Source organism: Vidua chalybeata, chromosome 1 (assembly GCF_026979565.1).
Source record: "Vidua chalybeata isolate OUT-0048 chromosome 1, bVidCha1 merged haplotype, whole genome shotgun sequence".
Taxonomy (NCBI): domain Eukaryota; kingdom Metazoa; phylum Chordata; class Aves; order Passeriformes; family Viduidae; genus Vidua; species Vidua chalybeata.
This window is the reverse complement of record NC_071530.1, coordinates 20,121,631-20,179,917: the sequence shown is the minus strand read 5'-3', so window position 1 is coordinate 20,179,917 and position 58,287 is coordinate 20,121,631. Positions and strand designations below refer to the sequence as shown.

The 58,287-nt window shown below is 37.0% G+C and overlaps 1 protein-coding gene and 2 long non-coding RNA genes across 5 annotated transcripts; 2 read left to right on the top strand and 1 right to left on the bottom strand.

The window, feature by feature from the left end:
- The first annotated feature begins 1,223 nt into the window (after positions 1-1,223).
- On the top strand, positions 1,224-35,172 carry LOC128792731 (macrophage mannose receptor 1-like). Its single transcript, XM_053951397.1, has 30 exons — positions 1,224-1,293; positions 3,555-3,950; positions 5,131-5,304; positions 7,203-7,361; positions 8,233-8,346; positions 9,472-9,618; positions 10,561-10,743; positions 11,287-11,444; positions 11,853-11,963; positions 13,039-13,154; positions 13,567-13,715; positions 16,757-16,956; positions 17,235-17,362; positions 17,990-18,077; positions 18,638-18,773; positions 20,946-20,984; positions 21,091-21,254; positions 22,311-22,378; positions 22,790-22,890; positions 23,628-23,770; positions 24,892-24,997; positions 25,777-25,973; positions 27,489-27,591; positions 28,249-28,481; positions 29,650-29,815; positions 31,196-31,348; positions 32,829-32,945; positions 33,209-33,376; positions 34,418-34,453; positions 34,842-35,172. The coding sequence occupies exons 1-30, from the start codon at positions 1,224-1,226 to the stop codon at positions 35,039-35,041; spliced, it is 4,323 nt and encodes a 1,440-aa protein (XP_053807372.1). The 3' UTR covers positions 35,042-35,172.
- Positions 18,154-23,830, bottom strand: LOC128792748 (uncharacterized). Of its 3 annotated transcripts, XR_008432540.1 has the most exons (6): positions 23,721-23,830; positions 21,681-21,780; positions 21,011-21,112; positions 19,141-19,216; positions 18,801-18,861; positions 18,154-18,595 (listed from the first exon to the last, which is right to left on the bottom strand). It is a non-coding gene; the product is annotated as an uncharacterized LOC128792748 (long non-coding RNA). The 3 variants fall into 3 exon arrangements; XR_008432538.1 differs by lacking the exon at positions 18,801-18,861; XR_008432543.1 differs by lacking the exons at positions 18,801-18,861; positions 21,681-21,780.
- A 6,513-nt stretch (positions 35,173-41,685) lies between the features above and the next one.
- Positions 41,686-46,326, top strand: LOC128801510 (uncharacterized). The gene is made up of 3 exons (XR_008435199.1): positions 41,686-42,154; positions 42,869-42,898; positions 43,421-46,326. It is a non-coding gene; the product is annotated as an uncharacterized LOC128801510 (long non-coding RNA).
- The last annotated feature ends 11,961 nt before the right edge of the window (positions 46,327-58,287 follow it).

Here is a 58,287-nt window from a genome sequence, read left to right as displayed (position 1 = left end):
TGATCTTTCAACTTCTTTTCTTCCCTTCATGTTAGTTACAAAAAATACATTTTTTTTTTTTTGTAAATACTGAACTGGATTCTGTGCTGTTTGATGGCTACTGATTAAGGCAAAGTAAATGAAAAGAATAAACAGATAAAAAATCCAATATAATATCATTATTTAAATGTTTTATATTTTATATTGATAACACAACTCCAAAGACTCTGTATTGTATGAATGAGTTTCTTCTATCTTATTAAGTGATGCTTTGCTCTTCCAGAAAAAACTGTTAGATTTGTCTTCATAATAAAGCCAAGAAAAATGAGAGAAAATTTGAAGGGCAATTTCAGCTGAATTTCTTTCCTCCCTTTTTTTCAAAATTACTGAGGGGGTTGTACATCATAGCTGTAGTTCATTTCCACTTAATAAATGACTGAAGCTCACTTGTAAAATTTGAAACTATTCCTCTATTCTTGTCTCATTTATGCTTGGTACAAAGAAATAATAAATTACTTAAGTTCATTTGTACTTTAGAAATGAAATAATTTTGAAAGGCAGTTTTTTCCAAAATCACAGAAAGATTTGTGAAGATTTGGCTCATTTGTATTGGTTCTTCTAATACTAATTCACAAGAAATAACAGCACACTAGTTCTAGTAGCTGATACACTGGACAGATAAAAGGCAGATGTATGCATTTTGTCAAGTCACCGAGCAAAATTGAATTGTCCTGTGGGGGTTAATTTTTCATACTGAGATAGTCAATATTGCTCAGTGCAGTAAATTAAATCAACATATCTTTTGCAGCAGTGAAGACCTTTCTTGCTAAGAAATTAGCATATATTTTTCTCTGGGTTTCTTAGGTATATATACCTGACATTTAAGATACATCTATTTAAAGTGCACTCCCTGCTTGTCTTTGAGGGTCAGAAAGTTACAATTCCAGCACAGAACCAAGAAAGTTAAAAACAACTCAGTGGAATGATCTTGAACTGTTCAAACTTTGACACTTGCATTTGAATGGATGGAAACTTCACTTTCAGATGCAAAGTTTGAATTTTGTAATTATTTATAGATTTCAAAATACCACATGTGACAGGATATTTCCTTATTTAGAGCCCAGGGTTTTCTCTTTCAACTAAAAATCTCCAAAACCGAGAAGGAGCCAGCCCCAACTGATTCTTTAAGGACCTCTACTGCAGCAATTAATTTCATCTCATCTCCTTGTGAATAAGAAGACAGAATGAAAAACTTGACCTTTTCTACAGTTTTAGTTTTCCTCTTATTTGTTCATACTGCTTTTCAGACACTTGGTGAGTCTATTTTTTACTATCCCCTGCAAATGTGGATGTGAAAGTGGGCATCTTTGTTGCCTTGATGGTTTCTCTGGATCTTTAAGATTGTCACATAGATTTACTACTCTACATTTCATATTTCTGTTAATGGGAGTGGTCCACAGAGGTTTCCACAAAACAGATACAGAGATGTTGATTTACTTTTAAAGAGAGGGGAATATCCAAAATGGGGTAAAGCTGGGAATCAGAAGTCAGGACTGAGTCACATATGTGAATAAAGATTGCCTTTTGGGTACAACTTATTTATTGGTTATTTTTGCTACTGTAAAGTAGATGGACTTCACAGTGTGCTCCATAGTCTTTATGGGTGACTGACTCACAAAAAATGAAAAGGATAAAGTAATTTAATAGGGTGTTGCATGTGTATCTCCTAGCCTTAGCATGAGATTGTGTGGGATAAGGTGGAACTTGTGGATTGGTGTAAGGTGTAGCAATGTGGCTGAGAAGAAGCCAGTAAAAAAAAAAAAAAGGAAAGAAATATTTGAAAGTCAAGAACAGCTGTGGAATAACTACTACAGCAGTAAGAATTAAGATGACGGATACTTAAGGCTCTGAAGTTGGCCAAAGACCGACCACAGCTTCCTTTTTAAGTATGATGATAATATTCAAAGATGTGTTTACTTTATCCTTCGGTTCATGAGATTTGTGGAGTGGGGTACACGTCACAGCTTCCAAAAGCAGACATTGTTCCATGTGAGCTGTGATAGCACTACCCTGTGCAAAAAGGGGGTCTCCCACCTGCTCTGTGAGCTGGGAACCCGACCCAAAAGCAGAAACTTCAGACTTTCCAGCAAGAACTCCTATTATTAATCCAAAAATTCTATGAGGGAAATTAGCTGGTGCTTATGGGACTACATTAAGCACTTATTTACTGAGCAGTAAGAAATTAAAGACTTTATAATATTTAAAACTTTTTGCCTGAATGGACAAGGAAAGAAGAAACTAAGTCTCAGCTTCAAATTTAGATTTGTAGAAGTGAAACTCCTAAATTACTGAGCTGGTCAAAGTAATACAGGGATTTTCTGGAAGAGCTCAAGAACTATTCTTTCTGTCATACCCTCCCATAATTTCCCAGAGACTTTCTCCTCTGTTCACTACCAACATTGGCTTGCCCTAACATCCTACACTTGTCCTAAAAATTTACTTTAGAGTATGGAGGGGAATCTCACAGCCTCTTGAGAGCTATTCTCTCAGATGGATATGGCAGTCATGCTTCATCTCTGTTTCCCGGTGTGAATTTGAGGCACAGAGAGCTGAAGGGCAAAGCCTTGCCCTCCTGTTCTATAGGTCCTAGAATTTTCCTTGTAGTCCAAATTTCAATCCCTCGTGACCCAAAGCCAGTGATAGCTGCATGTTACATGACATTTTTAAGAGCATGCAGCTGTTTGCCCAGGAGGACTTGCTATGCGTGTTACAGCAGAGCAGCGGTTCTGGACAGCCCTTCCCAGCAGGGTTTACTAATCTCAATGGATTACAACATCAGGCTGCCTGTAACCCTCTGGGAGTGTTAACTATCTTGTGTGGCACTCACAATGCACAGGCATGCAGGCCCACACCTATAGTATCTATATGCTCTTCAGTGTTTGTTCTGGTGACAATGTTTGTGATTGATTGTCTGAATTATGTGGACTTCTAATGATAGATGTGCTAAGGAAAGGATGCCGGATCAAGGCAAGGTAACAAGTCACCATTACATAGTTTTTAATTAAAAAAAAAAAATCCCCAAACCATAACAGAACATGTAAATTCCAGGAGCGAGCGTCACAGAACGCTTGTTCACTAACTCTATTAAGCACAAATGTAACCCCATGCAGATGTATGTCACAGGGGCTAAATCTATAATGCATGAAAGTGATGGCCAACTTCCAAATTTTCAGTAAAGGTCTCTTTTGGAATTCTTGAATGAAATGTGCATTTCAGAAGAAGATATATTTCCATTATTATGATCACATATTTGAAGCTCTCTTTATGTAGTTTATGTGCTCTTATTCCTCTGTATTGTGTTCCCATGTATTTACTGAACTGTACTTATTTTTCCTTCCCAGAATGAAATGTGTCTTGAAAATACCATTTGATCCTTGTAAAAATTTGCAGCCTCCTGACATGAGTTTATTCTATTCTATTCTTCAGCACAGAATAAACAGCACATATTTCTCCTCACAATCTCCCCTTACCATGTGCTCACCCTAACCAGTTATTCTGAATGTTTTGTTTTACAGACAAGGAAGTATTCTTAATATTCAATGAGGATACTAAGTTATGTTTAATTGCTCAGAGTTCTGAGGCAGTCACAACAGCTGCTTGCAAGAAAAATAGTGACCTACAAAAATTCAGGTGGGTCTCTGATCATCAATTAATGAGTGTGGCATTTGCACAATGCTTGGGAGTGCCCAATAAGAGAAACCAGGCTAAAATTTCTCTGTACTCATGCAACAAGAAAAGTGAATTCCAGAAATGGGAATGCAGAAATGAAGCCTTGGCAATCCAAGGGGAAGATTTATTTCTCAGTGCTGGCCAAAAAAAAGAAAATATTGCGCTGAAAACAGGATCAGAGGCAATGGATAAATGGAGGATCTATGGAACCATGGATAATTTATGCTCTCAAAGATACGAAGGTAAAGTTTAAAGGTTATTCTTGGTGGTTTATTGAATCCACTTGTTTGCCATCAGAGATAGGGTCCTTTGATTTCTGCCCTCTTTAGCGTAATGCCAACTTATCCCCCTGAGGCAATGGTGGACTAGAGAATGATTAGTTCACAGATTCAGGCCTGTATCACTCTATCCTAGAGAAAAGCAGCTGCTTAGGTTCAGACAGAATGAATTATGTGAGAAAAATGTGCATATATTTTGTTCTTTACTTTTAAAGCAAATGTTGATGTTGGGATTTTTTAGTTGTTAGTGTTAATCACTCTTCCCAGTGGTGTCTAGCAATAACACAATGGGCAGAAACCGAAGCACACAAAGTTCTGCTTGTGTAAGAGGAAGAACTTCTTTTACCAAGCATTGGAACAGATTGTTCAGAGGTGTTGTGAAGTTTCTCTCACTGGAGATATTCAACAGTCATCTGCACACCATCCTGGGCCATGTGCTCTGGGATGGCCCTGCTTGAGCTGGGAGGTTGGACCAGATAACCCTCTGTGATCTCTTCCAACCTGAACTATATTGTGATTCTGTAGCTTTGTAATCAAAGCACTTTATTTAACTGCATACTATTACTACTGAGATTGTATTAGTATTATTGGATGAAAGGGAAAAAAATTCTAAGTTTAATACATCAATATTAAATGTAAGGAAATAATTCCATGCATAATATTTTCAGTTGCTCTAGGAGATTTCAGAGACCAAAAAATCCCACAATATTGAACCATATGAAGTGGAAGTTAAGCCAGATGATAAAAAGATAGCACTATTTTTAGAAAATTATATATGTGATAAATATATATATTATATATATATTATTATATATATATGTAATACATATTATATATATTATATATGAGATAAAAATCACTGCAGCTCTTTCATAGCTGTCTACAGCATGAAATTGCTCAATCTCTAGCTGGTATAGCTGATTGATAATACTGATAATACCCAGAAGCAAAGGGTCAATTGCAAGACCTACCAAGAGCTTCTGTGGAAGACATCGCTGGTGACAGCAGTGTTGCTGTCAATTGTCAGTTGATTCCTCAGTTACACTGGTGTAACACTTGTCATGCTTTCTCCATGTAGTCTTATTGAGAGTACAGACACATTAATTCACAAAGCTATATTAAAACATCTCTTTTGCCCCCTCAGACCTGTTTACACTGTTAGGAAACTCCAACGGAGCTCCGTGTGCCTTCCCCTTCCTGTTGAGTGGAAGATGGTACGCTGAGTGCACAGCTGCTGGCAGGTCAGATGGCTTGTTCTGGTGTGCAACAACGCCCAACTTCGATGAGGACCATTTGTATGGGTTCTGTCCAGCTGCCAGTAAGTCCCACACACTGACGCAGACCCTGTAACTCAACACTGCTACATAAATATATCAATATTGGGATGCTTTTAGTAATGCAGAAGGGAAAAACCTTACAGTGGCCTAAATTTTACTCAAAAATGTCTCTTTCATGCAATAACATTCCTGACAGAAATAACAAATTACTTACTAAAAGCCTACAGTCAGGCTGAAAGTTGTCTGGGTGTGTCCATCAGTAGTTAAGACTGAGGAAAAAAAGAGTGTACTTTAAATATGACTCTCTTCAGCATAGAATCACCTGAAAATTGAGATGCCATTCACAGTCTAATACTCACTGATATTTGTGATAGCAGTAGTCTAACCTTTTCTACCCAAGAAAAGCCCTGTTCTATATAATAAAATTGGTCTACAGTTCATGGGAGGATGTAGTTTGTTTTTTTGAAAGATATAAAGTTAAAAGATTGGCTCAAAGGTATTACTAAAAGGCTATCATCATCAGCCAACACTGTTTTAGTGTTTCAGAATATATGACAAAAATAAATGCTATCTTAACAGATAAAAGTATAGTCATGGGAGTGCAGGATAAAGAACACCAAATTACATGTTCATAAAGATATTAAAAATTCTGCCTCTAACCTAAGTTTTCAGTTCAATACCACAGAACCAGAATCACAATTTGTCATTTTGATAGGACATTGCACTGGCAAACCAAGTTCAACTCACTCTCAACCACCACCAACCACCATCATTCTGACTGATTTGGTGAAATTTATTCTCTGGTGCAATATTGCAAGCAGTAGCTTCAAAAATCCCATGACATCCTCATTAGATAAACTAGAAAACATGAAGTATTTGCCATTATAAAATTGTTGGGACATTATCACTAATATGTGAGTCTACAGTTAAAAAAAATATGTTAAAAATCTCTGAATCAGCAATAAAGAAACACAGTAAGAAATAGAAAACAGTTCCTCTAGCAAACCATTCAAGAAATTTAATGGGTTTTTTTTTTTTTTTTTCAACAAAAGAGAAATTTAGGGCAAGTTGTAATCACAGCTTATTTTAGTACTTGCCCAGGAAACAGTTTTGCTTACAGTGAGCTCTCAGAAGACAATTTCAACATTCTGGTTATCTAAAACACATGCAGACCACAAGTACAACCTCAGTTCCCTCAGCTGCTCCTGCCCGGGCCCTTCACCAGCTCTCTTGCCCTCCTCTGGATGTGCTCCAGCACCTCAAGGTGTTTATTGTAGACAGGCTCAAGACTGAGCTGAGTATTTGAGGTGTGGCCTCACCAGTGCAGAGTCAGAGGGACAATCACTGCCCTGCTCCACCTGGCCACACTGTTGCTGATACAGGCCAAGATGCTGTTGGCCTTCTTGGCCACCTGGGCACTCTCTGGTTCACATTTGGCTGGTTATCAACCAGCACCCCCAAGTCCATTTCCACTGGACAGTTTTCCAGCTGCTGTTCCCCAAGCCTATAGCATTGTAAATGTGATGAGTCATGGCATAATTTCACAAGACAAGTTTCATTACTGCAAATGTGTGCATTTCAGTTGTGTTCCAGCCAAGAATAAACCTGGGCATAGCCTATGAGCTTCTGAACAGGTTCTCAGGGTAGACAATTAACAAGACACAGTTTTGATTTATTGGCTTCTTTACAATATTATTTTTCTCCTGGAGATTATAAAATTAGAAGGGGAAAGTGCAAATAAAGGATGAAAGGCTTATCACTGATAATGTCAATGACACACCCTCTTTTCTTAACAAAGATCAAGATAACTTGTGGGTTTGAGCCTTAATTGCTCCAAAATGTTATTTCACAAATAAGCTTGCAGTTAAATTTTGCCATAACACTTTGTGTAAAATGTGTATTACAAACTCAGTTACTAAATCACCTTTCTCTCACACAGACATTGACAGATTTTGGAGTACAGATCCTTTGACAGGAACCTACTACCAGATAAACCACCAGTCAGCTCTCACATGGCACCAAGCAAGGAAGAGCTGTCAGCAACAGAATGCAGAATTATTAAGTGTCACGGAGATACATGAACAAATATATCTAAGAGGTGAACTAATAACCAAGACTCAGTATAAACTCTTTTGAAAGGTTTTGTGACTGATTACAAATGTTTCCATGCTTTAATCAAATTAGAGTGAATAGCTGATGTAAGAAAATGGTATCTATACTAATCAGAAATAACAAAATTATAGTAAATTCAGCTTTTTATCAGTGGATCTTCAGTAAATTGTGGAATTACTATTTGAAATTATTTATATTATTATTATTTTATTTTATATTTATTATATATTATTATATATTTATATGTATTTATGTTATTATTTATTTTATTTTAAAAATCTAACAATTTCCAGTTAATTAAGCAAACGTTAGCTCAAGCTCAGAAAACACCAGAAAGATACTGGAAAGGGGAATTAAAAGAAGAAACATTTCAGGAGACAGCCATTATATGGCAATTACATTATATGACACGTTCTATGATTATATTTTGTGTTAATAAATCAGTATTCTTCGTGTATATCTAATGAAATAGTTGTTTTGAAATATGATACAAATTTTATATAGACTTTATAGATTTATGCACACTGTAGAATGAAGATCCTATATCAATTTCACCACAAGCAAGACAACTTATAACAATATTAATAATAGAAATTCAGTCTTTCCATTTTCAAAGCTTATTGTTTATATATAACTGTAGAATAACATTAAGTTCAGATAAACTAATAAGTAAAATAACCTTTTTCAATTCTCTACTCTTCATCTGCAGAAAAAAAAACCTCTGACTTTATTACCAGTAAACATGAATTCTGTACTGAACTTAAAAATCGCTAGGCAAATTTACTCTCTTCTAAACTTTGGAAATGCTAAGTTTTCCTAGCAACTCTCATTAGAATTAAATTCTTTTGATTATCTAGATTTGATTGACAGCAAGAGATCCTCTCTCTGGATTTGGCTTAACAGTCTGAATCTCAACAGTGGCTGGCAGTGGAGTGGTGGCTTTCCCTTCAGATACTTTAACTGGGCACCAGGTAGTAATCTTTTTAAACAATTTTTGGAACTACAACCTGAGAATTTTGCTTTTCTTCACTAGATATAACTCATGGAATTTCAAGTCGAAGACCTAAATAATCTCATCTCCTATCAGAGGCAGATAAAGTAAAATGCACTAGTTAAGCTGTATCCTACTGGGAATGCCTTCAAGTCAGTGAAATCCTCTGTGTCTCTACAACTTTCACAGGGTTATCAGACCCTGCATCCTGCAAGGACTCAGCTGCCAGAGAGCATTGCTCTTGCAAAGCCTTCCTCTTCACTTCTTATGCTTTTTACTCTTCTCTCATTCAAGAGTTCATGGCATTGACAGCTTGTCTTTGAAAGGCAATTATTGTCATGGCAACAGCTAGTTGCAGCAAATTCTGAATAAATGCAGACATAGTCCAACTTTCAGCCTTCCCAAGACTCAGAGATGCCACCTGCTTTTACCTGGCACAGAAGATGAAGGGAAAGCCCAGAGTTGCTGAGTCTGGTGGAAGATTTTCTACCTTTTGTTGCGGTCAAATTCCTCAAGCTTTGCAGGGCTAAGAGGGTGGCTCTCAGGTCACTCTGCCCACAGCCCCAAGGCTCCTGTATCCCCAAGCAATGGCTGTGGGCATGATTTAATCTACACACTTCCAGTTCAGTGCAGAATTAAGTTGTAACTTTTGTGAGGACTGGGGAAAAGAAGGAATTCATCATACTGTGGGCCTCTCTGAGAAGAAAACACTGACCATTCCCCAGGGATAGTGGTCCTCTGGAAAAACTCTGGGGGTGTTGGTGGAAGAGGCAGGCAGAGAAGAGACAGCAATTGTGAGGGAATGTCAGGAGGTTCTGCTTGCAGCAAGGAGCAAATCTGCATTCAAATTCCAAAGGGACATGCAGAAAGGACCACTACTCTGTAATCAAATGTGTGAATTATGCAATAAGCATCAAAAGAAATATTTTGATGGGTACTTCTAAATTACATTTCCTTATCTCTGGTAGAAAAATAATTGTAGGAGTGAAATCATGCGCCCATAATTGACACATGAAAAGGTGATAACCTTTAGTAAATTGCTCCTTTTGCTGCTGACATTAACCCTGTGCTACATAAAAATAATTTGTGTTTTTATCCCATGAAGGAAGCCCTGAACCTGAGTCTGAAAAACTCTGTGCAGTACTAAACCCCAGAAGAGATGCTAAGTGGGAAAATCAGCCATGTGAGCTGAAACTTGGCTATATCTGTAAAAAGGAAACATCTGCAAAGGATCCTTCAATTCTTCCATCGGGTATGTCAAGCAAATAAAAAACCTTTTGATAAAGGCATAATTTGTGTCACTAAAGTTAAATTTAATGGCTATTTAAAATAAAAAGAGAAAGCAAGCATTGAAATTTGTTTTTCTGCTATGATGACAGGTACAGAACAAAGCATATTGTTATTTCTTTAGCAAAATATATTTAAATACTGAAAATGTTCCTGGAGCCCACTAACCACACAAGCATTTTTTACTTTATGTTATTGTTCACAATTCCGGAGGCACTGGGTTAAGCCATAGAGTTTCATGAAAGTATCATGGTCTGCATGGACATGAAAATAAACTTAGAGATGCTTCACCCTTCCTGCAGTGCATTCTAATGAAAACACTGAGGTTTGTCACAGAAGCCTTGGGAAAATGGCATCAGTAGGCTCAGAGTAAATTCTTGATTGCAAAAAGATGGCAATCTTTTTAGATATCTATAAATATTGCTAAAATTTTGATCTAGAAAGATGGCAGAAAAGAGCTTCCTTTGGACCACTTTTCTACAATACTTCTCTTGGGTTTATTTTGTGAGGGTTGGCATGGAAAGCCATGTGTGCAGAGAATTACTTGTGCTGAAGTAATAATGCCTTTCCTTTATGAAATATAAAAAATGTAATTGGGTGGGGTATATTGTGTGGAAATGCTGTACATGAATTCTTCTGACCAGTGAATACTTCACATTAGTGAAGCCCAGTAACAACTGGCTCCACTGTTTTCCTATTTTGTATAAATGAAGTTTGCTTTCTGCAAGAGTACCATGAGCAGCAACATACAGACTAAAATATATGTGTGAGGAATGAAGTACTGCTTATCTGTTACCACCTCCTTTTCATTCTAATTGGTTAATTAGCTAAATATTAAATGTAATTGCAATTATTCTAGACTTCAGTTTGCACCATTTAAAAGCTTGAAATATCTATTGATTTTGAGGGGATGTAGAGTCTGTTAAATGCCCAGAAGAATGGCTGCCCTATGGAGGTCACTGTTTCATGGTTCATAGAGACCCCAAAGAATGGAGAGAAGCCCTAATTTCCTGCAATAAGAGCAATGGTGACCTGGCTAGTATCCACAACCCTGAGGAGCATGGCTTCGTATTGTCTCAGCTTGGCTACAGTGAGTATTTCTACAGGGCAGTGTTTGGTACAAACAGAGAACTGCACTACTAGAAATATTACAGGACTTAAATAAAATAATTCTTTCTTACTTTTCATGAATATTTATAGGGAAGGTCACAGATCTATAGGTTAGAAAAACTTGAAAGCCAAAAACATACAAGAGGAGTCATTATGGTCTTTTAATTTTCATTTTAATTCTTTTCATTTTGATTTTCATTTGTTTTTCACTGCATGAAATAGCTTGAAGGAAATAACAGCTCTAGTCACTGCAGCATTTGAGTGGATTATCTGCATCAGACACCTCGTAGCTGTAGATACAGTAATGTACTTTACTGATAAAACTGACAAATCTAATTTCCTACTGGTATCTCATTTTTAACTTCTTGAAAGAAAAATGAGAATTACATTTTAAAATAAACTCTGTCTTTTAATACAGATGAATTTGCATTGCAACATTGCAATTTCAGCTCATCTCCATAAAATCTTGCTCCTATGGACTGTTTCAACTAGGGTAATAACACAAATGAATTCCTGTCCTTAGGAGCTGTGGATGAGCTGTGGATTGGCCTGAACGACCTCAAAATTCAAATGTACTTTGAGTGGAGTGATGGGACTCCTGTGACATATACCAAGTGGTTGCCTGGAGAACCAACCCATGAAGTCACTGGCCAAGAAGATTGTGTCATTATGGCAGGAAAGGTAAATCATTCCACATGAATCATACAGTACAGCACTGCACTATTTGACTTTAGGTTACATTTCTAGGGAGATTTTTAATGCGACTTAGTATACTTCCTAAGTTGCATAGAATCGAAGAATGTTATCTTTATTCACTCAGACATATGGTTGTTCTAAATTAAATGAAATTCCATATAAATAGTAAATGTTCCTATCTGATTGTGAGTGTATATTACATGCCAATTAATCCTTAACAGTCTGGCAGTGCCACTTAGCTTAACATAACCTCACCTCCAAGCTCAAATACCTGGAATCCACTAAAAAGTACAGATATTCACATTGAAGCAGTACTTTGAAAAGAATGATAATGTTTCTAATGTAAAAAGGTTCTGCCTCACTGTTTTTCACCCCTTCCCAAACTGCAACTAGGATGGATACTGGGCAGACAGTGACTGTGACAGGAAGTTAGGCTACATCTGCAGAAGTGACCCACTACAAGGAGTTTCTGGAACACCAAAGACTGATCCTGCCTGCCTGAAGGTAAAGAAAGCATAACCAAGAATCTGCTTAGCAAAATTTCACAAGCTCCTCTTGACACTGAAATGATTTTTTTTTTCCTTCCCTAACAAGTGTTATTCCAGAACAAATTCAGGGTGATAATTTTCACTACATTCCCATATGAGGAATAAGTCAGACCTATTACCTCTCAGAACTTTCTGTGAAAGGGGCTAAAGCCAATTCTGTGGTTGTCTGCATGTCTTTTATATTGTTCTGCAACCATCTGTGGTTATTGAACATGTAGTAGGGACTGGTAACAATTCTGGACTAGGCAGCATGATGCAAGATGATGACAAATCTCACTACCGAAGCCAAATCAAAACAATAAAATCCTTCTTATAAGTGAATTTGTTTTGAACAAGTTATCCTACCACTTTTTCCCCTTCTTTTCCCTCTTTATACTTTTCTATTTACTCCTATTCTATATTTAGTAGTCTTCCCCACAAGCCCATATGGGGAACAGAGCTGAGACTCATTGTGCTCAATGGAGTTAAGCAGCAGCCAAATACTGAACACAGAGTTTATTTGCCTTTCTTGGATGCAGCAAGCAAATCTTGAGATGGCATAAAAGGGAAAAGTGACTTGTAATTCAGCTGTAATTTTGAGAATTTTGCTCTTCAGTGGTTTCTATGTTACCTCTTCAGTCAGACTTTTTAGGTGACCTGATGTATTAAATCAATTAATTAGTCTATTTACTGTTCCTTTAGCCTCAAAAACATAAGAAACTTGAATCAGTATCTCTATTATAATATAGACTATTCTTTTTTTGTTCCAAGCAAAGTATAATTTTATTCATCTCTGTGTCCCTCTGATGTTTTTACCAGTAAAAATTTATCCATTTTTGTCAAAAGAAGTGAGACTCATGGGTATTAAATCTCTTCTTTCTGCCCTGAATGTTTGCTAAGCTGAATTTCCATTGGTACACTGGAATTCAAATTTATACATAATAGTGTTAAGTTATATTAAAAATATGTTGGCCTATGTGTATTCATTGAAATTCAAGTACTAGAACATATGTTGGTTTTAACTGGAAGTTTATTTCGTGTGTTCTTGGCAGGGTTGGGAAAGATATGGTTTTTACTGTTACCTGATTGGACATACCTCTGTAACGTTTTCAGAAGCAAAGAAAACCTGTGAAAGGAGCAATGGTTATTTAACAAGTATAGGAGACAGGTATGAAAGGATTTTAAAATTGTATATCTGATGCAATAATACTGGAATTTTAAAAAATAGTTGAAAACTTTTTGAAAAAAAAAAACAAAACAGAATATCCTTTTTCTGAAGAAGAAAAAAAAGAATAAACACAGTATGGTTTTCTTACTAAAAATAATTTACACATTGATGTTTTCTACTACTTTACTTTGAAAGAACAGAGAACAGCAACTTCAGCTATGTAAGGGATAGTTTTTCAGTATAGCACAACTTCACCCCCTATTGCAGCTGGGACCCAGTTAAACAACACATTCCTCATAAGAGGAAATTTAATGGAAAATCTATTCATTCTAGCTGTATGAAGTTTGGATGCTGAGGAGTGGAAGATAGAAGGAAAGCTAGGCTTAATCCCATCTGACTCCTGTCATTTCAGATATGAGCAAGCCTACCTGACCAGCCTCACTGGTCTGAGCTCTGAGAAGTATTTTTGGATTGGTCTCTCAGACATGGAAGAGCAAGGGATTTTCAAGTGGGTGACTGGTGAAGGTGTTCTGTACACAAACTGGAATGCAGCAATGCCTGGTACTCTACTGATGCCAAATGATTTTTGCCTTTTTATATATTCTCTGTATTCTTTACACATATATTTGTTATATATATATGGTAGCTTATTATGGTATTAGAAGCTAGTCCCAGTGCTTTTCCCTATCTTTTCCCTATCTAGAAGGACAAAACATATTCCAGAGCTCCAAGCCCCGGGGGGTACAAGGCCCCTATCCTATCTTGCTTTTTTTCTGGGAACCAAGGCTGAAAAAATAGCTCTTCAAGATATATTTTCATAAACAAAGTTTAGTTTCTGTCTGAGGGGGAGGATGTTCATAAATCTATGGGCCCAGAGGGGATCCATCCCAGGTTGATGAGGGAGCTGACAGATGAGCTTGTAAAGCTGCTCTCCATCACTTACCAACAGTTCTGGCTCACTGGTAAGAATCCAGATGACTGAAAGCTGACCAGTGTGACGCCCATTCACAAAAAGGGTGGGAAGGAGGATCCTGGTAATTATAGGCCAGTTAGCCTGACCTCAGTGCCCAGTAAGGTAATGGAGCAGTTTATATTGTCATCACGCAGCACTTACAGGATGGCCAGGGTATCAGACCCAGCCAGCATGGGTTTAGGAGGGTTAGGTCGTGTTTGACCAACCTGATCTCCTTTTATGACCCGCCTGGTGGATGCAGGAAAGGCTGTTGATGTTGTCTGTTTGGACTTCAGCAAGGCCTTTGTCACTGTCTCCCACAGAATACTCCTGGAAAAGCTGGCAGCCCATGGCTTGGACAGGAGCACTCTTTGCTGGGTTAGGAACTGACTGGATGGCCGGGCCCAGAGAGTGGTGGTGAACGGTGCTGCATCCAGCTGGGGCCAGTCACCAGTGGTGTCCCTCAGGGGTCTGTGGTGGGGCCAGCTCTGTTCAATGTTTTTATTGATGACATGGATGAGGGGATTGAGTCGTTCATTAGTAAGTTTGCAGACTACACTAAGCTGGGAGCATGTGCTGATCTGTTGGAAGGGAGAAGGGCTCTGCAGAGAGACCTGGAACAGTTGGATGAACGGGCAGAGTCCAGTAAGATGAAGTTTAATAAGTCCAAGTGCCGAGTCCTGCATTTGGGCCACAATAACGCTCTGCAGCGCTATGGCTGGGGACGGTGTGGCTGGACAGTGCCCAGGCAGAAAAGGACCTGGGGGTACTGGTCCACAGCTGGCTGAACAGGAGCCAGCAGTGTGCCCTGGTGGCTGGGAAGGCCAACAGCATCCTGGCCTGTATCAGGAATAGTGTGGCCAGCAGGACCAGGGAGATCATCCTTCCCCTGTACTCGGCACTGGTGAGGCCACACCTTGAGTGCTGTGTCCAGTTCTGGGCCCTCAGTTTGGGAAAAACGTTGAGAGCTTGAGCGCACCCAGAGAAGGGCAACGAGGCTGCTGAGGGGCTTGGAACACGAGCCCTATGAGGAATGGCTGAGGGAGCTGGGGCTGTTTAGCCTGGAGAAAAGGAGACTCAGAGGTGACCTTATCACTCTGTACACCTTCCTGAAAGTGGTTTTAGTCAGGTGAGGGTTGGTCTCTTTCTCCAGGCAGCAACTGACAAAACAGTCTGACAGTCTCAAGCTGTGCCAAGGGAAATATAGGTTGGATATTAGGAAGAATTTTTTCACAGAAAGAGTGATCAAGAACTGGAATGGTCTGCCGGGGGAGGTGGTGGAGTCATCATCCCTGGATGCGCTTAAAAAAAGACTGGATATGGCACTCAGTGCCATGGTTTAGTTGAGGTGTTAGGGCATGGGTTGGACTCAATGACCTTAAAGGTCTCTTCCAACCTAGTGATTCTGTGATTTAGAGAGGGTTGAACTAAGGGATATTACCTCACTTCTTATGTCTCTTATTGGTGATTTTTGTAAATTATGTTAATTTGCTAAACTTGTAAAACTGTATTCACCCTGTGGTGGGGTGAGAATTTTGTGGGCATTTTTCATATCTGTCCCTGAAAGAGACCGGCCTTTATATTACCTCCTATACTAATATTATCTCAAAAGTATGTTGTTTCATTTCTAGGCTCTTTAAGGCATCGCTACCACTGGACTAAATATATACTACTACGGAACTCTCTGTGTTCCCTAATTCTAAACTGTTTTCTAACTTTGATGATGACACATATGAACATTCTGTCTTTGAAACTAAAATGTCTTTGATGTACTTGGTACGAGTGAGGCTGCAAATCAAATCCTGGGTTCAGTTTTGGGTCCCTCACTAGAAGAAAAATATGGAGATGCTGCAGCGTGTCCAGAGAAGGTCAACAAAGCCGGTGAAGGGTCTGGAACATGAGTCTAACAAGGAGTGACTGAGGGAGCTGGGTTTTTTTAGCCTGAAGGAAAAGAGGGTCAGAGGAAACTTTATCACTTTCTACAACTGCCTGAAAGGATGTTGTAATGAGGTGGAGATCAGGCTTGTCTCCCAAGTAACAAGTAATACGGGAAGAGGAAATGGCCTCAAGGTGCATCAGGAGAGCTTTAGGTTGGATACCAGGAAAAGTTTCTTCACAGAAGGAATGCTCAGGCCTTGAAATGGACTGTCCAGGGAAGTGGTCGAGTCACCATCCCTGGAGGTCTTTACAAGATGTGAAGATGTGTAGATGTGACACTGGTGGTTTAGTGGTAGGCCTGGTGGTGCTGTGTTAATGGTTGGACTCTACAATCTTACAGATCTTTTCCAACCTAAATCATGCTACGATTTTCTATTATGCCATGAAAATATTTATTTCCTGACTCCTCATTTTTTCCAAGAGCAAAATCAAACTGAGCGGAAAGGATGAAATCCCTTCCAGCCTCGGCAATGAGCTGCCAAAGCCTTGCCATGAGTGGCAGAGGAAAGAGGCGGGCAAGGAGCTGTTCATGCACTCAAAGGGAAGGGATGATGATGAAGGACTTGCTGGTTTCCTCTTTTCACAAAGCTCCTTCTCTGAGTGGACACTACATTTAATATTTCAAATAGTCTTCTGTAAATTAATTACATGAGCCATAAAATGTTGAGCCTCTTTAAAAAACATTTCAACTTTCTTTTTTTATCTCATAAAGGGAAGGAAGCTGGTTGTGTTGCCCTTAGGACTGGAAATGTAGCTGGACTATGGGACGTTCAGAACTGTGAAGTAAAGGCAAAATTTCTCTGCAAAAAATTAGCTGAAAAAGTCACTGTTCCTGCTGCTTCTGAAACAGTTTCTGATTCCAAATGTCCCCTGGGTTGGGATACAAGCAATAGCACTAATTCATGCTTCAGAGTAAGTATTGTTTCTTGCCATAATCCTACCTGGGAAACAGGAGAGCACCAAATAGATAAGCAATCTAAATATCACAGAATGGGACAATGTAGCAAGCTTTTACACAACTATTCAAATATCACTGCAGTTTTCACTCTATCAGTGATAAGTAAGGTTATCCAATTACTTTTGAATCCATATTATAATGGATAACTGTAATGGAATGGTTACTCATTTTTCTTATGCAAGGCGACCAGCAGATTTATGTTTAGCACACTGAAAACACAGTGTTTTCACAGGGCTTTGTGAGAGAAGAAGACCAAAAGAAAACATGGTTTGAAGCCCGAGATTTCTGCAGAGAAATAGGAGGAGACCTGGCTGCCATTAGAAATGAAGAAGAGCAAACAGTGATAGAAAACTTAATAAAGTAAGCAAGCAAACTGTCTAATAATTGCTATTTTGGTGTAACAACACATGATACATTAATAAATAATGGTACTGTTGTTTTGCTCCTGAGATAATTATTTTAAAATCTATCTGGTTTTCACCATAACAATAAGAGAAATAACTGTGAAAATGTCTCATACGAGCAATGTTTTCAAAGAATTTTTGGAGCTCCTAAAATGTGTCATAACCTACAAACATTTTAAATTCAGATAAGAAACAACCCAACAACAGAATTTATTGAATGTTTCTCCACAGACCCTATTCTAAGTTTGTTTGCAAATCATTTTGAAACCAAATTTTGTCTTCCAATAGCCTGAACATTTTATTTCTGAGAAAAAACCCACAATAATCACAACATCAATGTAGAAAACCAACATGCTGTGGTTACAATACAACCATTTGCAAAGAAGGAAGTTTGCAAATGGTTGTATTTGAACTTCATGTACTTGCCAATGGAAGTTTGCTGACCAACAGTACTTTTTATTTTTAAAATTTCTGGACTGAAGTGTTCAATAAGTGTCAGAGTTATTGTCCCACGTAACTTTTAAAATTGAGCAGAGCTAACAACATATATCCTCTTCCACTGTACATTTTTTTCACACTCTAGAAAGAAATCCCCATCATTTCAGCCTTTCTGGATAGGTTTGCAGTGTTTGGATCCTGACGGCGGACTTTCCTGGAGTGATGGTTCTCCGGTGAGTGTTTCACCATCCCAGTTTCCTTCTGTTTTGACATTTTTCTGTTGGAGAAATTTCCATGACTGGTGTGTATAAAAAGTGTATAAGAATTTCCAAAAATGTCTATTTTGCAAATGGGTAACTCTGAATCATTATTCTTCATACCAGATTGGAAAAAAAACAAAATAAAACCTGAGGTTATACCATCACAAAAGTGATAAGACAAAGGACTACTTTCAGCTACAGATATTATCCAAGTCACACATATATGAGAAAGGTCTCTCCTGACTATAGTTGGTTTCTGGTGATAAATTGCCATGTTCCTTTTTCCTGTTTTATTTATAATGTCATTTGATTCCAGTTTTTATGGGACTTCTACAGTCTGTTAGATGCTGCATAAACTCAGAGCTTTCCTCTTGCAGTGTTTGTAATTACTTTAGTAGCTCACATTGGCTTCACAGACAGAGAAGGAGGAAAAGGAGTGTTTGGAAACGTTTGCTTTACTTCTCATTCCTTACAGAGTACAGTTTTTCCTCCTGTAGATTAAATAAAAAGCACAGGGTTTTTTTTCTCTGTAGGTGAATTATAAAGCAAGAGACTATTTTTACGATACTGCATTTCAAGATTGTGGAGCAATCAGTGAAAACCCTTCCTTGTCATGGATTAAGGAGCACTGTGAATACAGTCATAACTGGATTTGTGAAATAAAGAAAGGTAGGTTACCTTTTACTCTAAACTCACCTTAGGAAGAAATTCAAGCTGAATCCATTCCATCATAACAGGAAGCTCTACAAGTAACATACTGGTAGAAAATTTTGTTGATTTCACAGGAATTTTGCACACAGAAAAGTAGGTCAAGACATATAAATATCTTCAGAATACAAGATTTCAGCTGTTAACCATACACTTTTTTTTCATTATAAAAAGCACATTCCATGATAACCTTTAATAAAATTACACTTTTTATGTAATTGTGTAATAATATGATTAAAATAAAAAAAATATGAAAGAAAATATAATATATATATATTTAATATTAAAAAAAAAAGAAAATATGGTGAAAGCAATCCTAAGAGCTTACCTTGCAATATTCACTGCTCTGTACAAAAGCAAATTTTTGCCAAAACAGAAATTCTGTCTGAGGGAGGAAGAGAGGACTGCAATTCAAAGAAAAAAATATAAAAAGAAAAATATTATTTTGAATATCCATATCCTTTGTGAAGTGAAACTTCACTCCTCTGCTCAGATGTTGGTACACAACAGCACAATACTCACCTACTCTAAATTAAACAACACTACCAGCATCATAGAATCACTGTTTTTGTAAGATGACATGTAAAGACAAGCCTGTAACAACAGGTCTGCTGTAACAAAAAGATGGCAATGAAAGCTTCAAAATACTTTAATATAGTTTCACATCTTCATCACATACTAGTAGAAAAATCTCTACTTCCTTTTTTTCTCAGCTACTGTTGGGAAAAATATTCAGTGAAATTAGAGAGGAATAGCTACGTGTTGGGCTACATATTTTCCTTCCCACAGTAACAGCAATATTCCTTTGGTGGCTCCCTGGGCTCCTTCACACTAGCTTCAATTACTACTTTTCTAAAAAACATAATTTCTGTGCTGCTGAATTATTTAAAACAATTTTCTAACCAAGGCACATAGTCTCAGCTTCTCATACTTATAAAGTAATAATCATAGACCTCTATCTCAGAGAGATGTTGTGAAGATATTTTTCCTGTTAAGCTCCTTTGTGAGTTCTCACCTGCATAATCACCACAGCTAAAAATCATTAGCAAAGTGTCAATAGTAGTTGTTTACTGTTAATTAGTAGTAGCATATGAATGGCAGAAATTACAGCCTGAAGAAATTGCCATCATAAGTCAGCAGTGCATAATGGCATGCTGAAATAGACAGAATACTTCATACTTGCAGAGCAGATATATTAGGGTTTTTTTTTTTTAATCTTGTAGCCATTTTCTTGTTTAGCTTGTAACCAACCATACAATGGATTATTTTTAAAAGCTGACCTTGTTTTTAACTCAAGCATATGTTCACACACTTAATAAAATGTAATTATACATAGAACAACACAAACATTGCAATAAATTCCTGTGAGAAAAAAAACACGGAATCACAGAATGGTTTGAGTTGGAAAGGACCTTAAAGATCATCTAGTTCCCCAACCTTTGACCATGTTGCTCAGAGCCCCATACAGATGGCCTGGACATTTGTATAGGTGACATTTGTTTTACATTTTTATAGCTCTTGGCCTTACATGTTTAGAGAAACATTTCTCAAATATCACACTTCATGTGATAAGGAACTTTTTTGTTTAAATTTTTAAAAAAATGGTAATGTAATTCTTGTCAAAGCAGCTACACAGAAAAAAGTTTAACTAATAAATAAATACTAATAAAATGTTAAATATAAATAATAAATATAAATTATAAATATATGTAAAAAAGCAAAACTTTGTTTAGTATTTGAATTTCTTGTTCAAATACCACACAATGTCTGTAAAGAATTGTTCAAAGTCTACCAATGTTGGAGTTTTTTCTCTATTTAATGTTCTTTCAAAGACAAAGTCATTCAGAATAACTTCAGCCATCCAAGTTAGGCAATATTTAAGATGTTCAAGATGCACTTATCAAAAATCTACCAAGACAGAGATGTAGGCCTGCAATGCATCTTTTATTCCCCGAGCATCCATTCTTAACTTTGCACCGAAGAGACTATATAAATATATTCTGCATTGAATATGTAAAATGTGAAAAGTTAATAGACATTAAAATAATTTTCATTAATTTAACACTTATGTGTTCCAAACACAATGTTTGGGAAATATTTTACATCATCTTTTTTTATCCCATTTCATTACAGGGACACGCTTGAAACCAGAACCTCTGGGCCCTTCTACCAGTAAGCTTCTGTTTATTTTCACTTACCTAAAGGGTGATGCGATGTAACACCACCAGCTTTGTGTAAGAACTGAGACGAATGTAGAGATTTCTCTTCTGTGTTCCAGCATATGAAGTCACAGAAGATGGCTGGATTGTAAAAGGAGACAAACAATATTTTTTCAGCCCAGAAAAGACCTCTATGGATAAAGCCAGAACATTCTGCAAAAACAATCATGGAAATCTTGCTACTGTTGGAAATAATAGTGAAAGAAAATTTTTGTGGAAATACGTAAGGGGAGATTTTGTTATGTTATACACTACACGGCTCATATACCCTTTGTACATATCCTCTGCTTGTGAAGTACAGAAGAATGTGCTTGTTGCATAATATTACCACTTTTACCAAATATTACAACTACTAAAATTTTATTAGGATTAGGTTTAATTATTCTATGAAAAAATACTATGAAATGAATCTTCACTTTAGGAAAAAAAACATGTAAAATAATTTGATGTTTACTAGGATGGGTATATTCTTGTCCATTCTAGTCTGAATGGAGTTCTGAGCAAATACATAGGGAGCAATGAACAGGCAGGGTAGGTGTATTCTCAGAGTTTTCTGATAGGGTGGCTGCCTCTACTCTGAATATCATATACTACAACACAGTGTTGCATAGATGTGAGGTAACTGCCAGCGTAGCTTGGATGGTCCTACCTGATGGTCATGTCGCTCTCCAAAACAGCTTTTCAAAGAAAGGCTTAGACTGGTCCAGGTTAGACTGATCATTCCAACAATCCTTCATGGATTAGTTTTCCTGTACCATGACCAAAGCACAGGAGGGGAATGCTGACAACTTAATAGCATGGATGGTACCTCAAACCTCAGCCATAATCCTGCTTGGTTTGCTAATACCAACACAACCACACAATCACCTTTCTGAGACACACTACTAGATGTTTGCTTTTATAGTGTGGGAAAGGATATGACAGGAGGAGAGCTCAGACAGTTTGAGGCACAAGAATTCCATAGCTGCTTACAATCAGGAAAGTATCAAAAATTTTATACTTAATGTTTTTCTCAAGTCTTATGACTTTTTCTTTTTAAAATGAGAACAGAACTTTAAAAGCTTTGATCATACCAGTAATTCAGCCAAAAATGGGAATGTATCAACAAAAATGATAATAAAGCAGAACTATAAGTTGTATGGTATCTCAGGTGACTGTGCACAATCATTTAAAGAATATGTATTCATTTTGTTGCTTCCATAGCACAATATTTACACCTTTTTTCATTAGATGACTAATAAATATTATAAAACACTAATTAAAATATTTTTATGTTTAGATCTTAAAAAATGGCAAATTGAACTCATATCTCATAGGATTAATCCAGAATGCTGATCAACAGTTCAGGTAGGTAAATAGACTACATCAAGATCCATAACGAGCAGTTGTAGGAGTATTGTACTGCCCAGAGTTCCTTCTGGAGGAACTACTGCAAAGGAGTTAAATGAAGATTCAGAGAGTGATAATGCTTGTTGAAATGTGTGCTCTCCCTTGGTTAAACTACACTGTACAAACACAGTTCTAAATGGAATTTTTGTATGCTATGAATATGTCGATAATATCTGTTAAAAATAAAGGTATTATTGTCTTTGACTTGATATGCAGGGATTTCATTATATAAGGTCTTTTAGTCCTAATGGAATCTTAATTTACAGAGATATTCAGCTGTAATTTTTCAAAAATATTTTTAGTATGTTAAGGAAGATTTTTCTCAACTGTTTCATGGACATTGTCTCAGCAACCATTACTGTTTTTCAGCTGGATGAGTGGAAGCCCAGTGCACTATGCAGCTTGGGCACAGGGTGAGCCCAACTTTGCACTAGCTCAAGAAAATTGTGTGGTTTTAAATAAAAAAGATGGTGAGTTACACAACTATGGCTTTTAAAGTAATTTTATGGCTGCTGCTCTTCCAATGTTTATTTAAAATCTCTTGTCAATTTTCACCCATTCTTTACCAGAAATCTTGAGAAACATTCATTATAAAGAATCGTTGTTATATCTGAGTTTTTTTCAGGGGCAATATTATCCATAAAATTGGAGTGTAAGAAATTGATTTTAATGGGGAATGCAATGGCAATTTCATCACTGATGTTTCAGCTTCACAAAGAAAATGTTCAATTCAAATCAACAGCAATTATTTTTTAAAATCATTATAATTAGTTAATAGTGAATTGAAAATATTTCCAAATAATAGAAAGTATTTGAATTTATAATAACAGTTTTATATTTTATTTTTTAATAATTAGATAATATTTTTAGTAATAAGAGAATAGTTAGCAAAAGAATAGAACGTATACAGAGTTTCACATTCTATAGTGCTTTCACTGATTAGGCATTACTTGACACTTGCATCTTTCAGTGCAACAGACTTGTTTGGGAAGGTTTCACTGAGAGGCCATCTCATCTGGCCACCTCCCCCAGTCACAGCAGGACCAAAGTGCCTCTGTATACAGAGACAATGGGAGGCAGAGTTGAGCTAATGCAGGTTTTCCCACATTCCCAGGAAGATTGCTTCTGAATTTCAGAAACTAGTTCACTTTCCCACAAATTTCAATCTTATTCAGTGTCTTAGTCCCTTAACTTTAATTGATTTCAGGCTTGTGGAATGATGTCAACTGTGGTTTTTCCAATGGCTATATCTGTGAGAGGCACAGAAGTTTTATAAATGCAACCTTTCCTTCAGTAGTACCTTCAGCTCCTGGAGGATGTCCTACAGATTGGATTTTATTTAAAAATCAGGTATGATACTTTCATCTAAGCACAATGATATTACTGTTTGGGAAGGTACTTAAAATATACCAGAGGCCTTTTGTCAGTTGACAGTTTTGTCAGTTGCATTAAAAAACGAACCCATTGGCTAATTACTGCAAAATGGTGGTTTTACAGATGTTTGTTTTCTTGAGAAGCGGTCACCTGAGGCAAACTGGGAAAACTTTACATTTATTACAAAATATTACATTGTATATATGTTTCAAAGAACTCGATTAATCTGAAAGCCCTGGGCGTAGCACAAAATCAGTCATTTGAGATGGAACAAATCAGAAATAAGGCAAAGTTTTTCTGAGCAGGCTTCAGTGCAATGCTTGCCTCTTCCCAAAAGGGACAAACTTGATGTGCTTAATAAGCAAGGGTTCTCTTTTCTAATATATACAACATTGTTATCATTGTATGATACCCACAGATATCACACCAGGTGAGTTGATGCCAAGTTACAGTAATCAAAATTATTATTTTCCACAAACCTTGCAAGATAATTCTCTGACTGTGCTACTGGCATGACAGAGCAGAGGGTGAGCTGCAAACATGGAGAGGGCACATGAGGCACACTGGTAATTATCAGAACATTTGAGGGTGAATATGTATTGGTAATGTGACAGCTACACCGTTTTTAAGAAATTAGTCATACTCTTCCATTAATAAGAGAGCTGTATAATGAAGAAGGCTGAATAGACACAAGAATACACTGACCACAGACACTAGGTCAAAAAGGGTTTTCAGGAAGTTCCAGCAATTCCACACCTGGGCTGGGTATTTCCTACAGAGTTATTTAGCACTTTTACTTGTGGTGGTGTATGGCTTCTCAAAATCTCTGAGTTAGTTAAAACATTAGATTCTCATCAGACTCCTACTGTGGTTTGTAAATAGCTATTTGAGTTTTGTTGTAACTTTCTCAATACCTTGCAGGAAGACAGAGAGCAAATTTAAAACTTGTAAATGGTTTTGACTTGGCTACAGATCCAAATTAACTGAATAAATATTTTTGGGGTCTGAATTAGGCTGATTTTTTACTTAAACTAGTGTAATTCATACCTAAATTCTTTGTCCAGTCACTCTAACAGTCTATACTTATTTTTCCCTAGTGTTACAAATTTTTTGGCTCTGGCTATGATTACTGGAGTACTGGGAGAAGAGTATGCATGAGCCTTGGAGGAAACTTGGCGAGCATACCTAATGAACAAGTTCAAGGTATAGTGCAACAGCCCCTTAGGTAATAGAGAGCCTTTTCTCTTTATACAGTGGACATTTCCTGCAAAGAAGGCAAGTGTCAGTATGTAAATATATGCTTTTTATAATTTGTATATTCAAATTATGGTTATATGGCCATGGCATGAAATGTTTTTAGAACTGAACAATCTGTTTGGGGCATGCTAGTGATGCTAAGGATTGCTTCCTCATGTTACATGCAAAGTGTCTTACATTATTTATAGGCATGAATTAGGATGAAATTAAAAATCTTAATCTGGCATTTATAGCTTTAGGCACAGAGAAAAAACTAGAATGCATGGTCTGTTTTTGCCAGAAATAGAATGGGATATGCTTCTATACCTCTGCCTAAATTCTGCAACTTAATTTAGTAGAATGTCAGAGAAAGGCGTATTGTCACCTTGCTGTGTTTCCTGGCTTCCATTTGCAGCTGTACATATTTCCATCAGTCAAGTGGCTCATCCTGACTGCTGAAATAAGTGAACTCTTTAGATATCATGGTGGTCAGACAGGCTTTTTTTTTTCCTCTTTCCAATCTTGCTTCATTGTTCCCAAATACTTTGACTCTTTGAGATTTTTCATGGGCAAGGTCTTGGCATAACCTTGAAATAATGAACTCAGGTAAATTTCTGATCAAATACAATTAAGATGTTTTTATAAGACTTTAATGAGAAAAAACAGTTAAGTATTTGTTTATGAGTTGATGTTTTGACTGATCACATGACACATTAATTTTCTGCTCTATTGGCTTTTAATTCTAGCTTTTCTCACTTACCATTTGAAGGATGTTTCAAATGATCTTTGGATTGGCTTGAATGATATGCTCAGTGAACTCAACTTTGTTTGGTCAGATGGAAGTGCTGTCTCATATACAAACTGGGCTAAAGGTTCCCCAAAACTTGTAGAACCTATTTTGTATGACAGTCTGCATCCAGAAGATGGCCTAAATCGGCAACAGGTAAATATTAGTTAGTGTTTACCATCAAGTTTAAATCTGAGGAGCAATGCCACTCCCAGTAAGCAGCTCACTTCACTACAGACCTTGCCCCAGCCTTCTCCATTGTTTGGTCATCTATCTTTACACTGGGACTAGACAGAAAACCTTTCAATGTTTGGGTATTCTAGCTATTTCAGAGCATAAAATGGCATTGTTGTAATTTTGTCTAAGTATTTGGCAAAACTGCAGCAATGGACAGATTGAATAAAAGATTGGTTATTGAATAAAGCTTTCTTTTTCATAGTAAATTGTTAATTTTTCAGAGAATATAAATGCAACATTGGAATTTTATAAGTCAACACACAATTACTTTCATGTCTGTGAAGGAAGGAGAAGGGGATGCAAGAGGAAAGAGTTCGGCATTTTAACTTTTTCCCTTTTTAAAATTGTAATTGAATTACTAAGGGCCAGTAGATGTCAACTACTTTCTAAGCCCATCAAACCCTCTCACTGCTAGCACTTAAATTAAACCTCATAATGCTGTAAATAAAATAGCATTCTACATAACCATACGAATACAGACTGATTTGCACACCCACATTGCCTAACTTCTATTTATTTCTATATCTTGCTTTCCAAACTTGCCCTTCACAATATGTCATTCCACTAATTGTCCATTCTCCCATAATTTTTGTATCCATACCTTTAGAGAAGTCAGGGATCTGGACAACCAGCTTAATATACACCTGAGCCAATTCATGTGGCTTTTTCCATGTAAACATTGGTCAAGGCATGCAGGAACACATAAATGACACTGCACAAACCATAGCTCCACTGCAACTCTAATAACACTCGGAAATACCAAGCAGGGAAAAAAAAAAAAAAAAAAAAAAAAAAAGGGGTAAAGGTACATCCTACTTTTCTCCTTCACCTTCAAGACACTAACAGCTCTCTCCTTCAGAGGATCTTTTTCAAAGGCCCAACAATTACTCCATGGAAGAGCTTAGCAGAGGAGATTGCAGCTTGTAATAAACTTGACATTTCAGCTTCTTAAGCTGATCTCGTGTAGCTGAAAGAGAAATTCTAATAACTAGAGCTGATGAGAGCTCTGCCAAGGACTGCAATCTAGGTGATTTTGTCAAGAATCAGCACTATTTATAGCTGTCTTTGCAAATGAAATACAAAGCACTACTTCCATTTCATTCTTATTCAAAACCTTACTGATAGTCACTCATTAGTTGGGATAGAGAATGTGGAAGAAATTTCTTGAAAAGAATAACATCTTTTAAACTATTTCTCCTGGAAAATAACTAAATGAACAAGCAGGCTGAGCTGAAGAGGGTACGACAGGGGAATTGGCCACCACAAGGGAGGTCAGGAAGGACAGAGAAGGATGAATAAAAGGTATTTCTAGAGTTGTAACACACCCTACATCATCAGTACTAAAAAAAAATCCAAACCTGAAACTATTCAGTTATAGTACTCTGTTTTATAACTTCTAATATGCATGTATATTCTTTTCCTTATTTCCAACAGTTTGACTGTGTTTCTCTGAAGAGAGGTCCTGCTGATGACACAGGAAAATGGAATAACGAGGAGTGTTTTAAGTACAGAGGGTATATATGCCAGAAGGATAGTGGTGAGCTCTGTATTGTTAATCTTGAAAATTATAACATAAGGATTAAAACAAATTTTCTTGTTTAACATACTTTATTTCAGTTTAGTTTTGGTTTTGTTTCATTTTGTTTTGGTTTTTAGGTAAAGGATCAGTAAAACCTAAGGGCCATCCTGCCTCCCAGTGTTACTTAGCAATGTTTTTCAGAAAACATAGCAGAATATAGAAAAAGGAAATTATTTTATTTTTAAAGGTGTAATTTAATAGATGAAGCCCAAAACCATTTTAATTACATATGTTCATAATGATCTATAGGGTATCAAAAGTAGTAAGATTAACACTTACCCATATAAACCTGATAGTCATTATGCTTCAAAGAGTATTTTAAAGGCAGGCAGGACAGGTGTGTTATTTTTGAATGATGGAGTAAATTCACCTCTGCAATGTAAAATACTGATGCATTTACTGATTCAAAATTGTTAGAGGTTGAAAATATATTTCTTTTATCAGAACTGTTGTTTTGATGATATATTTAATTATAAACAGCTAATAAGAGCCATTCCATTAGTAATTTTATATTAGGTTTGTAAATAATGATGTTACTCAATTGCTCAAGTAAAATATGTGACTCCAGATTTAACTGCTCATGGGACTTTTTTTTTTTTTTCCTTTTTCCTACAGATCCTGAACTTTTTAAATCACCAGCAACAGTGCTGGACTTTGCTTTTGACCCTTCTAGTGGGATTAGCTATTCTGTTACCCATTCCAAAATGAATTGGGAGGAAGCACACCAGAACTGCAACAACAATGCCTCAGAACTTGCCAGCATTTTAGACCCATATAGCCAGGCACTGTTGTTCCTACTTGCAGAGGAATGTGGAGAACCTCTGTGGATTGGTCTTAACAGCAACATGGTAAGAACAAAGGCATTGCATACACACAGTCAGGCTGACACAGAACCTGATTTTCCTTTATGCTGTCATCTTGATGCCCATTGGGATTGCTGCCAGTGTAGTGCTGAAAACAGCATGTTACATCAATGTAACAGCCACTGGAACTATTCAAATAAGACTCATACAGTAGAGATTTCCTTTAGCACAAGGAAATGTTCCTGTAAAACAGCGTAGTGTGTTGTTTGGAGTAGTTTAAAGTATCTTGGATATAAATTTTAAAATTTCCTACATTTTGAGTTGATTTTAATCTAAAAGTGATTCCAGGCACAATGTACATCCTGCCCTCCTGCCATATGTTTATGTACTTCAGTGATCAGTGACAAGGTATCAGAGGTCACATACCTGACACCTGAGGGGGAATGATTTTTATGTGTGTGTTTATGTTCACACATTTTACTAGAGTGTTCTTATTTATGGTAGCAATAGCAAACTAGAGCTGTGAGCAGAAACTGGGGTAAATACTAGTAAAGGGGCTATATTATATGGTATTGACCATGACCACATATTGACCATGGCTGTTTTTTTTTTTAATTTGAAAATGCAATTGGTGTAACTGCTCCCATTAGAAGTTATAATATTATGGAAAAATAATCCTTTCTGTTTGTGAGATGTCTACATCAGTTGTATGACAGAAGAAGGTGAACATTTGGATGGTAGGTGTGTTTTGACATGCTACGCTCTTCATCATGAATCACAGTCACGACAATTACAACAAAAGCAATGGTGATCAGAGCTGCTTAAGAGCACTCCCACACACACTCCCATTCTCCATGCAGATGTTTGGGTGGTCATACCAGCATGGTATCTTATCTGACTCCTAGTTTTATGTCTTTTCTCATGCTCCCCCCTTTTTTCCCCTCCCATTTCCTAATGCTTGAAAGAATGTTCTGAATTAATGTTAGATATTTTTTTGGAGGCATTCACATTTGTGGATGACAGATACTGTATATTTTAGTCAGTTTAGTCAGTTAGTTTAGTCAGTTTAGTCAGTTAGCACTTACAAGCTAAGAAGAGGCACTAGTAAGCAGATGATTCTACAGAGGTTATGTGAGAGTCCTCTTGAGGATCCTGTATAGTAGCTGTGTCACTGTAAGCAAATGTGAAATTACCATATAGATTTTCTTTCCAGACCAATGGCAAGTATCAATGGATTGACAGGTGGAGTTTAGTTTACAGCAAGTGGGCCAGTGGAGAACCAAAGCAGACACTAGCATGTGTCTACCTAGACACTGATGGCACCTGGAAGACAGCTTCTTGCGAGGAAAAATTCTTTTCTGTCTGTAAAAAATCAGATGGTGAGTAACTCCATGCATGCATCTTGACTAGAGGCTGTAAAGTCCAATAAGCCACTGGAAAAATACTTCATTAATACACCGGTATACAGGAAGACAGGATTACCTAACTAGTTCTAAATACTGACATGAATTCTTTCCAAAAGTTCATTGATTCATAGCAATTACCAAAAGCCTAAGAACCAAAGGATTGAATATTCACTTTTTAAACTATTCATCCTATTAGGAAAAGTAATTCACTTGCTATAAGTTCTGTTTTTATTAGGCATTATAGGAAATTCTGTATGCAGTTTGGGGTACCAAAGTTTGAAAAGCTTCTCTGTCAACTTGGGTTTTCAGATCACCAGATAACAATAATTTAAAGAAAAGATTGGAGTTGGACAAAAGACTAAGAAACCAAAGACTACAAGAAACCATACTATCAATACTAAATATTAAAAAATGAGTCTTACAGGATGGAATTTAATTTTTCTATGTATCTGATATGAATTGGAAAGGGGTAACAGTTTTAAATACAGCAAAGAAAGCCTTCTAATTTTATCTGTACAAAAATCTTTAATAAATACTCTGGAGAGATCAGCAAATCACCATCACTACAGCTTGCTAAGAACAGACAGGACTAATATCTGTCAAAAACAACAGATCAGCTTCATGTCACCTGTGAGCACAAAGATGAAGTAAATAACCCCTTGGAAAGCCTTCCAATCACAATCTTGTGATTTATTTTATATGGAAATAAGTATAAATATTATTTCAAAATTTAGCTATATTCTTGAATTTTTCAACTTTATGGAAGATCTTGAATCATTAGCAAATTTAAATCACATGGCATATTATCTTCTAAGATGTTTTAATATGACAAAAAACCCTCAAAATTCATATATAATGTCTCTTTTCACTTTATGATGTTGGAAATCTCATTTGAGAGGTAAGTATTCCTTGGGGGAAAGCAACAGACTGTAGAGGACTTACAGGAAGAAAAGGTAATTTGGCAGAATACATAATTTACATACCATCTGCATTTATCTACCCATCCAATATCTTCCTATTATATCAGTCACTATGGAATGTATTCAGGATGCAGTTTAATAAAAAGTCCTGCAAGCTGTGCTTAGTTATACCAACACTTTCATTCACAATCACAGTTTCTACTCTAAGGTTTTATAAGGTTTTGATATGGTCAAGTCACATTGATAGATAAATATGAAGGAAAATATTGTCTCAAACAGAAAGTCAGAACCATATTAAAGCTCTTCTTAGAAAAGGCCTCATTTCCTCTAAGATTACAAACCTAACATAGTAATTTAGTTTTGTCGTACTAGTATAATGGGAAAAATAAGTAATATAAAATAGCTGGACTCCAACTACCTGATCTCTTATCAGTAATGGCCCCTACTGAACCCCCACAACTTCCTGGAAAATGCCCTGAATCAAGAGGACACAAATCTTGGATACCTTTCTCTGGCCACTGCTATTACTTTGAGGCCTCCAAGAAAAGAAGTTGGTCTCAAGCTCATGAGGAATGTGCCCAACTAGGTAAGTGTTTAGTCTTAGAAAGATTGATGATGTAATTAAACACATAAAATAATGGATAATATTGCTAAGTAAACCTCAAATTGCTTTAAAACTTCACATTTAATGCTTTTTTCGGTTGATTTTCTGAGCATGCTTTTACACAATAAGCGTAACCTTTGTCAGAGGCAGCAGCATCTCATATCTGAAATATCAGGTAAAATATGAGTACCTCAAAAACCAAACATTAAATTCCTACTAGTTTTATGGCAAAAAAAAAAATAGTAGGGAAATAAACACTTTTACAGACCCACTAAGGCACAGGCTGCAGGATTGGCTTGCTCTTCCCCAAGCAAAAGGGACTCCACATGCAGCACAATCTGGGAGACACAAAGTCATAGGATAGTTGTGTTAGTTCCACGACACAGTTCATTAAGTGGATCTCAGTGGCTGGACAACAAATGAGATGGAGGAGCTGTTTATATTTCATGAACCAGTAAAACACACTGGTTGGGTGTGCTCACCTGCTCTGGAACAGCCCCATGCTGCCCCCATGAAAAGAAGAGCAGTACCTTCAACAGGGAAGGAAAAGACACTTTGCTCCAAATTTCTGAGAGCTGGTGCAATGCAACACATATTTCAGTGTGAGTAATAATAAGAAACATCCTATGCATTTCTAAAGGCACTTCCTCATATATCTGAAAACATTGACCTGTAACTGAGTAAACAGAAAAAAAGCTTCGTAAAGTCATTTTGCTCTACAGCTGTACAACAACAGCTGTACGACAATTCCAGGAGTGGTTTTGTAGAAAGATAAATCACATAACTACTACAAAAAGTAAACATTACACCAATAACCAGGATGAGAGGTTAAAATTGGACACTGCTCTGTGTTCTAAATTCCTACACTTTTGCCTGCTTGTTTCCCACTGGCCAGGCCAGGAAAGTGGTCATTTCCTTGTGTTCCCAACACAGCTTTGTGTATTTGCAATGCCAAGGCATATGACAACTATAAATCAAATTCTGGACATCTTCTGGACTGCAACCTCCATCTGCTGACACATCCTACCTAACCTGTTATCATCAGGCACTGCCAAAACTGCTGCCCAGCCACCAATGAGGGACAGAGCTGTAGTGGCAAGAGGCATGGTGGTGACTACATCACATGTACCTGTTTCAGCTTACTAACACCACAATCTGGGATGTGGTCAGGCCTGTCCAAAAAGTATTGCAGGAGAGCAATTTTTCTTCTCTAAAATAGCAAAGACTAAAAAAAAATCCAGAAAATGTCAGAAAATCCATATCTTTGTGCAGATTTGCATCCATACAACACACAGTGATGCTGAAAAAAATACCATACAGTGATATGATACCCACAATAAGACTAGTGAACAATATAGAAGAGTTGGTGTCTTTTATATACTTTTGCATATCTTTTATGTGTTTATTGACTTGAGCTCTAAGAAAATGACCCACTGTGATGTGCTCCTTAATATTTTTTCAGGTGCTGATTTGGTATCAGTAGGAGACTATAGTGAAACAAAGTTTCTGTCAGAAACCGTTAAGATACTCCATGGAAAATCACTGAACTTTTGGGTAGGGCTAAAGAAAAGTGACAGAGGTAATATCTTTTATCATGTTGCCCTATCAAATGAAATTACACGTTATGTTAAAAAGAAATCAACTTTGTACACTTGAAAGTACATCTATATATATATAGAAATACACAAAGTTTATTTCAAAATATGCCTAAATGTGCTTAAAATTATATTTGAAACATTTAACTAGCTATTCATGTTATACATTTTTGTTTTCTCCATTACAACTCATTCTATTTGTCTAGACCCATGTATTTTATACATACATGTTAATTTTTAACATTAGGACAGTGGGTATGGACAGATAAATCTGCAATGGATTTTGTCAACTGGCAATTGGGAGAACCATCAAACCAAAGGCTTAAAGACTGTGGAGAGCTATGTGCATTGTCTGGCTCCTGGAATGCCAACCTCTGTTCTTTCAAAAAAGGATATATCTGTAAAAAAATTAAAAGTAAGTAGTGTTTTTAATATGTTAAGGCTAATAATGTCTAATAATGTATTTTCAGTGTACAACACAGAAATGTAAAATACTCTGTGTGCAATTGACTCTAATGGCTGCCTGAATTCTGAGAAGCCTCACATGGCTTCCAACTGCCTTCTCAAAAGGCTGAATCTCCCCTACTTCCTCTGTGCAGCCATCATAAATACTTCAGGCCCCTGAGTTTAGGTGAAAGTTAAGTTCAAAGGCAACATTTTGTCTAATTATAGCTGAATGTAATCTCAAACAAAATCTTGTTCTGATGACTACAGTGCAAACTGCATTGTATAAATGCTGGAATTGGTGATTCCTTTCCTCACTGACCACTGATCTGATGGATTACAGGAATACCATGGCAAACATTCTTGTGGCACTCTTTACAGTATGATAGAATCATGATTTATAAAATACTGGTAGTATCCTGATAGAAAAATTATCATCTGTAAGAAAATGCATAAATTAGATTACCAACTGAGATTAAATCAAAGTAGTGCAGAACACGGACATTTTGTTTGGTTAAACTTCATATTTCTGTTCACCTTTGTACCTGCTAAGCTCAGGAAGAGCAATTGCCATAGGAACCACATCCACATGGAATGGTTGTCTCTCACAGAAGGGGCTACATCAATAGAAAAGTCTTTTCAGCTCAAGTAAAATGCTCATGATGCACTGATAACACTCAAGACCTCCTTTCAGGAAACACCTTAAAATGACTAAGGATACTGTGGGGAGATTCTCAGAAATAAACATTTTTGAAATAACAGAAATCTGTCTCTACATGTTGTTTTGGGTATCATGACTGAGGAAGTCAGATGCCCTTAGGATGAAAGACCCAATCATCCTGCTAGAGTTTTACACATGCTTAGTTCCATCCATCTGGAAGAGTGGTTGTCACCAACACATGAATTCAGGGGGAATTGTCAGAAATATTGGTACTTAGGAACTTTGAAATTACTTTTTTTTTTTTAATTTTTTTAAGCATTCAGAATAAACTTTTTTTTTTCATTTCAAAAGCTCCCAAAAACAAAGAAATGTCAACAGAAAACACAGGTAAGCATACTTTCTCTTAAGTAGAATAAGAGCATGCTAAAATAAAACAGGAATATAATTACATAATTTCACAGTATTTGTTTTGAGAGAGTTTGAAAATCAAAAGACCTTAAAGTTTTACTCTGTAACTCAATATAGGATATAGAGGTTATCCTGAAGTAAAAATTGATTTACTTTTATGTTTATATTTTTAATATTGGGCTTTGATCACATTTAATTCCATTTTGTTTGGTATTAGTAAAAAAAACCAAAAAACCCAAAGCACATGTTGAACTGAAAATTTACATGCATATTAAATTTTTTTGCTTTCTTGTTATAGAAGTCTCATTTATTACTAGATTCTGGAATTTCTTAACCTCAGAGGTTATTTCATTGTATATCTTTACAGAAAAGAAAATGGAGAAAGTACTTTCTGCTGGCATCATTTGGCTGTTTGTTCTTCTAGCCCTTTCTATAGTTGGAGCTGGAAGTATAATTTATTTCTGGTTGAGGAGGAAAAGACAAAACTTGCCACATATTTCAACCAGAATGAGTGGATCAGAAGCAACTGTGGATATTCAAGTAAAAGACACACATTCAGACATGTAGTCTGACCAAATGCCCATGTGATTCAACTATCAAAAACCAGGGTATAAATCAGTGAAATCTTACCCCAGGTTTGTGTTTTCCTACCCAGACAATAGTCTTCTTCTCAAATACACATACATCTTTCAAAATTCCTTCCAAAGTGTTATAGAGTTGTTTAGTCTAGGGAGTGTATATGTGTTTTTTATATAAATGGGCATGGCTGAAAAGATGGCTCCAGAGATGTTATGGGGAAAGTCTGACAGATATTTATGATGTGAAAATTACTTTATTTAGCTTAGTGTAATAATTTTCCCTTTTTACACACATGGGAAGTCATTATTCATTACTTTAAATTATTTTTCCCTGTGTGTTACTTCAGTGGTATCTAGGCTATGATGGGAATCACAGAATCACAGAATTAACTAGGCTGGAAAAGACCTTTGAGATCATCAAGTCCAACCTATGAAACACTGCTCATTTCAGGTTTCAGCTTCATAGTTTATGATACTATCTTTTCATTCATGTAAAGACTGTTATGATGCCTGCATCTGTGCATTAAGTATTATTTCTTAAAAAAAAAAAAAAAAAAAGAAAATTGTGAAAAAATTGAGGAGGCTCATTTAATTTTACCAGTCTGAATTTTTGAATTACACCATTTCCTATGGCCTTGCACTATTCTAGTATTCTGCAAATACCTCTATTTTTCTGTAGTTCAGATTAATACTAAAGATAAAACAGGAGATGATCTTTCCACTGGGTTTTATTTCAGTAATGATTCTTTTAGTATGCAGAGCTGCCCCTTTCTAAATCCAAGCATGTATAATAAGTGGCTGTCCTATAGTGCATTCTGTAATTCTTTGGTGCAGAGATATAAAATCACTGACATACCTTTTGAAAATACATTCCTTCTTTTTTGTTGTGATTTCGTTTGACAAGGTGCTGCCTAGACCCTTCTCAGCTTTTCTTCCATTGTACACAGTAGCAGGGCTTGCCTCAGGGGGCAGTTTATTATTCTGGGTATTTTAAGACATGCATCACCCCTCCTGAGAAATGGAAACACCTTTCCCCAAGCCACAAGAGGGCATGTGGCACTAACAGGCCTCACTGAAGGCCATATGGAGGAGCAGGACTAGAGCAGAGGGGCTTGGACCAAATGAATGTATTGGGCAACAGATGCCTTCTTTGTCCCTTCTGTCAGAATTTCTCACTCCACATGCTTATGGTCTCTGACTGACAAAAAAAGACCACACTAAAAATCTCTGCAAGGGAAGAAAATACCTGGAATAAGTGGAACAGGTTTCTGCAGCTGGACTTCTGTGTCTATGCCTGAGCAGCTTGAGAATACATTTGAATTACCTCTATTATTTACATTTCTTCTAGATATCTGTCAAGCAATAAAGGTTTCTAACTAAAAATGTTATTGATAGTTAGAATGGAAGTATCCCCTTCCTCTATGAATACTTATTTCAGATATTTTAACAAAGGCTATCTTGAAACATGGGTCACCTCTGGTAGCATTTCCTTTTGAGAGTTCAATTTTCCCCAGCACTCCTTTGCTGGATGGACACACATTATTCCACACATTATTCTACACCTTTGGTTAAGCTGGTAAAAACTCTCATCAATCACAGAAACAGAAAGATACTTGAAGAATGTATGCCTTTCCTTTTCTTACTTAACCAAGTAAAGTCGTACATAAAAGACCTGGTTAAAGACAAACCAAACCAAATCAAACCACCAAAAAAACCCAAACACAAAACTCCCATCCACAGGTTGTTTAAAATAGACTTAAAAATTAAGTAAACCGTAAGTCTATTTTACAATTTATGTCATTTGAACACTGTAAAGCCCAGAGATAACAGCCTTCACATAATGGTTCCTTAAGTTACTATAGTAAGTCCTGTAATACTCCTTGCAATAAAGAAAGTCATTGCCATTTTCAGGAGGAAATAGGAAATAGCTGTGAGAGCTTTGCACAAAACTGTGCAAATGAGAAAAACAACACCTGCTTCCCACGGAGGTGACTAGAGATAAAACTGTTTCCTGGTAAGTACTACAGATATCTGGGAATACACGGTTCTGCTTGCCCTTTGCATGAGTCAGTAAGGCAAGCACTTTTCCTGGTCTATGTTTGCAAACGATACATGCTGCTGGTCCTACTGTATTTATGTCCAGCTTAGGCATAAAAATAAGTTACCTTTCCCAAAAGAAAAAAGGAAACATACAACAGAAGAGACTATTTTTTTTAAAGGTATTTGTAAGTAAACTATAAAATTTGGGAGTTAGTAACAGAAGTATTCTGGTGACCAAATTCAGCACAGCCTGGGGCCCTCAAAGAAGAAGCCTGGCTGGTATCACCACCACACAGGAAGCATGGAGAGCTCAACAGCCAGGCTGCTCTGCATACCAGCTCTATGTATTATCACATGAAAATAATTTGATATGTGTATATTTTTATGTCTAGCTACTCTATAGTTGGACTGAACATCATGACTGAACAAAAACTGGATAGGATCACAGGCTAGACATGAAGTATGTCGCTGATCCCCCTGCAAGGTACTGAGAGACCAGAGTCTGATCCAAAATGCCTCCTACAGAAAGACAGAGAGCACTGTAGTGAGAACAGCAGTGAAACTGAGTACAGTACAGTGGTGCTCACACCTGGGGACAGGAGCTGAGAGCCATAGCCCTGACCAGATCTGCTCACACCTGGTAGCCACTGTCATCATTGGCTGCTGTTTGCAGTGTGGGACAGCACTGCTAGGGCAAGGACACATCATTCAGCCTATGGTCTCTCAAACAATTGAACAGCCACTGGGAAAGAGATCAATGCATATGAGCACAGACTTTTCTGCATTTGTCATTTGGACCTGACAGTGGATATGAGTAAGACATTGCCCACACACCTCACACATTGCTCAGACACAGAAGAGGGCTGGCTGCACTTGGTTAAACTCCACAAAACAAAAAAGGCCCTTACATCTTTTCATGCTTAATCCCAAATCCCAGTGTTTCTGCTCAAGTAGGTTGTTTGCATATTTCTCTTTTCTTTCCAAAAAGTTCTCTATACTTAAAATCACTGTCCTGTCAGTTCAGTGCTTGGAATAGGAAAAGAAATTGCCTATTGTGAATGCTGCTGTTTAAATTAGATTCAGAGTGAAGACACCTCAGCACTGATGTGTTTCATACTAATGTGTGTGAGGTGGGATTTTTCTTCTAATTTTCATAAATTATTTGGTGCCTGATTTTCCCCAGTTTTAATCATCACCACTTGCAATGACAACATAATCTCTTTCATATGTAGGCTCAGCTATCTAAGGCGCCTGAAAGTGATTGATTTCATCTCACATAATGTAGATATCTAAAATGCTGCCATATCTAGCTAAACTACTCACCCAAGGTCATCACTGTGGTCAGCACAGAAGGATGCATATTAGGGTGCAATTACTTGATCTGGTCTAGAGACTGAAGAGAACACTAGACTCTCTCTGACACAAAGCCTAAAACAATTATCTCACAGTAAATGAGCTCTGCAGAATTCAGTTCTTAACTGATATCTTATGCAATTTTGTACAAAACACACTAATAGCTTTTAGCTGATTATATTCATCATCAATAGCTCCAGGCTATTCAGAAAATTGCTATCAAAACAATTCCTTGTAGATTTTTTTCCCCTGGATTGAAAATCATTACTTTTGGAAACAAAGCATATGTCAAACTAAAAAATTTCTGTTAATTTTATTTTCCATACTAATTCATAATGGAGACTGAACTGGTAGCATTTCTTAAGCACATGTTAAGAACACAGATAGAAGCTCCTACAAAATTACAAATAAAGTTCCAAGCCAAGCATTTGCCTTGGTACCTCCATAAACACGTCCTAAACTAGTGCCAGGACAAGTGAAAAATCAGTGAAGTGTATCTGCTCATAATCTTAATACAATCTCTGTGTTTAATGCACACTAAACTGTTTCCCTGAGCAGCTACTGATGTGGTCACACCCGTGAACCCTTGGGAAGGTTAAGTTGAGCTGAGCATCAGAAATGAGGGCTCTGCCACTTCTGTCTCCACTACTGATACACAGAGTAGAAAAAACTAAGCATAAAAGTACTGCTCAGTCCCATACAGAGTGCTGCTGCTAAAAGTTCCCTCTCCTACTCTGCACAGACTGCCATAAAACCACTGCACTTACTTTGGCTATATTCTGTTTATATTTCTCCCATCTATTTCCTTCTGTATCCATGATCTTGATGCTAAGCTGATAATTGCTGTTTATCAAGAATTGTTCAATTTTTAGTTCAGCTAAATCTGGACAGAATTTATTTTTAATTTCTGTAAGCCCCACTTCTGTTCACAATACCATTCTGTTCACGCTTTCCTCATGCAATGTAGGAAACATTCCTGAATTATACAGCATTATTTTCCTAATGGTTTCAAATGATGCCATGTTCCACTGGTAAAAAGTGATCAGAAATGGCTCACTGAACTGTATTAACAAATAATCTTCAAACTGTTTGCACAAATACACAGATACAGGTGGGAAGAGAATGGATTGAGAATAGCCCTACTGAGAAGGACTGGGGATGGTGGATAAGAAGCTGGACATGAGCCGGCCATTTGCCCTTGCAACCCAGAAAGCCAAACATGTCCTGGGCTGCACCAGAAGAAGTGTAAGCAGCAGAGCAAGGGAGGTGATTATCCCCCTCTGTTCCTCTCTGGTGGGACCCCATCTGGAGTGCTGCATCCAGCTCAGGTGTCACTGGCACAGGAAGGACATGGACCTGCTGAACAAAGTCCAGAGAACACCAAGAAGATGAGGGGGCTGGAACACCTCTGCTATGAAGACAAGCTGAGAGAGATGGGGTTCTCCAGTCTGGAGAAGAGAAGGCCAAGGGAGACTTAGAGCACCTAAGCTACAGGTGACTACAAGAGAGCTGGAAAAGGACTTTTTACAAGATCATGTAGTGATAGGACAAGCGAGAATGACTTTAAACTTAAATAGTGCAGGTTTAAATTAGATGTTAGGAAGAAATCCTTGACTGTGAATGTGCTGAGACACTGGAACAGGTCACCCAGAAAGTAATGGAAGTGTTCCCCATCTCTGGATGGGGGATGGAACACATCCAAGTGTTCAAGGCCTGGCTGGATGCAGCTTCGAGCAACCTGGTCTGTGGAAGGTCTACCTACCCATGACCCATTCTAGAATTGTGGGAAATTCTATGAAATTAACTTATTGTTACATTCTTCTCCTTTTCCCCAATTTATTCTCTTTACTCTACCAAACCATGCCATTTTTATAAATTTTGTCTCAACAATTATTTTTTAAAACATTTTCAAAGGAATGCCAGTTACTCGCTTTCCACCCCTCAAAATACATCCAAGATATCTTTTAGCAGCCAACTGCTTCCAGTTATTGGCAGTGATGATTACCACCAATATCTAGGCTATTTCCTTTCTATTTCAGAGCAGAGTAAACTAGATTATTCCAGTTGGAAGATATCTACAATGGCCATCTAATCCAATTCACTGATCAATTCAGGTCTGAAAAAAGTGTGTTGTTAAGGCCATTGTTCAAATACCTCTTAAACACTGTTAGGCTTGGGGCATTGACCACCTCTCTTTGAAATCTCTTGCTGTGTCTGACCATCCTCTTGGTAGAGAAATGCTTCCTAATGTCTGGTCTGAACTTTTCCTGGCACAGCTTTGAACCATTCTCTTAAGAAGAACCTCTCTTCTCCCTCTAATTTTCTTTCCCTGTTATGATTTTATTATTAAGTTCAAAACTGAAACATTAGAAGGAGATCAAAGTATTACACCACAGCTTTTTAGTACCTCTTTTTACATCAAGAAAAGTGGACTGGTGACTGCCGTTACCTAATTTGTCATATGGTTGTAGGATTCTCTAAGAGAGAACTCCATTTCCCAAACTTTCTATCTACCACATACAAATTTAGAAGATACATTTAGAAAAATATTTAAATGTAAGGTCTTCATGTAATAATCTCAGCACTTTTGTTAAACATTTAAGAATATTTTGCAAATTTTATGGTTGAGAATTTGAAATTTGACATATGATACAGTTTATGTTCATTTAGCACTCAAGCACAACCAAACACGACTTTTTTTTCCTAACTGAATATTAGTTTTGTCCACTCACCAGTGGGTTTCTGCAATTCCCAGCTGTTCCTAACTTTGTAATTTCTTGTTTATAACTTTGCTACATATTCAGAGGAAATTGTTCAACTTTATTACTTGATCCCTTTTTAAATAGAAACAGAAATTGAATGGTTTACATTATTCTGGACTTTGAGTCAGGTTCCAGGTATTTCTACAGAAGCTGCAAAATGGAGAAGTATTTTCCCACACTGACATTCAAATGAAAAGTTGGCACTGGCATCCGAATATTCCCGTGACCCATGCATGGAGGATAAGGCTTCATTGAAGACCAGCTTACGAGCTGACAAGTAAGCTTCTATTGTTTCCTCCTGTAACTGCAAAGCAAGGGAAGAAGGATTCTCCCCATCCTGGAGTACTTCTAGATGTCTCTCATTACTCTGGTTACTGGGCTGAGGAATGGCCATTGGAGAGTGTATCTTGTGAACAACGAAGGAACTCAGGTTTGGTGTGTGCCTCCAAGTCTGACACTGGCTGGAACTGCGGGCTTGTGGAGTCTTCAGGTTGGGAGATATTCACAGCCCCACTCGGTGCCAGGGGCTGGACTGTGTGATTTCTCTTCCAACCCCACCCCGGGGTGACTCGGTGGCTTGGCCATTCTCTCCCTCTGCCAGGGTAGCCACGCTGGCGTCCGAGCCTCAGAAAGGAACAGCGCCCCAGAGCGAGGGGAGACTGAACCCTCTTCGGTCCTTTTCATTAAGCCCCGGGCTCCAAATCCCGCAGCCTTCCCCGACGCGGGGCATCATCCCGGCGGCGGCTGCAGGGCCCGCACCTCACACCCGCCAGCAGCGGCCCCGCTGCCCTACACGCACTGCAAAGCCTCCCCTGCCGCCTCTATGGGAGCTGCGGAAGCCAGTGGGGCTGTGTAGGGCTCGCAGTCTGTCGGGGAGCCGGGAATGGCGGTGAAGCACATACAGGAGGGGAGAGCAGGGCAGGGGAGCGGCAGGAAAAGCAGACGAGGTCAGGGCAGAGGAGAGGAGGGCAGCGGAGCGGGGAGGAGGGCAGGGCAGATGAAGGGAGGGGAGGGCAGGAGAGCGGAAGAGAGGGTAGAGAAGATCAGGGCAGAGGAAGGGAGAGCATGGTAGAGGCGGGGAGGGAAGGGCAGGGCAAAGGAGGGCAGAGCATGGTAGAGGAGGGCAGGGTAGGGAACGGCAGAGGAGGGCCGGGGCCGGGGCCCGCAGCAGCCCATGGCGCCATCTAGTGAGCGAGCCCGCGCGGAGCCGCAGCTCTGGCCGGGCCCCGGCGCGCCGGGCTCGCCCGGGGTTGTTGCCGCTGCCCGGAGCCAAGGGCAGCCCCTGAGCCTCGGCGGGGGCAGTTTTGCTCGGCAGGCGCGGATCCCCGAGCCGAGGTGTCCGGGATGTGCTCCAGCACGGGCGCGCTGCGCTGCCCCGCGGGCTGATCCCAGCGGGACGCGTGAGGCCCTGGGAGGCACGGCCTGGGCCCAAGGGAATGAGAGGGAACGGCTTGAGAGCCATCATTAATTTTTTAGCTGAGGAATGAGATAATGACCTGGTCTTCTCTCTCCAGCTAAAGTTGTCTATTTTTCTAGCTCAAGGTTGTATGTATAATTTTTTTCTTATGTTTGACCTGTAATTTAAGCAAAACTAGTAAAATAATGGTCATTTTCTTCAATTTCTCCTTTGTTTCTACCTTTTTCCCCTGCCTTCTCACTAGTCTTGTAGGACCATCACAGCAGTGTTCCAGGTAGGCATTTATCATCATACATGACATTAGGGTCAGTTTAAACAATATTAGCAACAGAGAGAGAGAATGTGAGTGATTCACTGGTGGTTCTGGTTAGCAGCTCGTTACATGGCAAATGAAAAACTGTGTGCCTCCATCTCCCTTGCTAATAAAGGCATAATGTGTGTTTGTCTCATAAAAGCATTATCAAGATCAGGTAATTGCTTTTAAATCTTAAAATTGAAAAGACTGCAGAAATGCAAAGAACATTAGCTTATTATCATTAGAGATACAGAACTGACAGGAATTCTCCTGGCTCAATTTCAGAAACTTGTTTACACACCAGACTTGCCCCTCTTGGGGATATAAATATGGTCACTTTTATTTCCAACACTTTTGTCATAATGTCAGGATGAAGATATTTTGCTGACTGCATCACTTGTTTTTCTGTAATTATCCATTTATTGTCTTTCAGTAAATGTCCATTGTGTTGTTTTTATGGGTTTTTTCAGACTTTAATGAGGTACATTTATCTCTTTACAGATTTCTGAGGAAGTGAAATGGAGTTGCAATTAGAAGCAATATGGTTTTGACACATCAGAGAGCATCAGTGTAATTGCAAACAGTACTTCTGTTTTTGTTGTCTCTTTAAACTGTTCACTAAGATGGTATTGACTACAACAGATTGAAAGACTTCAAATGAAGCAAGCATAGTCAGTTATCTGCACAATGTTTATTGTATGAGTGGGTAGTCATGTAGATAGCACATGTGCAGGTCCATCTCTGATTTTTGTAGCAAAAGCTCACAACAGAAGGCTTATCCACCCTAAGAACACAAGGCCCTGTAAGTGTTGTGCTGGGTGAAGGTCACTAACATCAATTATATACTCCTCACATTTTACATATGTTAAGAAAAAAAATTTAAAAGTTGTTCTGAAAGAGCTAGAAATTGCTGTTTGTTCTATTGTATAATCTCTTATTGAAAACATTACCAATGCCAGAGGAATAGCAAGACACAAATACTACATCAGTCTCTAAAATAAGCTCTTTGTTTCCTGAGTACTTTAAGGTGGCTAATCTAATTTTCTGTAAGGTAGACTGATAGAAACAGTAATAAGGAAAGAATTAGGAGATAGCTATGATAACTTACAGAAAAGTAAACATGGGGTTTGTATTGGAAGATTAGGCCTAACAACTCTACTAGAAGGATACGGTAAATGTGGAGAATATAGATCATACCCTATTCAGAGAGTTCTAAATCACCTGGAAGAAAGAGGTCATGATGGTTTTTTGATTACTCGCATGTATTTGTGGTCGCCAAAACTAGAGCTTGAGTATAAATACTTGCAGAAGATTTTTCCACTGCTAAGCTATGACATAATAAAATGGAAACTAAATTTAGTGCTATGAAAGTTAAACTAAACTACAAGTTCAGTGACAGCTAAAATTAGCAACATTAGCTATGAAATGTATTTCTCTCACACACATGTAGATTCACTCACTAGAGTGATTCCTTTAAAGTGTTTCTTTACTGTCTAAAATACTCAGCTAACTTTTCTTTGTTAGGAATTCTGACAGTTAATAGCAATGTTTTATTTTGTCTTGGAAAAGAAAATTTATGTTTTCATAAGACATTGCCAAATGTATTCTATTGCAGAAAATACTCATTCAAGTTCCATGCTTACTTATATAATGGTTTTCCAGCATTTGAAAGCAAGCCCTAAATATGTACTTGTTTATTTGTATGGAATCACTCATGGAGATAGATTTTACTGACTAGCAAAAAGACACTTTCTGTAACACTAAAAGCCTATGTACTTCATCTGGGATGACTTTCAGCTCTGTTTACTGTCTTGAGGACTTCCATACTGGTGCTTTAATGGGAATTCAGAACATGAGTAGAAATCCATATGTTTGGTATTCTGAAGATGTTGAGTGTTTCACTTGATCTAGTGCTCACGATGGGGCAGTTGGAACTAGATGATCTTTAAGGTTCCTTCAAGTCCAAACTGCTTTATGGTTCTATGATTCCACTTACACTTTTCCATTGATTCAGATACTTAGACAGTATGTAGGGCTATGCCAACTTGTTTGTATTCAAATACATATTTATATAACACAAGTGATTAATAGATTCCAAGGTCAGAAAACAGCATAATTGCCTTCTTTAATCAGAGACCAGAGTGTATGACTTAGATCTGAGTCAATTCATGTAAAGCTATTCTTCTCCTATATCTTTTGATTATTTTACAGAGATTACATGTTTTTCCACTACCATCAACAACAGAAACCCATTAAACTGTCTCCCTGCTTTGTTCTTGTAACATCCGCTTTGTTTCAGAAATATGCTCTTATTTCCTGCAAGATTTCCTTCATGGGCCTGTTATTCCTTCTCACTTAGATTAAAAATATCCTTTAATCTTGCTTTGTGACTAAGCAATGAATTTCCAGCACTGTGTTTATCTGTGGAGCATGCTGGAAATACTTTGTCCCTCAAATCTTAAGATGCTTGGAATGCCATTTACTTAACCTATAAAGACCTAGGATAGGGCAGCTAATAATGCTTTTCAAGATAAAGCCTTCCAACCACCATCCATTCAGCCACCCTATCAATTGTACAGATATCTGTGCCTTGTGGACATACTCATATTCATTAAAAGGTGTCTTGACTTTTAATCAGTTTAAAATCAAAAATTTGAAGTTTACAACAAATTATACTTAAACTTCTTTTTTTTTCAGCTTTAGCGAAACCAGTTTAAATATCACTTTAAAAACTGGCATAAGAGTACTACATGTAAACGAGCCTGTAGTCATGTACAGCTGCTTCCTGAGAAATTTTTTGAAACTCACTGCTGCTGAAAATGTAGGCTGGGTTTATTATGCCTAATGCAAACTGTATTTATATGTGCTCCTGTGTAGGCTCTGCTCACTTTAGGAAAATGCTTTATGCTGCACATCATGCAGTAACTGGCAGGACTGGAGCCCTACAGAAATATGATAGATGAGGTGAATTGGTGGATTCAAGTCCAATAATTTGTGAGCATCTAGCTGATGTACTTTTTCTTTCCTTGAGAAAGTGTCTCAAGGGAATTTGATACATCTTTTGTGATGGATTTTTCATGGCAAATATCAGTCCCAACCAGTGAGTTATTTTCTGTATTTAAATTGGTTTTGTAATGGCATATATTGCACTTACGCAGATTTTGTCAGGGAAATCCCATTACAGTCTTATAAATTCAGCAAAGGTTTCAGTGATTTTATGTTGTGTGCATATCCCACAATTTATTCTTAAAACAAACATTGTTAAAGACTGTGGTAACAAACTACGATGACTTATTTCATCAATGAATAACTTCTGGACATAAAAATATTTTCAAATTATACAGTAGAAATCACTTATTATCTATGTAAATTTTAATTTTTATTAGAATGGCTTTTTTTCCTATATTAAAAATTAATCCAGCACTTTATATTAAACTATTAAGAAAGTAATCAAGAATTATTGCCATGATTAAATAATCATTATGCAAAGTTATAGGTGCAGTACTTGGAATGTTCAGTAATTTTACTGTTTCATCTTTAGTTTGTGTTTGTAGTAGATAAGTTATGGATAATTGAAAGTGCCATCTTTTTAAGCAAAAAATTTCAATCTAAACTGTGATGAATCAGGAAAAAAGTATATATACAAATGACAGAGTTCTAAAGGATAAACTTCTCTTGTGTTCTGTTGCTTTCCCTGTTCAAAAGGACATGAATTTAAATCTGCGCAAGATCTTCAGTATAGTACTTTACTGCTGCATAGGGAGTAAGAGACAATCTGGAAAGAAGGGAAATTTGCAGTCTGTTAGTTTTCTTTGAAGTTTTCTACTAGTCTGGATTTTTATGGCAATGTTGCAAATCACATGGCTGACAAATGAACTGTGGAATCACTACGAGTTATAGTTCATGAATATTCATAAGATCAATTACCATATTAAGAATGAGAGCTTGGTAGGTTTTAGTGATAGTGTTGCAGCTGTCTTCCATATTTGTACAATTATATGTAGTCAAACTAATGAATTCTTTGTATTGATACTATTTTTTATTATGCTGTTGTGATGCTTAATGTTTCATGTATGGTCCTCCGTTATACATGATTTAAGAGCTCCATTCTTATCAAATTAAATAGATTCTTCACTAAACTAACCACTTATGAAGATGTTTTACACATCAGTTTAAGATTCTCAGCCTTGGGCAGTATCCTGGATGAGTTCCCAATTTGAGTTATAGCTAAGGCTAGAAATTGAAATTCAAAAACTCTTACTTGATAGGACTACTTAACTAAAACGTCATGGAATGTGGCCGAGTGTAGAAGCCTTCTGTTCAGCTTCCTCTGGTTGAAAAAGGCTGGATTCCTCTTCGAGCTGCTAGAATTGTGTGCTGTTACAGAGCAGTCTATGTTGTAGCCACTGTAAGAAGACATCAGACCTAAAAGCACGAATGGCCATTTTCTTGAGGAATGGAACCTTGAAAATTTTATCAGTGATGACTCCAGTGCATCCCAAACAGAAAAGTATTTTCTCAGTCAACAGCCAAACCAACAGTATTTTCTCGTACAGATGATTGAGAACAGCAGGACTGTAAAGGAAGCTGTCAGCTGATGTCTTTATACAGGCAAGGACTGTGTTTTAGGCAGGCTGACAGAACAAAGGCCAGCTTGATGTATACACTCAAAGTTACCACCTCAAGCAGTGTTACCTCGTAGTGGTAGCATGCCCACTGTACTAGTGTGTAGTACTGCCACACCTGTGCAAATCCCCGTGACAAGGCACATCTGCTCTCGTATGCAGCACTGCTTCTGTAGCTGCCAGTGTCACTGCCTATTAGTTCAACTATCCCATCTCTTGTAAACACCACCTGAAATCATGCTGACAAATAACAGAATAATATCTGAGTCTCCAAAGGAAGTTAGTATATTTATCTAGTCTTCCCTCACACTGGGTCCCTCCACAGCAGCTCTTTGCTGAACTATGTGTATTATTAGTAGTTCTATTCCCCTAGCAGCCCTAGCCAACAGAATCAGCCAGGATTGACAAGGTAGGATATGTCTGTACATATGTCCGGTGTTTCCTAGTTTAAGCAGTTTCTGTTTAGGTACAGGCTTAGAGATCTTGGAGAATATTAGACTAATCTTAATCAAAGAAGCTTTGTTGGGTGCTTGGTGCAATGGGTAACAGCTCTAAACTCCCTTGGGTGGTGACTCCCTTATTTGTGGAGCATTCCTCAAGCCTTTATCGGCATGCTGTGTCACTATCTTACAAATAAACACTCTCAATAAATTATTCCAGTATATATAGCATGCTACTGGTGTGGTAAGAGCACCTGAAAGCAGCCACTACAAAAATGAAGACAATGTTTCACATGAATCACTACTTAGACTGTTTAATTTATTTTTATTTTAGACTAATGGTGTTTTCAATTGACTTGTCTGTTGAAAATGGTCTGTATTGCTAAAAATTCAGAAGAAAACAAAAGCAGACTGTATCCTGTCTTTATACAGAACTAGCTGAAATCTGAAAGACTGTAACATAAAAGGAAAATTATATCTTTGCAAACAGCTTCGAAGTAAGCAGTTTAACTTAATAGTTTCAATGTGGGGACATGATATTTTCTTAAGTGCAACAGGATTCCATTTGGCTTGCAATTTAACAATGACAAGTTAAACATGAGTCAGCAGTGCCCTGGCAGCCAGGAGGGCCAACCGTGTCCTGGGGTGCATCAGGCACAGCCTCAGGAATGGCTCACAGAGAATGTGCCCCAAGACACAAGGAAAATGCTTAGAAACAAGATTTCTTGAGCAATACAGGATGCAACGTTCATGTGCAAATCTGGTAAATCCAAGCAAGGTTTATTTGCAGTTTGAGTAAATTCCTGTAAAATGCTTAACTAGTCACCAGGTGAACCATAGAGCAGCAAGAGGCATCTCCTTGTAATGCTCCTACTGATTGCAATGCATATGCTGTGAGGCAGGACTCTTGGAAAGAAAGGTAGGTGTTTTCCTGCCCTCATCTTCACTAGCCATAAGCTTTAGTGGCCATCAAGCTATACTTACCTACCTCTTCCCCACCTGTGCACAAATGTTTCTTTTGATTTTTAGAGCCAGGTACCTTGCAGAACATGTGGAAGAACAGTGAAAACTACTGCAGATTACTGACTTTATGCATTGATACCAATGTTAAGATGACCTACAAAACAGTATGATTCCAGGAGCTGTATTATATTAAGGTGATAAACTAAATCAAATACTTGTTATTAGCACTGGCAGGGGGAAATGCAGGGGGAAAAAAGGGTTCTGCTAAAAAGCCCAATATAAGTACATTGAATTTCAGCTATGAGGAGTGTAGTATCCTACTCACATCTTGAGTATTGTTTGAAATGGGAAGGACATGGTGTTTGAATGGATATAAAGGAAAGCAAAATTATTTAGTGATAAAACAACTCTCTTATGAGAGAGAAACTAGAAGGAAAATACCTAAATCTGGACTGGAAAAAGCTGATAAGAGATACTGGTAATGATTACAAAATCAGGAAGGTTGTGAAATAAAATGGGTACAGAACTGTTATTGATTGAATTTTACAGTATGCTAAAAAATTAGTAAGGAAAAGTTAAGAGGGAATTGACTTGAAAGGGATGAAAGAAAATCCTATTTTACACATGAGGTGCGGAATTTCAAAAATATTTTAGCACAGGATCTTATGAAAGCAGTGCCAAGGTGGATTAGCTAAATGTGTGGAAAATGTTTATGAGCATTTACTAAAGGCAGAAATCATGTGTGTGCTCTCTAACAGCTCATTCTAATGACTGCATGTGCTGGGTGTGAGGGGAATGGACCCCAAACAGTGTTAGGCTTGCATGCACTCTCTAATAGCATTTTCTGTTGCTGTGATATAATGCTGAGCAAGGTAAAACAATGCTTAAGGGCAGTAGAGCTTTTCTTAGCCCTTGTGGTCATCTGCTCTGGCTTATTCCTTTAATTTCACTTTCCATCCTTCTCTTCCATGTCTTGGAGCTTGTTGCTTATTCCAGTCAAAAAGTAATTTAATATACTGCAAATACTTATTAAACATAATAAAATGGACAAAAGCCATAGACTTTTGCGTGGTTTTCAACAAAACCATGGATGTTTCAGAAAATGCACAGGAAGAAAAAAACATGCCTCATAATTTATGAATATGGCTAAATTACTGATGTACCTAAGCTAAGGTTTGTGCTGTAAAAATAAAAATGTTTCATTTTTAGGATATTGTTAAGAATCTGTGGCAATCATCATGTGATTGTCTATGCATTTTATTAGCTAAATACATGAGTAGTTGGATGTGTACCTATTTGAGGATGTGTTTTCAAAGCTATGCTATGTCACAATGTGACTGGGCTACTATGCAGTGCAAGTCACATCTTGGCTGATAATAGGTTTATTATCGTTGGGAGTATGGTATTGAAGAGTAGCACTTTCTTCTGAAGTGTACAGATGGATGGATGGATTTTTAAAAAAAGAGTAAGAAAGAGAAATGTTGGAACAAACTGTACTGTAGACTGTTCATAGACTGTTCATGTTGGATCTTCTGTTCTTACTGCCTCCTCATTTATAACATTCATTGAGAGATGACATTTAAAAAGACATTAACATTAATGTCATGGATATTGCAGCATGTTTAATTGAGTCAAAATATCTCTCGAAGTAAGTCAATCTACTTTGCAAAACAAAATTGAGAATACATTTCTTCATTGTATCATATATCATCTTTGATAATCATTTATTTACTTTGACAATTTCGAGTCCTACTATAAAATTCACATTCCTCTGCTGACAAATAAACTTCATTGCAAGTTAGAGAAATAAACAAAAGCAATCTGGCATATGCACTTAAACATCTACCTCTAAAACTAGTCATTCACCAGCTTAATATGAAATGAAGACACATGCAAACTGTTCCATGCAGCAGAGGGCAGCAGTAGTAAAATGGTGTAGCAAGGAGGTGCTTGCAGCATGCCTACTTTTATAATCTTTAATACAGTGTAGTGCCAGTAATAAAAAAAAACAAAACAAAACAAAACAAAAAAAAAAAAAAAAAAAAACAAACAAAAAAAAAAAAAAAAAAACCAAAACAAAACCTGCTAAAAGAAGGTTAATCTTTTATTTCTGTCTTCTTGATTATGTTAATGTCAGCATTTATTGTCATTAATAAGAGAAAAATATTTTCATACATACTTTCTAACTTCTGGGCTTGAATTACTGTGGTTTTCACTTCACAAAAAGATCCCTGAACCTTCTACCCTGTAAAATTTGTATTTGTCTTTGAAAAAAAACATATGCGATCTGCTTCTCAACTAGCAAAAGGACATTTTTTTTCCTGAGATCATAAATTGCTTCTTCTACAGATGCATTTTATTAGGGATTGCTTCATTACATTCTAGTGGTCAACATCCTGTTATACTGCCTCAAAATCAGTGAATTCTTTTTCATGAATATAAAAATATTGGAAAGCCTTTATAAATTAAACAAGTATCAGATGCAATGAAGATGTTTGTGTACAATGGCTTTGGATCTTTTCTTTGGATTCATTTTTAATAGCATGGTTTATGGTTTTCATAGCATTTCTTTTTGTTTATTTCATGTCTATAGCTGAGTCCTATGTCTGCAGCTTTCTTGCGTGTAGGTACTATTAGAATGCTTTTTCTAGCCCTTGTTTTGCATAAAACTTGCAGGAATCTTGGATATTTTTGCTTTTCTGTCAGATATATTTAGAAGTGGTTAAATTGTTAATAACTTACTGGGGTGAAAGGTGTGAGGAAATTCGTACAGGGACAGGGAGGGATTTAACTGGCAAAATGTAATTAATAGTACAGGTGTCTACAGCAAAGAAAATCTCTCAAGGCTCTTTTAGCTGTCAAGGATGTTATAATTACAGAGGCTGGAGTGAAATTCTTCTCATCCAAAAGTTTGGTGTGGAATAGGCCTAGCAAACTACCTCCTAAAATGCCTCAGTCTCCAATGACTGTACAGGGATCCTAGGATGACTGGTCCAGATACTTCCATATACTGCAAATTTAGATAAGACCCATCTTAACTACACAGATCTTGTGAGCTGTAGCCTCACTTATTCAGGAGATGACACTGAAAAAAAGAAAAAAAAACCCTCCTTTTTTAAATGAATGGGGAAATGAAAATAAAAGAAAAAGATAAATAATTAAGACTACACTCAATTATGAATAATAAAGGTTGCAAAGCGTTTTCTTTTTTTAAAAAAACATGGGTGAAAGACAATTAGTGGTTTCCATGCATATGTTAAAAGGCTTTTTGGAACTATGCTTTTAAAGAAAATATTCAGATTAGAGACCAAAGAGCTGCAGGCAGGTTAAGGATGTTAGCTTTACTGTAAAGTTTGTAGATTTTTAAAGAATTGATTCGTTGACAAAAAGCTAGAAATTTGTATTCTGAAAGATTTAATTCAGCTTTATCAATATGTTAGAGAAGAGATAACAAAGGAGCATGCCAAAGGGAAATGGGGTCTATTTTTTGCCCTCTCACATGCATGTATTTTCCTCTTTCAATGACAGTAAAGGTAGTCTTTGGCAGGTGTATCTCAGATTCCTTTCTGCAGTAAGAGAGCAAACTGAATTTAATACTTACACAGAAAAGAAGTTAGCCAATATACCAGTATCATTTATTGACTTTAATTGGCAACATTTATTTGCAGAAGAGTTCCATGTCCCTCAAAAACAGGCATAGAAACAGTGCAATGAGTCATCACTTAGGAGATGGGGAGGAAGACCAGTACATTGGATCTATCCATTCTCTATCTGAAAGTGCATACAGGATCACACTACCCTTTTTCTTCACTTTGTCACTGATTTATGAAGAGACTTAGTTATCTTCCACTTACATAAAATTGCCTTGCTTTCCTCTTTAGTTCTTTTCAAGGTTTCTGCAAAAAAAAAAAAAAGTTTAAAAAAAAATAAATTCTGGTAAAAAAAATCCCCCAACTCTCCTTGTAGGGAGTTAATTTTGAAAATTACTTCAATGCCCTAATGCTCTGCATACTAATCCACTTATGCTTTCTTTTTCCAGCTTATGAGTGCCAGCCATTGACTTGTTCTACTTGGCTACTGTGAACCTCACACTGGGTTGCAGATTGTAAATTGTTAAATGTAAGAAAGCATATCTAATTGTTAATAATTACTTACCTTAAATTCATCTAAATAAAATGTGAAAATTAAGATTACACCTTACATGGTTTTTCGAATTCCTGGGGTCGGGGTGTGTGTATATTTAAGAAAGGGAGTGGGCAAAGGGCAATTAGAATAAATTTATTCTTGCATACTTCAAAATCTATTTCCAAGTGTGTGGAAGGTAGTGTGGGAACAAGAAACACAGCAAAATCATAGCTGCAGGAGGCTTGGTTAGTGTCATACTAAACAGGTAATTTGCTTGTAGCTGACCCTCAGCTCCAGGAAAGTTTCTGCTTTCAGTATTCACAAGCTACTCACATTGAGCCCTTCAGTATAAATCCGTGGCACACATGAGAGCTTGCTCTCTGCTAAATCAGAGAAATCAGAGTACAAGCACTTGCTTAGAAGAGAGTTAGCACGGACTGCAGTTCAAGACTACCTGATTTTTTTTTTTTTTTTTAACAGATTTTTTCTTGTCCTTTTCTATAGAGAGGAGACATGAGGACCAAAACAGAAGAGAAATTCTATTTTTGTACTTTTGGAAGCATTTGTTCAACAGAAGGAAAAGCTTGAAAAATTTTTACAGTGAGACTATTTGTACCAAATTGTCGCTGTGCTGCAGATTGCTGTTTTGCTTTTTAAGATGTAACTTACACTTGTGTGGATTTCTAGCTCTTGCTCTTTTTACCTAATTTTAATAATTTTTTTGGCTTTAAGCTGAGCTTATCTTTAGCATAGTGCTTTGAAGATAGCTTTTCAGGATTTTCTAAAATTATTGTTGCCATAAACCCACCAAAATATATACAGCCTAATTCAAATTAAAGGCTATAGTAACCGATGGAAGTGGATTGGCCACTGAACTAACAGTTGATACCTACAGGTGCCTAAAACAATTCTTTTCTAGGAGCTAGTGATACAAAGAATTCTATGGCCAACACTGAGCAGAATGAACAGTGTGTCCTCTTATGATAAAAAAAATGAATTGTTCCTAAATTGGATAGAAAAATTCTACAAGGATATATGGTGTGCTTAACTCAAACTGTATTTGCAAAGTTAAAACAGTGGTTAATTTTGTATTTTCTGTATGTTTCTTATAGGCTAGAAAAAAGCAATTCTATTTAATTTAGAATCCAATGGTTGCATATGTGCATTTATTGTGAATACTGGTATTCATACACTGGTATGGTTATATAGAGAGAAAGAATTATTTTAAAAGTGATAAAGTTTCTTTCATAAAGTACAAACATTTCTTATTATGAACTCCGTTCTCAATACTCTTGTTACAAAGCCTTCAAACAATGAATATACCAGGTTATAGGGGAGAAATAGTGGTTTGTCAGTAGTTTTAATAAGGGTAGAAGTAAGGTCACGGTCATGCAGTGAAATTTGTATTTGGCTAAATTGTTTTCTATCACTACTGGTTCTTTCATTGTCCTTCCATTCTAGTATTTTCCCCTTTTTTGTCCTTTTCACCTTTATTGCTCCAGCATCTGTTACTTGAAGCCCATCTAAATCACTCAAACACTCTGTAGGCTCTTCTTACTGTTGGTGCCACTTACACACTTCCTGAATTTAAGACAAAGAGATGGAGAGAAACTGTCTCCTCTCATTCTGGCTTGTATTTATGACTAAGAAACTTTGTTTGTTTTTTGGGGGTAGACTAGAAGACCTTGAGAAACAGTTGTCTTTCAGATAACAGGCTTTTGCCTGAAATTACTCCTCTGTATTGTGAAAATTTCTTTAGAACCAAACACTGAGTCATAGTTTAAAAAACAAGTGAGAAATCACTTGTTATCTCGATTTCTCTTATAGTAAAAATTGTTTATAAATATTTTATGAATATTTAGGTAAAGAAAAAATACACAAGTACATAAAGAACATATGAGTTGTTTGAGTATAAGTTGATGAATATCAGCAGGAAAGGAAAAATATCATTTTGCTGAGGTCAGAAGTCAATGGCTAAAATGATGCAACATACAATATATGTCAGTTTCCTACAAGATGAACAGTATAATTTTCAAAAGGTTGTTCTTAAATTTTGAACTCTGTTTTTTTTATTGAAATATTAGTGTTCTATGCTGTATTACTACACAATATTTCATTTGGTATATTTAAATTAATAGTTCAACATACATGGTAGGGCTGTAAGTGCTTTGGATCAGGTAAAACACTCTTAGTAAGATCAACTCAGTTTTTGAGTCCAGTTTCTTTGGAAACCTAAATGAACAAAAAAAAAAAAACCAATATACATTAACAGTCTGATAACACTGCAGAACAAAACCAAACAATAGGCACTGAAAAGGTTAGAAACTGATTTCTGCCTCTCTTTAGTATAAGAGGAAGTGAGATAACTGAAGCTGAATTGGTGCTGTAGTTAAATGTTTAGATACCTTCATAAAAATTAGGTTTCTAATGTTCCTAAGAACAGTAAATACAAATACATTTTTTACCTATGTGTTCTTTAAGTAAAAAATTAGCAACATTATAACCATATTTATGAAATATCCTTTTTTTCATACCCAAGATACTAATATCTCCTGTTCTGACTAAGTTCTTGATAATTGCTATCACTGAATAGTCTTGATGGTTATACATACATCCAAATGTATTTTGGTTTTCTTTTTCTGTTTTGTTTTAAACACAACCAGATAGAGCAATAGAGAGATTGTGTAAGGGAGAAGTCTGTAGTCAGATGGAGACAATTAATAATTTTTAGATCGTACTTTCCATATAAGTGAACACTTTCATTTAATTTCAGATCAGTTTTCATGACAGTAATATTTTAGGACAATAAATGTCACCTTAATACTGTAGTATGTCAGAAGGCACCTCAGGGGGTATATTTCTTAAAATGTAAGAGGATTTGCTGGCCTAGAGTGTATAGTAATCTATAACTTCTTTCTTGCTGTTCTTCTTTAATGTAAATAGATTTCCAGGTTGTCTTGGAAAACTTTCTGCTAACAAGTGAATTTTCTAATCCTGAACTAAAACAAGATTTGTTCCAGGCATATATATATATATGTATGCTTATACATGTAAGTCAGATAATTTCAGTAATATTAATTTATTTCAATTCATTGGCAACTTTAATATATATGATATTGCTAAGATTGGCATGTGATGCCAAAAAAAGCTTAATTGACTGTGGTAATTTTAAAGTACTGACATTTTTTATTACAGCACCCTGGTATTACATTGCAAAATGTAGTTCTTTCATATGTCAATATACTGCCTATGGCTGTAATTATACAATGTGCACACATCACATTAATAACATGGAGGAAAGCTGCAGTGCCAGAGGATTCTCTTCTATTTGCCATAATTACTGCCATTAGTAAAAAGGAAAAAAATGCATTTGCTTAGTCCATCAAAGCAAGTTACACAATATTGAATGAATAAGAGTTATATAGCTGCATTACCCAGTATGATGTGAAGTTCAGCAGGGGTCTTGCTAAAATTCTGCCTAAATCTTCAACCATTCTACTGTAAAAATAAAATAAAGCCATTTGTCGTGTTGGTAGGGCTCATAGAAATGCCCTTCTCATCTCAGAGTGAGTCCTCAATAGAGTTTTCCTATTCCTACACAATTTATTCACCAGTCATTTGAAACCCAGTAAATTGCAGAGTGCAGTTATCCATGGCATTTGTGAACGGGCAACTTGCTTTTGTTCTCACAGCAGGTGTGAAGGTGGGAGAAACCAGATAAGCTGCAGTTAGTTTTACTGGTTCACTTAAAATTGGAACTAACTAACTAAATAAATCCCTGTGACCAGAGAGGCCTTGCTGCATGTTCTATGTCTAGTTATGCCATTTCTAAATTGTCTTCATTCCTTTTCATGAAGAGCATAAGATGCTACTGTATGAGCTTTCTAAATCGTAAAAGATTGTGGGTGGAAAAAAAATTATATGCAGTTGTCTGGGATCATGAATCTGGTAATGAAATAAAGTTTTGAGAAGTTCACATTTTTATCACTCTTCTTTTTTATCTTATTTCTTCTTTTACTTTTTTTTTTCCTGGGTCACACACCTATGCCTGTCAGCAATTAGTTCTTTCTTGCAAGTACCCCAGCACGGTAATTGTTCAAACTAATTTAAAAATATTGATTTTTTTTTCTGAAAATTCTTGATCTCAGATCCGTGCTTTAGCATGCCAAGGTATGTAAGTAAGTGTAAAATGGAATAACATTTTTTTAATTGTTTATTTAATCAGAAAATTCATCCTACCTTTGGTTTCGCTATAGAGAGTCTGCTAGAATGTCTGTTGTCATGTTAGAATGGTAATGTACTTCACTCTGAGTTACCCCAGTTCTCCAGCTCTTATCAAGGTTTTCTTCCATGCATATTGTCATTCTACAGTAAATGGAGAGTCTCTGGCTTATGAGTATTGTTCACGGAGTTTTTGTCCACTTTATCAAAATTGTCCAAAAGGCAGTAAAATCTGAGTCAAAATGTTTGTCTCATAACACATGAGTTACAATATTAGTGATAGGTGCTTTGGAAGGTTTTAAGATATTAAACTGTATAAAATATTTTTCTGTGTATCAGTAAATTTCTAATGGGCATCTAACTACACAGCTCTGTAATTGCCATGGTCCCATTTGATCAGTTAGCACAGCTTTGGGATGGTTGAGTAGTGGGAGAATAATGCTGCTGCACAAGGGTTTGAACAAAACACTTAGCAACTGATGCCAACAATTACTTCAGAAGTAATCCAAGTGCTGTGTAGACATAATAGTTCTTTAAGGACAGTGGCATGACTGAAAACACAGTGTCAAGGGTTAAAGCAGTGGGTGAGCCTTGAGTCACTGTCAGTGATTTTGCCACCACTGAGAAGCTCATTTCCAAGCCAGGGGAGGTTTGCAACATTTAGTCATAAAAAGGGAAGTGAATTCCCCTTTGAGATCAGCCATTGTAGCCTGTACCAATTATTATCTGTTGTTTTTTAATGTACTGAATAGTTTCTTTTTTTTTTTTACCATCACTTTGTAATATAAATATTAAAGTAAGTTGTAGATAGTATTATTATGCAAATCTCTCAGAAGCTCTCAATAGTTATGAATCATCAAATGTGTTTTTAAATGTTAGCTTTTCTCAGTAAACTGAAACAACTCACCCTCTGTTTGTACACTTTAATTGGATGGAATGAATTCTTAGTTTCAATTTGTAATTACACACAAAATATCAAATTGTATACAGATAA

What these genes read in the sequence shown, in the direction of transcription:
- LOC128792731 (XM_053951397.1), top strand. Translation starts at nt 1,224, where the DNA reads ATGAAAAACTTGACCTTTTCTACAGTTTTAGTTTTCCTCTTATTTGTT. An exon ending in ATGCTCTCAAAGATACGAAG is followed by an intron (nt 3,951 to 5,130) that starts GTAAAGTTTAAA and finishes TTGCCCCCTCAG; the next exon opens with ACCTGTTTACACTGTTAGGA. An exon ending in CTGGAATGCAGCAATGCCTG is followed by an intron (nt 13,716 to 16,756) that starts GTACTCTACTGA and finishes TATCTCATAAAG; the next exon opens with GGAAGGAAGCTGGTTGTGTT.